This window comes from Nothobranchius furzeri, chromosome 14, assembly GCF_043380555.1.
Source record: "Nothobranchius furzeri strain GRZ-AD chromosome 14, NfurGRZ-RIMD1, whole genome shotgun sequence".
NCBI lineage: Eukaryota > Metazoa > Chordata > Actinopteri > Cyprinodontiformes > Nothobranchiidae > Nothobranchius > Nothobranchius furzeri.
Window position 1 is genome coordinate 19,662,858 of NC_091754.1, and position 72,089 is coordinate 19,734,946.

Consider the following 72,089-nt stretch of genomic DNA (forward strand, 5'->3'; position numbering starts at 1 on the left):
CACTTCTGGCCTAAATTATTTCATTTTTAAAGTAAATAAAGTTCCCAGGAAGTAAATTCAAACCCTTAAGGGACCTAGTCTTAAAAAGTACTTTAGAAAAGTATTAGGAAACACAAAAACATAGTTTTATTGAACCTATCTCTCAATTTACATGGTCAGTCAAGCTTTTAAATCAGGTAAAACTCAAATATTTATTTAAAGCAATTACAAATAATTAAAAATAATTAAAAAAAAATATATTATTTCCCTTGTAAATTGTTATTAAACACAATGTTTCACCAGATGCAAAGTTAGTTATTTATTTTATTATTTATATTTGAAATGCTGCATTCGTCATTTGGAATCAAATAACACAAATAGGCTCACTTTTAAAATTAACTCCATATATGAATTATACTGAGTTACATGACACAAAAGGTAATAATTTCTAACGCTCTTCCTGTTCTCATTTAAGTTAATTGCACAGAAACTTCAAACACACATACAACCTACAGCTTAATGAAAGAGGATTTTTACATGTGGCGCTCCATTTTCTAATTTAAAAATTGGCTTCATAAGGTTCTGTTATTATTGAGGGGCGTGTAATGACAACATAGAAAGTAATTACTTTCTATTATATTTATTTTTAACACCAGAAACTACCAGAGCAGTAAAGAAATTAAGATTTAATCATGTGAGATGTCTTTGCCACTGCTTGTGCTCCTAAATTACAAGCAAAAAGACACAAAGCCCGCCCAGAGTTCAAGGAAAAAAAGAGAGGAAACAACTTTATTCAGTTTTTTCATTAACTTTTATGTACCTTAAAATTAAAATACAATTAAGTCGACTGTACTGTAATAATGGCAATACATACACATATATAAACAGGTATGTGGTGCATTATGCTGTTTATCAGTAGCAAATGTACAGTATATACAGCTATGTGCAAGTTCATTTTCTTTACATGTGTAGGAAAAGTAAAAATTCATACCCCTCACACTTGCATGTAGAATTGCCGTACATACACAGTAACATGGCACTACAACAACTCACAGAGGATTAAAGCAATTTCTTTTTTGTCTTATTTTCATCCATTTAATTTTTTTTTGCAAAACTCGCAGAAAATACTGTCCACAACAACTCAATGAGAAGTTAACTGTATGTCAGTATGTGCAGGTTATCTTTGTCTTAAAGGTGCTTTTTTTTGGAACTTGTACTTGACAGTGGAAAAGACAGTCTTTCTGAGGTAGACTGCTCAGATTCAAGGACAAGCTTTATTTCTGTCTTATTTTTTCTGTTGTTTTAACTTTTAACTCCCCACAAAAGCAAGACATTCAAAATGAAACAACATACGAGTACAATATGCAGCAATGAGGTAGAAATGGCTATAAAGGACGCCACACTTTAAAACTGGATTAGAATAAACATTTTAAGCCGTTCTCAACAATACATGTAGTTACAGAAATACTGAAAACTGCAATTCAAGTGATGGAAGCCAGTTTCACTTTGAGACTCGATGTGCTTTTCAAAGGTTCTGCTCAAGTGTTGTTTTTGACTCTAGGTCCTTTCATTAACATCGCCATTGGTTATTAATGTCTGGTAATAATGAAAACAGCTAAAACATGAGAAAAAATACCTTTGTCTCGGTAAATCTTCAAATATTTCGACAGTCATGAGTCTTAAAACCATTAAAGCACAACTTGTGTCTGAGAGCAAACAAAACTCTCTGATGTGAACTTTATTGTCTGTAAGGTTACTATAAGTGCTGATATGAGCACGTTACCCTCTTCAACTAATATTTCTGCTTATCCTCTTAAAATATGTGCTTTTCGATGCCACTTAGGGAATTTTAATGCCTTCTGAAAAAAGAGGTGAAACAATTCTATCAATAAGTAGAACTTTTGTGTCATCTTCTGTCAAGATCTGTGACATTTATTTGAGTTTTATTAATTAAAGACCAAGTTCACTCATTTTTTAACGCAGTGGTCTCTAGTCTAGTTCTTGTGAGTCGATCTCTGTGGGGAAAAAGGTCTGGCGCTCCTGTTTCAGGAAGTAGAAGTTAGCCAGAGGAGAGGAGAGAAATGCACGACAGGATTTGAAGTCTTGGCTAACAGAAAAGCATCTCTTCCACTGTTTGCTTTGCAACGTTGATGTTTTAGCTCCACAAATAACACAAGCCCAAAGGAGTTCTGTTGTGGAGTTGCTAATGCTAACGGTTAGCTTCTACTAACTTCAATGCACTCTGCTCTCTCCTGGACGCTAAATAAACACCAGCCATCCCCATCACAAGTCAAGATGGATAAATCCATGAATGCTAATTTTCAGTGTGACAGAACCCATTCTCACACCCTAAGCATAAAAAAATGATGCAGTGTGACCAAGCATTTGTTTCCTACACATAGGGTGCCCCTGCGTGTCTGGAGACGACGCGCTGTGCCAGAGCGTCGGTATCTGACACTAAAACGGACATTTCACGGACGTTTCACCTCTAACCTCTAGCGATTTGATATTCCCCTCAGCCCCATCCTAACCTTTACCCAGTATGTAAGTCAACATTTTTCGTTAAGTGTGTTTGACATGAACGATGAAACGCGAAACAAAGCTTTGCATGTGCAAGCTGGTTGAGGTTAAGATGGGCACCCTACGCGTCATTTTTCGACGCTTAGGGTGTGAGAATGTGAATGTGTTGGACATAACTGTCAGGCTTTTCTAATCCAAGCATTTCCCCATCTATTTTCTATCACATTCTAATGCAAGAAATAGGTGTAGGGACTACTTTCACATTTATTTTGCATGTGAAATTCAGAGTGACCAATCCCATTTCAAAAAGTACATGTAAACAATGTTTTTTTAGTGAACTTGCTCGTTAAAACAAAGGGATTAGCAATAAAAAAACTGAAGAAATAATAACCACATATTTGTTCAATGGTTTGAAACAATGACTACTGACACTGATTGTCAGTAGAAGACCCCAAATTCACAATTTCAGCAACATTGAAAGAAATATGGTATACCTCGGTTAAAATAGAAAAATGTTTAGCTTTAAAATTATAATTGTGTTAAATCAGGCAATCTAAATGCAAGTTTTTTATTTTGAATTAAAATTGTTAATGTCCAAATTTGAAACTTACAATATTCTTATAACCTATTATTTTGAACAATTTCTGAAACATGAAAGATTGTTATTATTTGCCTATTTGGGTGATCAAATTTTGTTCAACATAGATCAAAATACATGTGACACCGGTAAAGATAGTTACCTCCACCAAAACAATAAAAGAAACATACAGGCACTCATATTAGACACTATGACAAATGGTCCTATTGTTAATTGGCAAATATTGTTCTTTAAAAGAAAATGTAGCATTTGCAGATCCTTCCTCAAGCGATTTCAAATACTGCGTTTTGTAATCTAAAACATGCAAATGTTGATCTTAGAAAAAATAACTGGTTTCAGTAATAGGAGAATGCTTAAATAAAAAATAAATGAAAGTGTATTCATCAGTCAAGAAAACTGTAAAAAAAAGGACCTTCTTGAATAAAATTCTTTTGTGCCTCTACAGTTTTCATGCAACTACAGTACTCTACTTCAGTGGCATGTTTCAATACAAGAGGGCTTTGCTTTCTTCACAGCTCTCATGAAATAATACATTCAATGCTTTTAGTTGCCAATTAAGCTCTCAGGCTTGGCTCTTATGTTGAGGGAAATGTTGCATGAAAATTTTCAAATTAATGGCAGCAAAGAGGCTTTAATAACACAGGAATGACTAAAAAAATAAAAATACAAGAACGACCTTCAAGGCATGTTGCTAAAAAGGATTGCCACTGGTTTCATGAATTCTTTAAAGAGGTCAAACCAATTCTTGTGTCAACTTTGCATTGAAATACTTTAAAGACAGAAAATGTGCACACAGCATCATTGAGAGACCTAAAACATGTCTATGCATTTAACATAGATCTGTGAAAGAGTTAGCTGATAAAACCAAATTGTCCTAAGGCAAAGGCGTTACTATTCAGTGGTATTCCCCTTTAAGTGCATTATGTGCTGAAAAATCCCAGGTCATCTAAACATAAAGCTATAGATTTTGCACACAAAAAAAAGTATTCAGTTTGGTGTTTTCATATAGCATTTCGGTGAGTGCGGACATTTTCGTCTTTGTGAATTTGTCTTTCACAGATAACAAACAAAGCGAGGTAGAAAGGAATTTAGGCTGAACATAATCCTTATGTTTCATTAATGATAAAACAGCAGCAGGATGGAGCAAATAGCTTGGGGCAGCTGTCTTCCTCAACCTCAAGATGCTTGTCTACACCTTTTGAATTTCTCTCAACACTGTACCACCACAAGCTGAACAGTTCTGTCTGAAAGCATGGAATTAAACAACTGGATCATTGTGTTTGATGTAAATGAATGTTTTCCATTTTATAGCTGGCGGGAAATGAAAATGAATGAAATTTTAAACAGAAAGAAAAATCCTCAAGGCTGCAGTTCAACCTACACAACGGTGCTATTATTTTCAAAGGCAAATCTCGGATCATAATACAAGCTTTCATTTCAAATGAACTCAAAAGGTAGAGAATCCGAAACAAATTGATTTTAAGACTTGCACATAAACCACAATTACCCTCATACATTCATCATAGGAACCTTCTCATTGTGAGATTTTTGAGGCATTATAAAAGCCTCTTGTGTATTGATGATGCGGTTTCAAATGTGAGCCAAATGTTTCTTGCTTTGATTCAAGCTTCTGAGGTATTGGACATGTCATCGTCACATTCCTGAGTTTTCAAATATAAAACAGAAGAAAAAAAACTGAAAAAAGGCAGAATATTATACGATGAACTTCCTTCTTTGCTAGTTAGTGTATGACATTATCAGAATCACTTTGTTTTCTTTTTGTCTTTGAATCAAAAGAAAACATCATACATGTGACCCCAGCTGTCCACCGGATGTGTAAACCTCGCGTAACGCAATTGCCTCGTGTAATGTAATTATCTCGTGTAACGTAATTACCTTGTGTAAAGTAACTGTCTCGTGTAAAGTAATTGCCTCGTGTAAGGTAACTGTCTCCTGAGAAAGTAATTGCCTTGTGTAATGTAATTGTCTCATCTAACGTAATTGTCTCGTGTAACGTAATTGCCTCGTGTAAATTAACTTTCTTGCGTAACATCATTCTCATGTAACATAATTGTCTTGTGTAATGTAATTGTCTCGTGTTACGTAATTGTCTCGTTTAAGTTAATTGTCTCATGTGATATAATTGCCTCGTGTAACGTAATAGACATGCATTCCCCACAAGCTCAATGGTGCGTCCCTGCCCACTAGGAACATTTCAGATGCGAATCAACGGTGAAAACAATCCACGTAGCTGGTCATGCGTGATTCTGGCTGAAAGACAACAACATGAATCCAAAAGGTCTGTTGTTTTTTTCTGTCCAGTCATGAAGGTGTCCCAGATAATGACATTTATTTTCTAGTTAAATTTGAAATCTGCACCAGACTTTTATTTTGAATGTTGCCAAATGCATTACACTGCTCCTGTCTTTGACATCCTTTCTTGTCAGATATGAATCGCTGACGACTAACATCTGGAAGTACAAACTAGACCTCAAGCGTAAATTTAGCAGAGCAACGCTACGTTTCTGGGATGTGTCCAAGACACTCTAATTTTGCGGACAGTGGAACTCACCCGTTGACTAAAACAGTGCCTAGCGTATTATGCTCATTGGACGTTATACAATGCTTACACATCCGATGGAACGCCAGGGTAAGTCTATTAAAAAACACGTTATTTACTTAAAGAAAAAAAAAGTCAATTTAGTTGTTACCAAAAAACGTACACATGCATTAAACGTGTGATGTAATGAAGCTGCATGAAAATTCTAATGATTAATTTAATTCAGCTCAACTTACCCACACCAGTTCATAGTAAGCACAAAACAGACACAACTGGAAAACACTGCCCGGATAAAAGTAAGAAATAAAAAAAAATTGTTTTTTGTCACATTGTAAAGAGTTGTTTTTTAATTTTTTTTTTTTAGCACAAATCACCATTGAAAACTGTGACGCCAAAGAAAGAAACTTAAACAGCACCATCCCAGGCACTTGATAGCAACAAAATCTCAAAATCAGCAGAATATATATATGTATTTATATATATTTATACACAAAAACTGATCGGGGCATCCTTTGTAGGTTATTTTAATGAACAAAGAGGTGCAGTTAAATAAAATGTGTTGATTTTTAACATTGTGCAACGTCCAGACTGCTATCTTGTGTCTGAAGCCTTTAAGGATATTCCCCATTCTTTACATAGTAAGTTCATTTCACCACCGTCTTTCTCTTCAGTAAAGACGAAACACTGATTTGTGTATGCAACAAATTAGAAACTGTTTTAGCTGGGTTTCTTTCACTGACTACAACCAAACATTTTATTCCACTCGGTGTACACATCAAGCTCTTTTTGTGATATGCTGGGCTGGAATTTGCAAAATACATTGTCAAAGTCTTGGTATGAGACTGGTCTCATCTGACTGGGGTGGATGCCGGAAAGGTCTGCACCAGAAATGCCGTGGAGAGGACCAACCAGAGCCTCCTGACACAGCTGGGCTACATCTAGCCCTGAAAACCCCTCTGTCCTCTGAACCAATAGGGACATCTCTTTATCACCAAGACAGTAGTTGTGCTGTGAGAGCACTTGGCTGATTATCTGATGGCGTGCAGTTCCATCGGGTAAGGGAATGAGCAATCGCTTAGTAAAGTACCTCCGTAGAGTCTCTGGGATCTCTTCAGGCTTGCTGGTAGAGCAGACCACAAGAACATTGTCTTCTGCAGAGGTCAGAATACTGTCAAGCTGTATGAGCAGCTCAGCCTTGAGGTGATTTACTGGGCTCTCCTCTGTGAGCTGGGCGGACAGCAGCAGATCCACATCGCTGACAAAAACGACTGCTGGCTGGCGACAGCGAGCTACAAGAAAAGAAGCTTGGATAATTTTGTCACCTTCTCCAAGCCACTTCGTAACCAATGCTGAACTGTTCAATCGCAAAAAGGCAGCCCCCAGCTGACTGGCCATGCAACGAGCCAGCAATGATCTACCAGTTCCCTGAGGTCCAAATAAAAGGAGGCTCCGAGGTAATGTGGTAAGTCCACTAAACATATCAGGTCGTAAAATAGGCCACAGTATCTCCTCTTTGATAGCTGCTTTGGCCATTTCCAGACCTGCAATGTCACTCCAGTTCACTGGCGATCCCAGCTGAAGGATCTCCGTATTCACCATCTCCACCAGGTTGGAATCGCTGTTTTTTAATTGTTCCTCTGCAGCATGGATGGACGAGGCAGCCGAAGCTATGTCAGGCCCTGACAGGGAGTGGGAGAGGTGCTGCCTGTGCTCTTCAGTTTGCTCACTCATGATGGGAGATCCAAACTTGTAGGACTCACCAGTTCTCAGCTCCCCTGTTGAGTTTTTGGTCGATCCATACGTTGGAGGAGTTAGTGCTCTGCCAGAGTGTACATTAAATTTTCTTTGCTGATCCGAGGACATAGGCTGTTTGGTTGGCTTGAAGGCTACAGATGACGTTTCTGCATTTCTTTCAAAGCCACTGCCTCTGCTTGAGTCTGAGACACTGCTGTCTGCTACTCTGTACATCGGACTGTGTGAGGACCGCTGTTGGTTGTAGTTGAAATTAGCATAGTTTGAGTCCACATCTCCATGTCCGCTCATGTAGAAAGCTTTCCGTTTTAATGAGTTGGATGAGCTGCCATTCAAAGGTGTGAGTGTAATTGGTGTATGATTATGGGACTGGTAGGTGTAGCCAGGCAGAGTGGAGGGAGGTATTGGAGTAGGAGCTGCAATGCCAGATGGCAGATAAGCTGAAGGGGGTGGAGCTCCCCCTGGGCTATAGCCAGGGCCCACCGCAGTTTGAGAAGCATACCCTGTAGGAGGATAACTATAGTTGGGAAGGTTTGGAGACCCAGCATTGTAGCTCGGCACTAAAGCAGGGGGAGGTGGCGGCGGTTGTAAAAGCCCAGCACTCTGCAGCGGTGAGGGGTGTGGGGAGGGGAGGGCTGGGGTACTCTGGCTGCTGTAGCTAGAATGCAAGTACGAACCGTTGTAACTGGCAGTATATTCCTGAGAGGGGAGGCCCGAGTGGAGAGTGGTGGCTGAGTGACTCCCACAGTTACTGCTGGAGTAGCTGGGTTCAGACAAGCTGCTGGCCACCCCTGGGGAGCTTCCTAGGCTAGCAGACACGTCTGTAGGGGGGAGGGCAGCTGTCATCCCAGCTTTGCTCACAGATATAACATCTGGAGCACAGTTCATTGGGTAAATCCCCTCCTGCCAGGAATCATTCTCTGACTTCCGTCCATTCATGAGTCCAGTGGTGCTATCAGAGTAGGAGCACAGCAGGGCTCTTTCATTTGGGCCTTCTAGGATCCCAGAGTACTTCTCAGCGTATTTCTTGAGCAGATTGGAGGCAGTCAGTGCAGAGATGTCATCATTTGCCCACGCATACTGGTATGTTCGCTGTAAGTGCCCCCGGTAGGCCTCCACTTTGTGTGCTGGCGAGCGAGTAGTGGATGAGATGTCAAAGTGTTGTTCTGCCCATTGTGTATGCTCCGGGGTCCACTGCATCTTTAGACCTAGATATTAGGCATAAAAGAAGACACATTTAAAATTAGCTTTCAACAGTGATAAAATAAACAGTAAACATTTATGTCATTGTGAATTAAAAGAAAATAAACAGTTTCAGAATCCTGCTTTCTGTTTGTCAGAATATGCATGATGGTCAGCATGATGATGTTGGACCCAACACCTGGTTACCACGCTATAATCCACCCAATGCAGAGCAGAATGACACAGACATTGCAGGTCAGTCTATAATCCAACTCTCATCTGCAGCATTCTGGGACAGTTTCAAATCTGCTCGAAGGAGTGCAGCAAAGCAATCTTCCTTGGCAGCGCTCTGTTGCTTTCATCACACAAAGCCCTCGGCCCAGCATGAATTACATCCACATCGAGTTTGCCTACTGCTTCCCAGCCGACAGAGCGAAGAGGGAAAAAAAAAAACATGCTTCACTTGTCTTTTTTTCTCCGCAGCCTTGCTCAGCCTCTCTGTGAGGCCTTAAGGGCTTGAATGACAGACATAATCAAGTTAAATCCTTAAGTCAATCTGCAAATAAAAGTTCATTTTTTTCTTTTTCTTGTGCTGGGATCTTTTCCTCTGGGATGATTGGAGATTGTACTGCGTTGGATCAGAGTGGATACTGTTGAGGATTAAAGCTCAAAACAATCTGAGATAGAGGACAGAGTCTCTCACCAACATTAATCTGAGCAAAACATACTCAAATGCACAAGCAGATGCATTTATCCAAACGTTTGCTATGCTCTCTTTGTTTAGCTGACACCAGACTGCGATGCTTTATATTTCAGTAGGTTAAGTCGATATCTGAGGATTCAAACAGCAAACAGCTTCTGTCCAGAGGCAGATTACAAATGCAGTGTTTGTATGTGGATTCCCTTCTGACTCCCTCCTAACCATTTGCCAACCCGCCACACTAGACACCAGCAGCTAATTAGCAGGATGATGCTGCACTAATTGTGTTAATTTACAAGGTTTTAGTCAAAGAGATCTGGGCTACGGCTCACATGGTTGTCAACCATCCCAGCTAATGATAAAGGGAAAAAAAGACTGAAGCAATAAGCTTGAGGTGGAAAAAAATAAGGAAATAAGAAAATTATTTAAAACCATGATGCATAACGGCAAAATAATTTCATGACTTTTTATTAAAATATTCCAAAAAAAAAAGTCAGATTTTTAATGCTAATCTTTATTCTGAGGTAATTACACTAAATAGCCTTTTTAGACGTTACAAAATAGTACGAAAAAAGCTCCCACACTGAAAACAATATTGGTGGAAACAGCGATAATGACTGTATTGTCAGCCAAGATTCTTAAATGGTTTTGGCACTGCAGTAAGAGTAGCAGGATAATGGATTTTGTAAAAATCATTCAGTCGAGTTCCTTAACACTCAAGCCCCTTTTTGTCAATAACAAAATTGCACACAGCTCACACAGAGTGAGATTCTTCTATTGCTGCAAATTCTCTGAACAATTTGCCACTTTGGACAATCAAAGAGGAGCTACTTGCAAAGTGTACTTGAGCTCACTGAGCATCAGGTGTTTTATAAAGCAGGAGATAACCCAAGACGTTCAAAATACAGCACTTCTTTTTGTAAATGTGCACATTTGTATAGAAAATGCAAGCAAGAAAACCTGCTTAATCAAAGCAGATAAATTATATTTAAGTTGAAGTGTGACTTCTCGCTAATGCATGGTCTAAAAAGTAGCACAAACTGAATAAAACATTATTAGACAGACAGACGGACGGACGGACGGACGGACGGACAGACAGACAGACAGACAGACAGACAGACAGACAGACAGACAGACAGATAGATAGATAGATAGATAGATAGATAGATAGATAGATGACTGAATCTGTAAGAATACAGATAGCCAGTGGTAAAAGCTGGTGCAAATGTTTTTTTTCTCTTCTGAGATTATTATAATATGTAAATCATTATAATAAACTGATGCTAAAATATAAATAAATAATATTCACAGATGGTCCTGCACACACACACACGGATTTGGTGCAATTGTATTTCAGTAAATCTTGTGCTTTATTCCATCGGCATATAAACTTTCAAACTGCATCTACAGGTTTCTTTGTCCTTCTTTCAAATTACAGAGTGGTCAACAAGTGGAATGTTTTCAGATAGCCTCAGAAACAAGCTCAAATTCCACTAACAAACAAGGCATTTGTTGGACCTTTCTTTGTTGGTTCATTTATGGGTCCATCTAGAGCATGGGTGCCCAATCCAGTATCCAGCAGGTTTTGTGATTTCTCTGCTCCAACACACTTGATTCAGAGGTTGAATCACCTGTGCAGCAGTCCATCAGGCTCTACAGAAGCCTGTTAATCACCTGCTGATTGAATTCAGGTGTACAGAAGAAGGGTTAAAACTAAAACCTGCTGGGTATTGGCCCTCCAGGACCAGGATTGGGCACCCCTGATCTACAGTATCAAAAGTATATTATTTTGTTAAAAATTACCACATTTTCGGGATCCAAAAGTCAATTAAAGATCCCATGCCATATGTGAGCTCTAATTTCAGATTATTAGATATTTAAGTCATCACTAATTTCAAAGCGGCGATTCTGCATGATCCGGGAACAGGTCCGACTTAGGCCCTGTCCACACGTAGCTGGGGATCTGCCAAAACGTAGATATTTTTCTACATTTTGGCCTGTCATCCACACGAAAACAGAGTTTTTTCACACGAAAACGGATCTTTTTAAAAACTCCGGCCAAAGTGAAGATCTGCGTTTTCTCCGTTTTGGGTGTCTGCGTGTGGACAGACAAAACCGGAGTTTTAAGGTCCGCAACGTCACTTTCTGCGACAAAAAAATGCTGACATCACATGTGCGACCTGTGTTTACACTAGCCGACAGCATGGAAGTCCTCAGAGCTGCACTCTGTCACTACCCGATCCATCAATTGTCCAAGCGCTTTCTGCTTGTTTGTTTTTGCAAGCGGAACTACTGCTCCTTGTGGAAGACCACAGACGAAGGACGAGGTTAAGAACAAGGGAAGTACTGCCACCTACAGGTCTGGGATGTCCTTAACAACGTATTTATCCGGGTACGTGTGGACAGAGTTTGTTTTTAAAATGAGGTGGTGTGGATGCAAGTTTTTGGAGGGGCGGATATTCGTTGTCAAAAAACCCCGGCTACGTGTGGACTAGGCCTTAGTAAGTTGGACCTGTTCCCGGTAAGGGTTGGACTCCGCCAGGGCTGCCCTTTGTCACTGGTTCTGTTCATTACCTTTATGGACAGAATTTCTAGGCGCAGCCGTGGTGTGGAGTGTGTCGAGTTTGGTGGCAGGAGAATCTCGTCTCTGCTTTTTGCGGATGATGTGGTCCTCCTAGCTTCATCCAGCTCTGACCTTCAGCTCTTGCTGGGTAGGTTTACGGCCGAGTGTGAAGCAGCTGGGATGAAGATCAGCACCTCCAAATCTGAGACCATGGTTCTTGACCGGAAAAGGGTGGCTTGCCAACTCCGGGTCGGGGGAGAGGTCCTACCTCAAGTGGAGGAGTTTAAGTATCTCAGGGTCTTGTTCACGAGTGAGGGTAGGAGGGATCGGGAGATCGACAGGCGGATTGGTTCGGCGTCTGCAGTGATGCGGACGCTGAGCCGATCTGTCGTGGGGAAGAGGGAGCTGAGCCAGAAAGCCAGGCTCTCGATTTACCGGTCGATCTACGTCCCAATCCTCACCTATGGTCATGAGCTTTGGGTAATGACCGAAAGAACGAGATCGCGGATACAAGCGGCCGAAATGAGTTTCCTCTGTAGGGTGGCCAGGCTCAGCCTTAGAGATAGGGTGAGGAGCTCGGACATTCGGGAGGGACTCGGGAGTAGAACCGCTGCTCCTCCGGATCGAAAGGAGCCAGTTGAGGTGGTTTGGGCATCTGGTCAGGATGCCTCCTGGACGCCTCCCTGTAGAGGTGTTTCGGGCATGTCCTGCCGGCAGGAGGCCCCCGGGTCGACCCAGGACACGTTGGAGAGGTTACATCTCCAATCTGGTCCGGGAACGCCTTGGGGTCCTGCCGGAGGAGCTGGTGGAGGTGGCCGGGGAGAGGACGGTCTGGAGCTCCCTAGTTGGGATGCTGCCCCCACGACCCGGACCCGGATAAGCGGAGGAAGACGACGACAACGACGATCCTGATTTAGATTTTTACACTTATCATTCACCAGAAAAGCAGCTATACCTGGAGCCGTGTGACGTGTGGTGATGGGGGGGGGGGGGGGCATTTTGCGTCGCAGTGTTTAATTTTTGGTTGAGCGATCATCGTGGATGAAACAGACATGCTGACCTTTTTGGCAACTATTAATTTGGAAGCCAGGTCCGTTTTTAAACAGACAAGAGTGGGCCTCAACTCTGTCCATCCAATTTCCTAGTGCGCAAATTGGACCACTGCTTGCACAATCCTCTATTCATTACAATGCTGCTGAAAGGAAGCACAGAGGTGGCAGAGTGGTTTTCTTTTCCCTTTTTCTGTGTATGTGCACGTGGGATGTGTGTACGGGTGAGAGGGTGAGGAAGGGAGAGATGGAATAGAAGCAAAATGCCTTCCAGGAGGTTCCCAAGCTTAAAGACTGGACTTTCCTTCTTCTTCTTCTTCCTTTTTTTTTCTTGCTTTGGGGAGGGGAGAGTGAGACGGGGGGGAGTAAAAGCTGTCGTAATTGAAACACGGCCTAATCAGACTCATTACCATTTTCACCAATTTGCACCACCAAAGATGCTTATTAGGTAACTGTGTTTAATAAGCTGCTCTTTAGAAAACTCACTGTAATGAGCTCTTTAAAGTCCGACTTGAGCATGATTACACACTGAAAGTGTTTGGCAAAGCAGAAGCAGACTGGTGCATTTAACTAAGTACAATGTCATAATTAAGCTGCACAAACGCAGCACTTCACACCACCAATACCCCAGCTGCAGCTGCAGACATACTGAAAAATGTTTCTGATTACTTATCTTTACAATCCGAGGATTTTCATCACTGGCTGTAAACATAATTATGGCAGCAATTGCTTTTATTCTGCACAGACACAACTTTTTACATGACACGCATGTAAATACTGCTGACAGACAGTAATTATGTTTATAAATAAAAACAAGCTCATCCTTGTGTTTGGATTCACTAGAGATATTCCAAGTGGGGCGAAAACATTCAGCTTCATGGTGAATTGGTAATCGGTACGGCTGCAGACAGTCATTCATCTCACATATCAAGTTAAGACAATTTAAACTCAATTTGGAGCTCCGTGTGGCAGTAATTCCCATCTTCGGATGGCAGGGCGCCATTTAACCCCTCATTTATGAAAGCTAAGCCATCCTCATTCACAGCCTTTTCCAGGGCTACTGTCCATACATTTCATAGCGTGGCCACCCATGGCAGCAAATTACTATGTGTCTCCACATCTTTAAAGCCCACTGATCCTTGTGAATGATATTCCAATCAGGGGTGGAAAGTGATTGTCAAAGCATGTTAACCTGCCAATTCAGCAAACAGCTCTCTTTTCTTAGCAGTCACCGTGATACCGTAGACTCACACAGGAGCACACCAGTCAAAGCTGGTTTACAAAACATTGAAAAACATATTTAGTCAAGTTGAAACTGACGTCTGAAAGATCTGGAAATGTTTCATCCACCTCTTTGACGAGAAACAAATCAACTGAATTGAAAAACGGCTCAAATTAAGTTATTATTGAGGAAAATTGTTTATTTTTTATGATTCATATCCAGATGTATTCATCTTACTTAATATGTTAGGGGTTTGATATCCCCCACCCAAATAAAAGAATTAATGAATTAATAAAAATAAATAAATAAAATAAAATAAAAACAAACTGAGGTTGAAGTAGGGGTGGGCAATATAAACGATATAAGGTAGAAACGATATAAAATTGGGTAATGACAGAGTTTTTGCTATATCGCAATACCGCAATATCATGATGTCACTAAGATGTGCACCCTGCTGACATTGGGACAACAGAATGGCAGTGACTGCAAGCATGGAGTGGGCGGAGGAGGAGGCCTATATGCCTCAAGTGGCATATAGTTGCCACATGAGGATATTTAAAAGCATGTCATTTTGACATATATAGATGAAAATATATATCGCAATATATCGTTACTGCACATGCTTCAGATTATATCGCAATATACGTAGATTTGAGGCCATATCGCCCAGCCCTAGGTTGAAGGTAAAAATCTAACAGAAAAATTTTAAGTTCCATAACGTAATAGAAAAACTAAACTCTAATGTAAAACCTTATTAACTAGGTTTCAGGAAAAATTTGGGTATTTCACCGTTTGCTGATTTTTGAAATCCAATTTTAAATCTAGACATAGACAGAGAATTTATGTTATTAAAACCATTTTTTCAATATTACATTTGTTTGAATGGTGGTAGGCATGAATATTATTCTTAAAGAGCAAGTCAACCCCTACCAGATTTTTACTCAACTCCCACTTCCTGTTCAAAAAATGCAACAAATGCTGTTGCTTAGCAGACCGAGAAGGCAGAGCCGCTAACAAATACACACACACACACACACACACACACACACACACACACACACACACACACACACACACACACACACACACACACACACACACACACACCGTGATTGTATCACAGCTTCACAGCAATGAAAGCTCCCTCTTTCGCAATCAGTGGGGGGGGGGGGTGGGGTGGGGGGGGGGGGGGGGCTGGTGCCTATCCCCAGCGGTCAATGGGCAATCAGGCAAGGTACACCCAGGACAGAGAGCCAGTCCATCGCAGTAGTTTTATTATAGTTTCTGAAAAAAATCTCTTCAAATTTGAATGAACAGACATCTAATTCTGACATTTACAGACTTGTTAATCCTTTAATGGCCGACATGTTACAAAGAGACTTTTCTACGCCCTTCTGCCATGATTGGATTTCCATATGGTCAGTTGGAAAGCCGTCAGTAGTTACCATCATGCTGGACCTTGTCCCTGCGAGCTACACCCACTGAGGACAGCAAACAGACGTTTGATACTTAATCAGAAAGTCAACAGGTTCTTTCACCTGTTATGGAGGAGTTTTACCGAATACACTCACCTCCCTCAGATCCTAACTCGCCCACGAAGAACTTTGAATACCTCTGCAGCCCACATTTAATTAAAGTGGAGGTACATGTATTTAGATACTAAACACATCCTATCTGTCTCTTTCATGAATCTAAATGAGCTATACTGAGTTTAAACAGTTTAACAAAGCTGAATAAAATATTACAAATAAGGATGAAAGGAAACATGCTCTAAATAAATAAAGTAATAAAACTATTTATTTTTGCCACAAAGTGTTTTGCTTGGACTGGAGTTAACAGTAAGTTTAGTGAGAAAACAGAGCTGCAACATCACTGACTTAAAAAAACAACAAAATCAAATTAACTTAATTAACTTTTTCTCTATTTTTGACATGAACAATGACTGAACATGGGTTTGTATTTCTAAAATAATAACTAACAAAAAATGAAAAGTATTATATTCAAAATTAAAATGTTTTAAATAATTGGATCTGTAGAATAAAATACAACTGTTAATACAAAAAAGTAAAGTAACAATTTAATTTTATTATAATCTTTCTTCTTAATTAAAACTAATTTAATCACAGTGTTAGTTCAGTCTGTCCTATAAGTAACAAATCACTTTAGAAGTTATTTTTTACAGTTACAAGTACAATTCTACTCACAAACTAAACATTTAGCACCACAAAATAATTAAAGGCATTAATTTGAATAAATGCTGCATAAGTAACATTTTTGAACTCTAATTGCATTTTCATTTATTTTCCCCACTACAAACGTCTGCTGTTCACAAGCCCCCCGGTATCTGAGCTAAGGCCATGATAACTGTATTGGCTTTGTGGAACATCTATTTCTCACATTTTCTGCTAATCCAGTAAATTGTGGGGTTGAGCTGTCATTTTTTTGTCTGTGATGCTCATTAAACCACGACTCTTCAGGCCGAAAGGCCCCTGAGGCAACATCTTCCATTACTGCCCTTAGTAAAGCTAAATCCACACACACATGCATACCAACATCCCAGCACACACAGTAGCACTTGAATACTGGTTGCGGCTGCAGGAGACAGCTTTCACGGTGTTCTGTAGTGCATAATACTGATGAATACTCAAATGGCTTGTTAGTTAATAAAAATAAAAAAATCAGTTGTTGAAATCAAGCACTTGCTAAAACTTGTTTAACCTCTGAGCAGAAATACAGTAGAGGCTGTAAATTTACGAGCGTTTATGAACTTGGATACTTTGCCTCTCGGGGGATTATACACACTTCAAGAGAAAGGAGAAGCAGATTGTGACCCTTCTGCACGAGGGCTCATTGACCAAAAGCTACTCGCTAACATCTCCATCCCCCAAAGTTCAGCTACCCAGAAGAAGACAGAAACAAACTGAATACCTTGACTTTTACTGGTTTTTACCACACAATAAAAAAATCGGCAGATTTACACACCAGCAGCCCCTCTGGAAATGAACAAATTATCTTGTTCACCGGTCCAGTTCACAGCTGTGATTATTTCCAATCGTTAGGTTTCACAACCACAATAACCTGCCTAAAACTGGAAATAGTAAAATAATAAATATATGCCATTATTTCCCAGTTTTGTGAAAAAATCTGAAGGATTATTTTCTGCCTTAATAATAATAACAACAACAACAACAATAATAATAATAATTATAATAATAATTATTATTATTATTTTATAATTTCCTTTCAGGACACCCAAAGTCACGTCGCAATAAAACAGACAAAATTGAACAATAGATAAAGAATCCTAGTAAAAAAGGAGCGGGTATCACTCAAACAAACACAACAGAAAGGTAAAAACAACAAAGAGAACAAGAACAGTAACCAAAGTACATTTAATTGCCTCTGTGTATGAAATGCCCTATACAAATAAAGCTGCATAGCCTTGCCTATAGGGAGCCGAGTCTCCCCCCTTTCGGCTCACGGGTGCCCGGAAGAACGTAAAAATTAATGCAAGTCAATGAGGCTAAAAGAGCCATTTTCTTACCCATTGCTTTACGCCCTGGATCGCACATATGTATACTTCAATTTAAATGAAAAGTAATGATGTGTGATTCGACCATGCCAGTCACGTGAGATTTATGAGCTTGTAAAAATTTGTAATTAGCATGGCTACAAATCAGACATGGGTACGTCGCATGTATGACGTCACCACATAATCCCCTCTCCTCAGCGTAGCTGCTATGTACCACATGGCCTTATTTATGGTGGTTATTTTCTCCTGAAAGAAGGATTAGAAGTTTGCTGAACTTTCAGCCATTTTCGCCCTGTCTTTCCCCGTGTCTGGTTCGGTGATGTCCCTTTGGTGATGCGCATTTGTAGTCTTGGACTTATTTTCACACAAAACCTAAAATAGCGTTTCACCCCGTTCGAAAATAAGCACTTTCTCGGGATTAAAAGGTGTCTTTAAAATTCACAGACATCATATGTGAAATCCATGGCACATACGCTGAATAAAAAAATAAAATTTTTAGCCCCATTGACTTGCATTCATTTTGTCGTTCTTCCAGGGACCCGTGGTCCAGAAGTAGATGGGCGTGACTTAGGCTCCTTATAAACTGCCCTAAACAGGTGTGTTTTTAACCTGGGGGGGCGTGTCAATGTTACAGATGTCAGGTGGCAACGATGTCCAGAGTTTAGGGGCAGAACAACCAAATGCTCTGCCTCCCATAGTGACAAGGTGGGAAGAGGGCACAGTCAGACCGGAGGGGACAAGACAAGGCAGCAACGTTGACAATGTCACACAAATAGGGAGGAGCAAGATTGTGGATGGCACTGAATGTCAATAGAAGAAGTAGGAAAATTATTCAGAACTTAACAGGTGGTCAGTATAGTTCTTGAAGTTAAAGTTAAAGTCCCATTAGTTGTCACACAATAGTGTGTGTGTGTGTGAAACGTGTCCTCCCGCATTTGACCCATCCCCTTGGGGAGCGGTGAGATGCAGACACCGCCACACTTGGGAACCATTTGGTGGTTTAACCCCCCATCCAACCCCTTAGTGCTGAGTATTAAGCGGGGAGGCACCGGGTTACATTTTTTTAAGTCTTTGGTACGACCCAACTGGGACTTGAACCCCCCACATCTCTCGTAGAACATTTCTGAACTTAACCAGTTTTTGAACTCTGAATTTAACCAACTCTTGAGGCTGCAAATTATTTTGAAAGACTGCTCGAACTACAACAAACGATAACCCAGCATTTTTTGTGACCGTAATATCACAGAACGTGAAACTGAGACACTCAGTTAAATGGAATTTAGTTTTATTCAATGATTTGGTCTGTATGCCAATAGTACAATTGAACAATAACATAAAGTATTAAACATACAAATCTAGTTTAAATAAATCTGAGATGCTAAGGGCCACTGAACTTCTTAGGTACAACAAAATGAAACTATAGTTTGGTAAACGTCAAGCTGAGTTACAGCCATGTTTGTGTTTGATTAGCTGTGATGGCCATCTTGATTGAAATTGACTGGAAAAGTTAACCAGTTTTGGGCTTAAATCCGTTTATTACTTTCTGACAGTTTCATTGAAATCTGCAGTGGTTTAAGATATTTGATAGATTTTTTGGGTAGTTTCAGATTTTCTAATCTGAATAGAATAAAAGGTGCTGAAAGAGAAGTAAAATAAACTTTTCAATTTGTAAAATTTCAGGGTAAAGTGGTGGTGAATGGATTAGAAAAAAAGAGAAATAAACTAAACAAGAAAAATAAAGAAATCAAAAGAGAAGCCAAATAAATCATTTTCTCTTTATTCTAGTTGGTTACACAGTTCAAGAACACCCAGATGGAGTCATGGTGACACTAAACCAAAACAATTTCTCAACACCATGTCCTCCTTTAAATTGTATTAATCTGGTCTCCAAAACTGGTCAGTCGGCTTTGATACAACTGTTATTCTCTTCCGCAGTTTTGAAAGAAAATGTAGACAACAGAACCTTCTGGACATTTTTAATCAAAGTACTCTTAGAAATAAAAAAAAAATTCTCCCACAACATCGACTTTATCCATGAAATGTATCTCACGTAAATCGTTCAAGCAACCATGACTTGCATTAAATACATTTCTATTTAGTTCTTTTTCTTTTTTCAGAAAATTTTCAAATAAAAAAATTATAATTTAGTCTTCTAAAAGCCAAGGACTTCCTCACTTGAATTGGCCTAAACTCATTCAATAAATTCATACCAAAACGAATAGCTCATTTTTTTCATCTACAAAGACCATTAAGGATATTTGCAGTTATATTTGCTGTTTCTCACATATTAAACTGATTAAAAGTTTAAACTGAACTCTTAATTGAAAATACCCGAGCTAGCAGCAGTCGGATGCCTGCCTGTAACCGCCGTCAGAAACATTCTGTGGAATCGACTGCGAGTCTCAAAGAAGGTCACTTCTCCAACACAGGCCAGACAAAAGGTGAAATGAGACAACTGAAGCAATCTTAGGTCAATATGAAATAGAAATCTCTCAGCTATACTGTAATAAAGTTACCGAAGTGAAGTAGTAAGCCATAAAGGGGAACTTTTACAAAGAACGAGCTGTAGAGGAGATTGGTTCGCCCACTGGCAAACAACATCTTGAAAGAGCTGGCATGATGAGCACAGCAGCACAGATAGAATACAGCATTAATGCTTCACAAAAGTCATTTAGAGATTTAGGTTTAATTTAGTTTGTTTCAATTTCAGACACCAATCTCTTTAAAATTTCTTTAAAAGTTTTAGAAGATTACCAAAACATGATGAGCTTTGTGTGGTCGGGTGAGCAAATCTGAAGTTGATTTAATGATTTTTGAAAAATATTATTTCTTGATTGATTTACTGAATCTTTTGAGAAACAGATGCAGAACTTGTGACACTAGAACAACATTTAAAGAACTTTTTAAGAAGCACTGATACATTTTAGTTGTTGCCAGCATATAGGGTGGGGACCATATGGAATATGTATGGGCAAACCATAAGGGGCAAAAAGGATTTGTCCATGGTTTCCATGGTGGCCCCATATGGTTTGCCCAGGTAATTTGACTCCTGAGCCCATTAATTTTAGTAGCTTTGTCATTATATTCATTTATGTTTGTCCTTTGAGTATTTTGTTTAGTATTTGTATTTTTTATAACATTTCATTGAACAATTGGGTCATTTGACCTATTTTTAGGGTAAAAAATACAACCTGATATTCTGGGTGAAACCTGTAAACCAACCCCGTAGGGTAAAAATAACCCATGACCCGGTTAACCCAGCTGATGGGTAGCAAAGCAACCCAAACTGGGTTATATTAAACCCAGCAGTTTTTAGAGTGTAAATCAGGAACAAACGTGATGATCCCAAACCATGCCATATAAATTACCCCACTAGCCAAATGTGGATTGTTTCTCCCTGTCTATGAGTGACTCATAACTGAATCCTGTAAACAACAACATGCATATAACGTGAAACAGTGTACAAAGGTAGAATTTCATTTTGCTATTTAACATTTGAAAGAAAGAAATCTGTAAGAAACGTTAGAAGCAGCACAAGAGGTGAGAAGCTAAAAGGAACTATAGATTTTCTATTGAGGCGTTTCTGCTGCTCAGTAACAGGTGAAGGTTTTTCCTTTAAAGGACCAGCTGCCACTGAAACAGGTGATGTTTTTATTCCAACTAACTTGCACTGTAAGACTTAGAATTAGAAAGCAGTGGGCAAATGTAAAAAGAAGTCTAATTATCAAGCAGTAAATCATTAAGTGTAATCGACTCATCTATAAATAGAAAATAGTTCATTTCAGTTTATAACTTTAACACTGCTGATGTTTATTTTCAATGAGGGCTTGTAAAGTTATTTCCAGAGTCAGAGAAAGAAGGCCTTGTCTGTCTGTGCTCCTTTAGTGATTTGTTTATTCATTTGTTTTTCTTTCTTTTTTTTTTCAATTGAACCAGAAATTAGTATAAAAAAGCTTCATAGAGAAATTTGAATCAACATGGAAGACTAAAATAAATGTAAACACATCTCTAGTTCAAGCTGTTTTCTATTAAATAACATTCAGTTAAACAATTTTACAAACAAACACTTTTTAACTAAAGACAAAACCAATGTTAGAATTTTTGCTCTGTAAACAAAACTAGACTTAAAGAAATAAAATGTTGAATCGATTTTTGCGCGAGAACTTCGTCAGATCGTTCAACCTCCAGCAAAAATGACAAGCACATCAGACTTCCTTTCAGGCAACAAGCAAAGAGGTAAATGTTTAAAACAACAATGCATATGAATGTTGAAAGTCTTGTAACTGCTGTGTTTTGTCCTCATAGGCTCACGCAGAAAGAAACATTGCATCTAACATGGTGCCGCCCAGACTTAGACGTATTTTATACCCAATTTTTATGGTTATATGTTACGAAGCCACCAATATTTTTCAACAACTGCGCATCATTTAAATCATTTTCAATAATGAGCCAAGATGAGTGAGTCTATGATTGCTAATTTGCAGGGATGTCGATCTGTGTGTTTTTTCTGATCCAACTGTTTCTCCATTGTTTTTCTTTTGGCTGCTAATGCAGGTAATAGGGGCAGAAGACTATTTTCATGTTCCGCCTGCATGTTAAACTCTGAGTGACCAATCTTGTTTCAAAAATTACAAGTAAAGCGTGTTTCTCAGTGAACTTGCCCCTTAAGCAACTAAGTTTAGTGCCGGGGTTTGCAACCTTGGTCGTACAGAGCTGCAGCCCTGCTTGTTTTCCAACTATCTTTGTTGTTCCTGCTGTAGATTACCTGGATCAGGTGTGTTCAGCCAATTATCAGGCATGGCTGGAAAACATGCAGGACTGCAGCTCTCCAAGACCAGGGTTGCCTATACCCCCGGTTTGGTGGAACTAGTTGAGGTAATTTGATGAATTCTACATGGAAATTTTTGGAGCGTATGCGGTTTAGCTAAAAATATGTATTACTGGAAAAGGGACAAACAAAAAAATGTATACTGTCAACTAACCAACAGATTTCTAGCATGTGGTGTTGCTGGGATTAGGTTTGCTTTTTTAACAACATATATTTTATAAACTAAGCTTTAAAAATCATTAAAAAATACTTAAATACAGTAGCAGAACTAATCTTTGTTGGTAGCAGACGGAGATGAGAGACTTGACTGTATAGTAAGACAGAAAATTACAAAGCAGCAGACATATGAGAGAAATGTGCCTTCAGAGCTTTGACACAAATGAGAGATGCGCTCAGAAAATTATTCCGGAGCATTCTTTAATAGATTATGAAATGAAGGAAATAAAAAGGTCAACTTGTGTCACAAAGCAATTGTGAAAAATAAATGAGATAATTAATAAAAATCAAGCGGAGGACATTTGAAATTATTGTTTTTTACTTAGTTCAACAAGCCCCTTGCAGGGTTTTGATTTGTTTTCTCGTGTTTCTCAGGTAACTTTAAAAGAGATGCATAAATAGACTATCAGTAACAGAAATTCCATACGATGAGCATTTCCTCTCATGTCATGATGTGAACTTCTTTCTGCACCTTAAAGTGCCAGTTGTTCCATAATGTGCTGCATTTGCATGTTCAGATTTCAACCAATTAAAAGCTAATTAATTAGACACAATTCTATTAAGAAACAAATCCCAGTCATCAATATACACAACCAAGGGTCAGCCATTGCTCGAATGTGAATTGGCGCTTTGCACCATGCAGACTAAAGAATAGCACAAAAGCACTATTGGAACTCACAATAAACAGTTTGGTGTGCATAGATTTGCTGGAGCATGAACTCATCAGGGCTGATTGATTTTACCTCCCTGGAAAGAAAGCTGAGCTGCTGCTTGGACATACAGATCTGTATCAGATGGTCACTTCTTTAAATAAAAAAAATCCCATTTCTCTGTAACTATTGTTGATCTTGCAGTTATTGTAATCACACAGTTCTAAAAGCTTCAATTTGTGCAAGCACTAAGTAAATAAAACTCACACAAAGAAGTCAGAACCAATCTAGTATTATATCCTTTGTATGCAGCAAACAGGAATGTATAAAATACAAAAAAGTTTTAATTTTCTTTAGTAGATTCAGATTTGATTAATACCTATTTGGTTATTTTAACACATAGTTCTGGTCATTCAAAGTAGAGTTTTGTTGAAGGAATTAAAAATAAGTAACACATTTCTGTTTTTAATTGGCTGCTATTTGAATGACCTCAGCTTAGAAAAAAAAATTCTGACTAGTTTGAAAAGCAAATAGTTGTTTATGACTACTAATATTTATTATTATTATTATTATTATTATTATTATTATTATTATTATTATTTTAAGTACTGATGTTTGTAATGTGCACTTTTGTCTTTTTACATGTTAAAGAGCAAGCCACCCCCCTACCAGAGTCTTACTCCATCCACACTTCCTGTTTGAAAAACGCACCATGAGGACGCATTGTATGGCGGACCAAGAGAGCCATGCTACGACAGTGACTGACAGCACCCACCCCGCCACACACATCCCCAGCAAAGGTGATGTACGCGCGCACACACACACACACACATTCAGATGGAGAAACCGCAGCAGGCTTCCTAGTTTGGAGGATTTCTCTCCACCTCCTTCGCCAGAGAGAAAGGAATTTTTTAGAGGAGGCAAGGAGCTCTGAACTGTATCTTTGTGCATCAGCTCATGAGTGGCCAAGCCAGTTGGAGGCGTGGCCAGTTGGAGGCGTGGCCGAGACTCGGCTGCTACTACACACCACAGCGGTAGTGCAGCAAACATCATGGCGTAGAGGCTACGTCACAATGTTCTGTTTTAGCCAATAGCGATGCTGATTGAAATTCAAATGTAGCGCAGGCTTTAAACCTGAAGAAGATGCAACACTGACGATATCAGACTGAATATTTATATTTTGAATAAGATGCTATGATTGCCACAATGACTACACATGTCTACAGCACTATGAGACACTCACACATTTTATCAGCTAAATATGAATTCCAGCAACACACTTAATACAATCAGAATCCAAAGCTTGGATGAAACGTCTTTTGAATCTAATCTGTGTTTAACTTTCAAGCAGCAGATTTCCATCTCATGCACCAAATGTTTGTGAGGCAAAAGAATGGCCTTCTGGCAAAAATGTGCAATAACAAAACATTTACTCTTTTGCCTATTTGTTAGGTTTATGTTACAAGTTCAGTGCTTACAGTTAAATAAAACTGCTTCTGGGCAGTGCAAGTTCCCTAGATGAATAACAGTGTACTGGTCCACTTTATACAAGGCAATTCATGCAGCCTTGTTCATTTGGGTATGCATGAAATAACAATATCCTACTGGGAGCACTCTGAGTTTCAAACACTTGGGGTCAACTACACGAGCAGATTCCCACATGTGTAGCCTGTGGCCACTGAGGTCTGGAATCTACCTCCCTCCTGGCTGGGTGACGTTGCATGTTCTATTTCCAGACCGAGGGTTGAAGTGAGGCTGCAGGGAGTGTAACACTGACCCACATGACCTGTGGCCTAGAAAAGCTGCCTGAAGCTCTGCACACACACACACACACACACACACACACACACACACACACACACACACACACACACACACACACACATATACACACACACACACACACACACACACACACACACACAAAACCCTCCGCACTCCTTTGCTGCAGACATCCAAAGGAGAACAGAACCTTTGCACGTAGCATGTGTCTTTTCATGCCAAATGATTTGCATCCTTTTATTCACATCTTTGACTTGTCGCTGTCGTTGGGGCCCGATGTAAACTCTCCGAAGTCTCGAGTGGGAAGTTGGAGAGAAAGCGAAAAGGAAGAACTGTTTTACTTTCAGGCTCGGTGTCTACAGGCCACATGTCTCCAGTCATCTGTCACTAGTTTACATACATACTATGACACTTCCTCTCTCAGTGGGAACCCGTTGTCACCACTTGGCCGCCAGCGGAGGCTGACTGGGTGCTGGATAGGTCTCCCCCAGGTACCTCTGGGGAGCCACATTAGGCCTAACTGACAGACTGACAGGAGCGCGCGCGCGCACACACACACACACACACACACACACACACACACACACACACACACACACACACACACACACACACACACACACGTCTAACCCTTCTCTAAGCACTCTTCACTCCTCCAGCAGCACACTCGCTCACTCTCTCCCAAGGCACAGCACACTTTGCATAAGCAGTGACTTTGCTTTACATCTTTTTTTTTTCTAGACACAAAATTATTTTTCACCCCTCTAGCCTCTCCATGCTACATGGAAGTTTTGAAATGAATAATGGAAACAACAGAGCTGAAGACTCATGGGATCCATTTAAAGATGTGGGAGGGGCGATGCAGTCAGAGTTTGGGCAAAAGCAACATCACGCTCTCAGCAAATGAATCTACTATTGTTCTGGCTTTGTATAGAAATGATGCTTCAAACCGCGCACGGCACAGGCCGAGTGGTGCTGAGAATGATGTGGTGTTAAATATTGTCCTTTGAATATGGAAAAGTGCAACAATAAACTTATTTACTGTTTGGGTTGCACTGGGAGGTAAATAATCTAAAGCCTGACTGAGGAACAAGCAGCTTAAACAGATTTAATATCATATTAGGCTGGAATCAAACAACAGCTTCGCTTTCAAGCATGCAACAGGAAAAAAGGCTGAACTTCCTCTGTAAAAGTGGGAGTTAAACTATGTTTAGCTGCTATTTCCACCACGGCTTCCTAAATCCTTACAACAGGAGTGAGTGTGAGAGTGGGGCGGTTCGTTGTTACAGCTATTTTAGACAATGCAAAGTCAACACGACTCCCTGAGGTGATTTCCTGATAATGAACACAAAAGAAGTGTCAACCTTCCTGAAGCCCTGTGATGACTCTGAATTACCGGCGCACATCTTTTTTTGTTTTTATTCCTTGTTGCTTTGCTGATTTAAATTAATCAGGAAATCTAAAAGAGGGGCTGTCAAACAGGTCAATTACACACCAAAAAACTAAACTCTAAGTAATATATGTGCATCTATTAGTCTAGCAAAAAAAAAAACCCACACAGATTTTTTCTTTCTTTGTTTTTTCTGTCTTTCTCTGCACGTCCACTCGTCCTGTTAACTTCTGCACAGACTGGTGTGGTCGTGTCACCATGCCACTGGGCCTGACACCTTAAACCTTCATGGCAGAACACACACACATGCACGCACACACATACACACACACCTCTTTACCCCTTCTTCCCTTCCCTCCAGGCATTCTCGTCTCCCTCGCCTCTACGCCACCAGGCAAAACCTCAACCCATCCCCTCTCGTCTCCGGCGCTCAAGGCTCCCTCTGCCAGCGGCTGGCAGCGGGCCAACCCGTCATCCACCCGACACCACAGAGGATAAATGAATCACAGACAACTTTTCAGAAAAGGCACTGATAGCTCACATTTCATCTGATCATCGTTTTGGTTAATTGACTGAAATTGATATTTAAGGCAAATAACAAAGGAAGTGTGATAAATGGCGAGGAAGGTGGGGAAAATATGTCAAAAGACGAACTCTCATATTCAAAGATAATACACGTCTGCTCATTAACGTCCTAATGCATTTATGCTGATGCTTGAATTATGAAAATTTTGTCATACTGGTGCAGCACGATGGTTTTTTGTGTGCAAAAAAAGTACAGTTTCTGTCTAAATTTGAAAAAAGTCAGAAATATCCAGTTTATTTTAAATTAAAGTCATGCTCAGAGAATGTTGATGATTTGCACAAAGTAAAAAAACACCATCTACAATAATCTTAATAAAATTCTATGAAACAAGGCTGAAAATCTTTGCGGTTTTCAGAGCAGGAGCAGAAGTGGCACTAGATTGTGTGAGAGCTCGGGAGACATTTCAATATTTCAAAAATACAGACTTTTCTTTTATTCCGGTGAAAAACTCGCTGTTCTCTCACAATAAAAGCCTCACCAACAGTTTGCACAGTAAAAGCACCTTGGAAGAAGGACAGGAACAAACACCTCTCTTCACCAAGGTTACTCAATGATAAGCAACAGTACTCAGGCACACAATGACGGCTCAAAGAGCCGGCTATTTTCAAAAGTCATGAAATTGGAGGTTTTGTTAATCATCCACTCTGAATGTTGGGGGCCTCGCAGCCTCGGAGTGACAGCACATTATCTGGTTACAGAGAGGGAAGCTGATTCAGGCCCTGTCCACACGTAGCCGGGGATCTGCCAAAACGTAGATATTTTTCTAAGTTTTGGCCTGTCATCCACACGAAAACGGAGTTTTTTCACACGGAAACGGATCTTTTTAAAAACTCCGGCCAAAGTGAAGATCTGCATTTTCTCCGTTTTGGGTGTCTGCGTGTGGACGGACAAAACCGGAGTTTTAAGGTCCGCAACGTCACTTTCCACGACAAAAAAATGCTGACATCACGTGTGCGACCTGTGTTTACACTAGCCGACAGCATGGATGCCCTCAGAGCTGCGCTCGCTTTATCAATTGTCCAAGCGCTTTTTGCTTGTTTGTTGTTGCAAGCGGAATTACTGCTCCTTGTGGAAGACCACAGACGAAGGACGAGGTTAAGAACGGGGGAAGTACTGCCGCCTACAGGTCTGGCATGTCCTTAACAACGTATTTATCCGGGTACATGTGGACAGAGTTTTATTTTAAAACGAGGTGGTGTGGATGCAAGTTTTTGGAGGGGCGGATATTCGTTTTAAAAAAAAAACCCGGCTACGTGTGGACTAGGCCTCAGTCACGTTGTTGTTTCTTTAGATGAGTAACAGGCTCGTGTTGTCAACAAGAGCTGTCAATAGCTCCTCCATTCGCTCTTAGTGCTCTACCCGCCAGGACATTCACATTCTATATTTTATAGTAAAACTCTTAAGTGGTGCAAATTTACAAGCTTAAATTCAGGATTGTATCTTCGCTAAAATAAATCTCCAATCGTTTTGGTTACTTGGATAAAAATTCCCGAACTTTCCATGTCTAATTGAAATGTAAACAGTGTAATGAGGACATTTGTGATTTACACAAACGTCTCTGTGGCCGCCACAGGGGGTATGGTAATTACAGAGGCAAATCTAGGAATGCACATGAATCTCCTACAAGTCCAGATTATAAACGCCTTAGTGCTAAACCTACTTTCATACACCTGGGGATTGTCTATTCTAGCCAATCCCCAACAGGCGCCAAGCTGCCTCGTCTCCTTATGAGTGCAGAGACACTTCATGTGAAGGAGATGAAACAAAGCCTCTGGTTTCACCGTGTTGGAAATTAGAAGGACGAGGAGTTTGAGACAACAAATGCTGCACTTTGGAGTAAATATATGACATCGGCAAGTGGCCTGATTAAGCGACACACTTTGGTAAAGTGTTGCAGTTAAAATCAGTTATTCAGCAATGTTTTACGACATGCATCATAAGGGATGAAGGTATAGGTTAAAAGTATGATGCTCTAAAATTTATAAGTGACAGGGAATTCAAAACACATACTGACTGATACAGACTGATCAGATGCAAAGTAGCAAAAATCATTTTTTTGGCTGTTTTGTAAGAATTAGAAGGGAACAAATATTACGTGATGGGCCGGTAGCTATGAGGTAAGTAAGCAGCCAGTGGCAGACACATGCATCCTAGAAAATGTCTATGCCATATGCTGTCACTCAGAAGAAGGAAAAAAAAAGGTCTGAGCAGACAGTCACTGTGTCTAAATGAGATGGTAGGAGGAGGAGGAGGAGGAAAAGGGAAGAAAAAGGGAGGATGTCAAGGATTCATGGTCCTTCATCTTCGCAGTAGAGCAAACACGTCCCTCAGTATAGCAACAGACAGCTGCCTCCACCTTCTAATGCAGTCCAACTTAAATCACTGCAAGGATTGTCAGTGCAGAGAGAGAGACGCACAAAGATAACATAGCAAGCTGCCATGAGGGAAACGACAGAGCTGTGTGGAAGCAAGGAGGGGAGAGACAACTGAGACAAAGAAGGGGGGGGGGGTGTTAAAAGACTGGACTTTTCCCCTTTTTTTTGTCTGTTTAGCTTGAATCCCAGTCCTGTGGGGACTCCGCTAGCTTTTTTAAATGAAAAGCAGCAAAGAAACTGCTTAACGTGTTTACTTGTAGAACAAACCCCCGCTCTGATCTGGTTTCAAAAGACACCTCAGAGTTTTACCCGAAGAATCAGAGCAACGGATTCTAAATGATGGCTTTAATCGTCGCCATTAGTGTACATGTGAAGTGTCAGATCTATACACGTCCTTTTAAAGTAATGTTTTAAATTGTACTGTCAGTTTTACTGATCACTTGTGGTGCCACACACTCTGGATTATAGACAGAACACTTAAAGGAGCTAAATTGCTTAGCAAGGGCACATCAAGCTATTAAGTCGCAGCTTTATGCACATCCTTGAATATTTCTACTTACTGTGTGTGTGTGTGTGTGTGTGTGTGTGTGTGTGTGTGTGTGTGTGTGTGTGTGTGTGTGTGTGTGTGTGTGTGTGCATGTGTGTGCATGCGTGTGTGTGCATGCGTGTGTGTGCATGCGTGCTTATCTGTGAATAAGTGACCTAACAAATGAATATTGCTCATAGCTCAATTTGCAAACACTAAATTATTGGAAATACATGATACACACAGAAAATATGAGTGTAAAAGCTGCAATGTGAGAAGGTAATAGGTTTTCTTTTAAAAAACCATTTTTGAATTTTACTCCCACTTTTTTGCAACATACTCGGCACGCAGCGAAGATGATAAAAACAAGAGGGCTAGTGTCAGAATTTGTCAGATTTACGTCAAGCAGAAGCTCGTTATTGTAGACGCTATGCAATCAGAAACGCTGCCAGCTTTTTTTTTCTTCCATGCACATCCGAGGTGTCTGAGGTTAAGTAAGGATCCGCGAGAATCGCCTAACACACTGTGGGAGCTCAAACATGGAATACTTTCCGAGCTTGAACTCTGAAATGTATTCTCACATTGTTTTTTTATTAATAAATCAGGGTCAAAGATTCAGGAAAATGATGTGATAAATACAGGATTTATTTTGCAATTCCTTTAATTTGATAAAAACTCACTCCCACTCAGAGTAAACAAATGACTTCCTTTAAGATTAGAGGTTTACATGCATGACTTTTTTTAAGTTCTGAGTCTTTTTAGGCCACAAGGAATCAAAAAGGGTTGAAATGCTGATTTTACTAATAAGACAAAAGAATTTCCAAATTAAAATATTTTATAAGAGCACATGTTCTTTTGTTTGAAAAGCTAAAATCCTATTTGTTATGCATGTTCAGGCTACACACATGAAATATTCCAATCTGAGGGACAAATTTAATACCCACTTAACAAAAACCACATTACAACCAAACACTTATACATAATGAGTGTTGTGGTAATGTCGTTTTTTTCCTCTAAATGACTGACTGATGCTGGAATACGTTTTTTTTAAGAGGAGTGAAAACATACTTCAGCTCACTGATGATGCTGTTAATTTCCTCTCAGAACGAAAACATGCAAATGAACGGTTTGATCAAGAAAACTATTGTATGGAGGTGGAGGAGGTTCTCTCAGGACAGAGTTTAGCAGGAGAGCCACCACACAACCTGTTACGCCTCTCCCGACTTTGTGTCCGTTTACTCACTTATCACAAATAATTGCTGCTGGAAGAAGAAGACAAACTATTTCTGGTATTCCCTTTGAACTGATGTGTGAACAGATCTTATTTAGTTTTAACAGTGTGGCAGGAAGCAAAAGTCATCCTGTAACATGATGTCTGACAGGCTAACTCAAGAAACCACTCAGCATTTGGTATTTAATTTAGCATATCACCACTATTTCTATTTATTTTCACAAGATTAATTAGATTTGTGTGATAAATCCTGGTAATTGCAAGAATCTAACGCCTAATTAATTTGGTTCAGCTATTCAAGTAGATTCTGAGCTGTCCTAATGTGATAAAAAGCCAAAGTGAATGTGTCGTGTTAAGAAAGAATTAGTTAACTATGGAGAAATTATAACTTAAACTCAACATCCTCTAAGAAAACAGAGTTGGAGTGGGATTATCATGTAATCTCCTATTGCAAACACATTTTGCATAAAAACATACAATTGCCTAAATAAACAGTTTTGCATGCAAAAAAAACTGCAAAGACAGAAAGACACACAGCATATAAAAAAGATGGCAAATTATTTAAATCTGAAGATTTTTTTTTAATTTATGTATAATACTATTTGCATAACAATGTGTTTAAGACATTGTGATTAACATATTGAACTTAGACGATGATCCATGCAGGACACACACACACACACACACACTCACAGAGAGAGAAAGAGAGAGAGAGAAATGCTGCAATTACAGCATTTTTCCTTTAGATATGACAAATGGCAAATATAACAATACATATATATAAATGTATACACAACAAGAGAGAAGGAAATGACAAATGTAACGTAGGCCTACCATAAATACTGGTGCTAGTGATCATGTCTTCAAGCCTAAAAACAAAAGGAGAGAGGAAAAAAAACAGCAGAATCGGAATTTTCACGAGGAGGAATTCCAAAGGTTGCTTCTCATTACAGCCACTTTTCCCTGCAGATATCGGATTTCACAACTTAAAAAAAAAATAAAAAGGCGCACACACACACGCTTCCTTGTTCTGTCCTCGGGTTTTCACTCGGGTCAGGGCATAATTAATCAAACAAATGAGCCCAATTATTTCAAAATGATTAAAAAAATAGGTTTAAATGATAAAAAACCAGAAGCGCCCCGGACAGAGGCGCGGAGACGGCTGCAGGCTGTCACTTCTGTGCGCGAGTGGAGAACAGGAAGCATGTGGGAGAGAATGGAGATGACATAAAACACACATTCTTCATGCCGCCCATTAGAGGAAGAGGCTAAAGCAGCGTGAAGCCCCCTCCCTTAACGTTTAAAATAGATTACTTGCCAGCAGTTGTCCCACTAAGAGCGCAATGACAACCCATCTATCTATTAACCTCCCGCCCGCTGTTACTGCGGCAAGTTTTATTCAGGCTGACATGCAAAAACTTCCCAATGCAAGAAAGTTATTTGGTAATGAGCCCGAATCCAGCCGTGCGAAACCTCATTCGCTACATTACAACGAGTGGAAGTCTGCCTGACCCGGAGGAGTCTTAATTTGACAGCGTTTGGTTTGGATAAAACGCGCAAAAAGGAGCCAGGACGCAGACAGAATGCGCTGCAGCCGCCGTGACGCGCGACACGTTTGTGTCTTTAATAATAAACAGAGCGGCTCAGTTTCTCTTGCTCATCGTTCGCATCACTGATAAGCAAGGGGGGGTGGGACTTACCTGTGTAGGTGACAGGGCAGTGTCGGGGTTTATAGTACCATCGATCCGGTGAGTGCGTAGATGAATGGCTCGCTGCGGTCAAGTGTGGCTGCTCACCATTTGAAAGCATTCCAAGTTAGTGAGAGGGAGACTGACCACAGCCTCTGCCATGTTGGAATTCCAAACCCTGGACAGCTGCTCCACTGACTGAAGGCTGCACACTGCGCATGTTCTCTGCGCCGAGAGCCAAATTCAAAGAAAATCACCTCTAATGAGCAGCAACAGCCCACCGTGTCAACGTTGTGCTTTAGGAACACTGACTTATTGGCTACATATACTAATTAACTTCCAGGTAACTATACCAAGACAGTTTTTTAATGCATCAGAAATTAGCATAATTAATTAATGCATAAACTTAGCAGTGATGGAATGTAATGAAGTACAAGTACTTTGTTATCTACTTAAGTACATTTACCGTGTCAGTGCTTTACTTTTTCATTTATAATGCATTTGCAGTAGGGGTGCACCGTGCCGATACAGATACTGATTACAGTAAAAGTTAACAGATACCAGTAACCGATACCAATGCAGTTGCTTGAAAGTGGCTTCACTGTAACTTGTCATTTCTGTTCACCTAATATTTTAGTTTAATGATAATTTATATTAACATATTTTACTTTTTATCTAACTCACAGTCATTTCCTGTTGAAAGCAGAGAAGAAAATAAAACCTGTATTCCAATTTATAGCATTTTTCTGTGTGGTAGAACTATCTGTACTGGTCATCGGTATCGGCAAGTACTCCGATCCAAGTATCGGTATCGTATTGGTTTAAAAAAAGTGGTATAGTTGCATCCCTAATTATCAGTGGTCTCTATAGGAATGAATGCCTGTAAGTTGTTCTCTTGGAAAAGAAAATCTCAGATGCTCCTGTTTGAGGATGTAGAAGTCAGCCACAGTATAGCTTCAGGACAGGATTTGTAGTCTTGTTTCCTGATATTTGGACATCTCTCCTCTGATTGGATAACAGCAACACAACTCTACCACTGATTCCACTTTCTCTGCACACTGATGTTTTATCTCTACAAAAAACACACGTCTGGAAGACTTCTGCTGTGGTGGAGTTGCTAATGCTAACAGTTAGCTTCTGGTAGTTGACATTCTCTGCGGTTTGCTGGATGCTAAACCAACAACAGCTGTCCCTGTCACAATCTAAGATGGGAGTGTCCATGACAGCATTAGGTAGATCTGTCAGGCTTTTCCTAACCAAGCATTTTTTCTGTTTTCTATCAGAAGCTAATGCAGGAAACAGAGGAAGAAGACTACTTTATGTTCAGCCTGTGTGTTAAACTCAGAGTGGCCGATCATTTTAAAAAAATAATTAGTGAAAAAGGTTTCTCAGTGAACCTGCTCTTTTAGTAACTTTCTTGAAAAGTTCATTTATGTCAGTGGTCCAACTTAGACTGGGAGACCATCTAAAGGCTCAGGAGCCCTTTGCAGGTGTTTTGGATTCATTAGCTGATTAAAGTGTGATAATTTGAGCCTATTGAACCTTTTCCACAATATTCTAGTTGTCTGGTATTTTGAATGTGGAGATTTTTTAACCTGTAAGTCATATTCATCACAATTATAACACATACAGACTTTAATGATTTGCCTTTGATGTAATGAGTCTATTTCATATTTTAAGTTGAATCAGGCTCTTTGTTTACCACTGCTGCTTATTACAGCCAGAAGCAATCAGATCTACAAATCTACTTTTGGGACTTTTATGTTTCTGTAAAAGGTCTGCAAATTTTTTAGAGCCCAACTTCCAAACCAAGGGGGCTAATCTGGGTCATAACAGGCCTGGAATGTCTCGTTAACAGTCCGAGCTGGTTTACCGGATGTCACCTGCTGGTATACATCCATCTGTTGGCTCCTCCTTTATTTGCTCTTTTTCAAGAAAAAATAGCTCTGTCACTTTAGAATCTTCTACGCTGACAGATAAGCCTGTCAGCAAGGTCAGCCCACCATGTGCATTCAATGGATTTTTCCAAGAACACCATGTAAGCTAAAGTTGCAGGAAAGTTCTTGCAGACTAAAAACAAATTTCTACCATATCAGGCTCAACACTAATTTGCAGTTTCACAGTTTTGTTTTTTCCTTTTGACTTTTCTTACTTGAAACTATAACAATTGGTGTAAATAAACATGGTGGTGTGGAAATAAGAGTCTGTTCTAGTCAACTCTAAGCCCATTTTCATCATGTTTGCTTTAATGACCAGTTTGGCACTGAACAACAAGCTGCCTCACACTGTGCCAACTTTTATTAATCAAACCAAATCAAGTCTTTTAAAAACGTGTCCTCAAAGGCAAAACTTTGCTTCATTTATTCCTAAAAATATACAAAAGAAACCCATCCCAAGTGTGGTGTTAGTCTTTGCAGAGACAAAACGCTGTTTGTGTTAAATATGCTTTTAGGGTTTTGGCAGAAGACGTGTAGGCTCCATGACAGGATAAGCACTTAAAAAAAAATATTTTTTAACTCCAAGCATTCAAATTCATTCCAACAAAACATTAAGTTCACATCAAACCAGACGAAGCAACACCTTTCTGTTTTTTTGTTTAAAAACACATATTAATGAGACAATATGTAGTTTTTACTGTTAATCTCAGGAAATGTCCATCGAAATGTTGAAAAAGAACATCTGCGCAACAAATAATTATAAAAATCGGGTCTAAATTATATAGAAGTGGGTCTAAGTCTCTGGGCGATGCCATATTATGGTAAATGGTAAATGGCCTGTATTTGATATAGCACCTTCTAGAGTCCTGGAACCCCCCAAGGCGCTTTACAACACAATCAGTCATTCACCCATTCACACACACATTCACACACTGGTGGGGATGAGCTACAATGTAGCCACAGCTGCCCTGGGCCGCACTGACAGAGGCGAGGCTGCCGAGCGCTGGCGCCACCGGTCCCTCCGACCACCACCAGCAGGCAACGTGGGTTAAGTGTCTTGCCCAAGGACACAACGACAGCGACAGACTGAGCGGGGCTCGAACCTGCAACCTTCCGATTACGGGGCGAGCACTTAACTCCTGTGCCACCGTCGCCCATGCTTCTGTAACCCAGAAGCTAGAACCTTAATGAGGTATTAACTAATTGGCTTACTAATATGATCCATCCTCAATTTAGATAAAATATAAAATATAAATTAAGGAAATTAACAATACTAATTAATAGATATCTAATTAACTAATAGATAATTTCATAATGAATTATTGGAAGGGTGAATAACTAAAATAACGAGTTTAATATTAAACATCGGTTAAAACAAGAATCTTGAACATCCCTAACAGAAACAGAAGAGGAAAGCTGTATACTATTGGTCCAGGTGGGAATCTGAAATTTCATTGGCTGAGAGAAATAAGTCCCGCCTCCGCGAAATAAAACCGTGCGACGCAGCTGAGCGAGAGGAGAGACAAACGGCTGTGCAGCACGCAGATACAGAAAGCAAAGACTGAGCGGTTAGAGAGAGAGAGAGAGAGAAAAAAAAAAACAATGGTCGAGGCCGTGAAGAACCCTGATTTGGGTGCCGCATAGATAGAGGGAGAGGCGGACTTGACTCCTTCTAATAAGAGCTAGGAACTTGGAACCAACGCGATTTGTGTGGAGACGACAGAGTGAACCAATCCTCTGTAGGAGGGAACCGTTGGAGCGCGTTGGCTGGTTTTTTTTTTTTCCTTGGGTTTGATCCCGACTCCTATGATCACTCACTTGGAACGAGAACTGGATTTCTTCCTGACGAGGGAGATGGCGAGCCTTAACCACTGAACGAACCAGGACATCTCAAGTAACTGAAGAGCAGACTGCTCTCTTCTGTGAACAATCTCAACGGTGCGGTAGGAAAAAATCGCACCACCGGACTCTGACTTTCACCCCAAGCGTGGGGATTTGACTTGACGCCGGCTGACTTGTGACTCATATGATCAAATCTCATACCGAGCATTTTACTATTGTCGATTGTTTTCATCTGTTTTTGTGTGTTATTTTTATGTGTTATATTTCCCATTATTATTAAAATTTAGTATATAAACCGTTTCATGCTATACCCGTGACTCCAGTCATTCTTAAACAACCTCCAATTCTCCCCGAACCTAATTATTGGCCCATTTGTTTATTTTCTCTTTTAATTATCTTATTGTATCCTGTAATCCGGTTACATAAAACTTGGCGAGCCAGGAGAATTGTAGAGTTGTTACCTTAGCTAACCATTGACTGACATCATAAGAGTGCCTGGAGGTCACAGTGGTTTGCCATTTTGGCATTATTGGTACTTTTGAGTGTTTTAAAATGGAAGTTGTGAAAACAGAAAAGGTCAAAGTTTCAAATGCTGTTTTAATCAGTGGGTTAACTGATACAGACCTTGATAACGAAGTCTTTGGGTTTATGGAAGGATTCGGACCAGTTAACAGGCGCATTAAGTTACCAAACTGTGATCAGATTATTGTGGAGTTTCAACATGAAGCCACTGTTAAGGAATTAAAGAAACAATGTTTACCCTATGACAAACCTTGTACTAGGAACCCAGATGTTTTCTTTCATATTCAAGACCTAGCCAGCGCGTACAGTCTAGAAACTAGCACATCTGCCACTGATGCCTATCTGTCAGAGCTCAGGGACATAGCTGCGCGTAGCAATCAATCATTTAAAGACCTTCTAATGGAGGAACTGGCAAAAATTGGGGAATCTTTAGGAAGGGATACCCATGCATCTGAACCAGTCACTGAACCAGAGCCAATGCTCCATAGTGACCAAGTTACATATTCCCTGCCTTTAACACCAGAAGTTAACTATATGAACAACTCAAAGGACAATTGTCCACCTACAGAGACTGGAAAACAAAACCCTTGCATTCCACCAAATCTTTTAAACACACCTGAGGTTCAGCGAGTTATTGTGGAACACATTGTTAAAAGCAGTGAGGTTATCCCTCCGCCTACTTCACAATACAGACTAAAACCGTTCTCAGGGCGAGTTCCACACCCTTCTTTTGAAACTGACTATGATACTTGGCGTAGTAGTGTAGTGTTATGCATAAATGATCCTTCACTCACCAAGTCCCAAATTGTACGAAGAATCGTGGAGAGTCTGTCAGCCCCAGCAGCGAGCATCGTTAAAGCTCTTAGTCCAAAATCCGACCCGGAAACGTACCTTGAACATCTCGATTCAGCTTACGCAGCTGTCGAAGACGGCGACGAGCTCTTTGCTCGCTTCTTAAACACAAACCAGGACAGTGGTGAAAAACCTTCCGATTACTTTCAGAGGTTATACACCTTGTTAAACCTAGTTATTCAGAGGAATGGAATTTCCTCCAGTGACGCCGACCAGCAGCTGCTCAAGCAGTTTTGCAGAGGCTGTTGGGACAGCTCGCTGATTTCAAACCTGCAACTCGAACAAAAGAAAGACAACCCGCCTCATTTTACAGCACTTCTCCTCAAACTGCGCACTGAAGAAGACAAACAGGCTACTAAAGCAGCACGCATGAAACAACACTTAGGGGCACAACGAACTAGAGTGTATTCAAATGTGCAAACAACATGCTCTCAGAGTAAAAACACTTGTGAACTGGAAATAGATGATAACTGTGATGACTTACGCAAACAAATCGCTGAGCTCAGGAGCCAAATTGCACAGCTTAAGGTTAACAACACAGATAAAAAGGCAAAGAAAACTCAAAAAGAGTCAAAACCCCGTGTGGGGACTAAAATTCCAGATGAGCCCAAACAGATTCAGCAGATAACAGCAGTGGTGCCCAGACCAAAGCCTGGATACTGTTTTAAGTGCGGAGAAGATGGGCACATAGCTTCTAGCTGTAGCAACGAGCCAAATCCAGCACTAGTTGCAACTAAAAGACTTGCTCTTAGACAGAAGCAGCGCGAGTGGGAGATGTCAAAGCCAATTGCTCAGTCTCCTCCTTTAAACCGGTAGAAGCTCCTATCGTGGGACAGATAGGTGCTAAAGTAGAACCAAGTCCCTCTAAGGAAAGGACAGAGAGACTTTTTTGCAAGCCAGTTCATGCTCATTCAGTGCCAAAACTTCCCAAAAGATTAGTGGGTGGGCGATGCACAGCTACAGTCTCAGTTAACAGTGTTGAATGTAATTGTTTACTGGATTCAGGGTCCCAGGTAACCACCATTGCCAATTCTTTTTACCAAGAACACTTACCTGACCTCTCAATTAAACCCATCAGTAATCTGTTAGAAGTCGAGGGCGCAAACGGTCAAGCAGTTCCTTATTTAGGATACATAGAGATAAGTGTCACATTTCCAAAAGAGCTCGATCAGTCTGGACTTGAGTTACCTACCCTTGCGTTAGTGGTTCCGGATATAAGCTCAAACTCTGATACACCACTACTCATTGGCACAAACACACTCGATCCTTTGTATGAGCAATTGTCTGCCAATAACTTACCTGATTCCAAGGCACTCTCTTATGGGTACCAACACGTGCTAAAAGCCTTAGCAGTCAGAAAAAAACAAAGCAAAGATGGACGAGTTGGTGTGGTGAAGCTTCGAGGGAGAACCCAAGAAGTTCTCCCTGCAAATAAAAAACTGTTACTAGAAGGGTTTATGCAACCCAGCCAAAACAAGCATGAGCCTTATGCACTCATTGAACAACCCACCAATGGTTCTCTACCAGGGGGTATAATTGTAGACTGTTGCCTCATTTCCTTACCTTCACATGGTCCATACAAAGTACCTGTTGTACTAAGAAACGAAACTAACCATGACATCACATTACCCACTAACTGTGTGATCGCTGAGTTAGTTAAAGCCGATCGTGTTATGCCATATCCAGAACCTGACAAAAGTGATCAGAAAGTACTTGCGGCGTGTAGTTCGCAGCAACAGACTTCACCTTCAAACCCTCCTCTCAGTTTTGACTTCGGTACTTCGCCCTTGTCCGAAGAATGGAAAGGGAGGATCACCAACAAACTTAACACTTACTCCGATGTGTTTTCGCACCACGATCTTGATTTTGGTCATACACAACAGATAAGACATCACATCAACTTAAAAGACGAGACCCCATTCAAACAGAAATCTCGGCCGATCCATCCACATGATTATGAAGCCGTGAGAAAACATTTGGAAGCCCTCTTGGAAACCGGTATAATAAGAGAGTCGGAGTCTCCATTTGCCTCACCAATAGTGGTAGTTCGGAAAAAGAATGGTGAGGTACGTCTATGTATAGACTATAGAAAGCTTAATCTGCAAACCATTCGCGACGCATATGCCCTGCCTAACTTGGAGGAGTCCTTTTCTGCTCTCGCTGGATCACAGTGGTTTTCTGTGATGGACCTCAAGTCAGGTTACTATCAAATAGAGATGTGTGAAAAGGATAAACCTAAAACTGCTTTTGTTTGCCCGTTTGGGTTTTATGAATTTAACCGTATGCCACAAGGAATAACAAATGCTCCAAGCACTTTCCAACGGGTTATGGAAAAGTGTATGAAGGACATTAATCTGAAGGAAGTGTTAGTTTTCCTAGACGACTTGATCGTCTTTTCCAACTCCTTGGAAGAACACGAAACCAGACTTTCTCACGTTCTTGAACGGCTTAGAGAATACGGACTCAAGCTATCACCAGATAAGTGTCGTTTTTTCCAGACATCTGTGCGTTATCTTGGACATATAGTATCTCGAGATGGCATAAAAACCGATCCAGATAAGGTGGAAGCACTCAAAACATGGCCGAAGCCTCAGACTTTGAAGGAACTCCAATCTTTCTTAGGATTTACCGGTTATTACCGACGCTTCGTTAAAGATTACTCAAATATTGTCAAGCCACTAACATCTCTCACGGCTGGTTATCCACCCAAACGGAAAAACTTTAAAACACCACCATGTAGATCAAAGTACTTGAACCCCAAAGAACCCTTTGGGAATCGTTGGAGCCAAGACTGTGAGAAGTCCTTTCAAACTATTATTGAAAAACTTACCACTTCGCCAGTTCTTGGCTACGCTGACGCAAAACTCCCATATCTAGTACACACAGATGCTAGTACGACCGGACTCGGTGCAGCGCTATACCAAGTGCAAAACGGTGTCACACAGGTAATCGCTTATGCAAGTCGCGGTTTAAGCTCTAGTGAAACTAGGTACCCTGCGCACAAGTTGGAGTTTCTAGCCTTAAAGTGGGCCATAACAGATAAGTTTCATGACTATTTGTATGGGAACACATTCACTGTCATTACTGATAATAATCCGTTAACTTACCTCTTAACAACGGCAAAACTCGATGCAACGAGCTATCGTTGGCTAGCTGCGTTGTCCACCTATAATTTTGACATCAGATACCGTGCAGGTACACAGAACGTTGACGCGGATGGCCTGTCTAGGAGGCTGCATGATAAACCTGAAGACAACTCAAAATTCACTGAGGAATGCCAACGACTAGATGAGTTCCGATCTCATCTTTTATCCTCTGTCAAAGAAGTCGAGCTTCAACTTCAAGCCGAAGCAGTGAAGGCAACATGCCAAAAGCACATGGTCTTGGATGAGACTGATTCTCCTTGTGGTTTAGTTCAGTCACTTGCCATGTCTGCAGCGGCCATTCCAGACCTATTCCAGTTGGAAGACAATAGTGACAGTTTCTTTGCTGTGCCCAAGTATAACCATGCTGACCTTGTCTCCTTGCAGAGGAAAGATCCAACCATTGGCCGAGTCATTCAGCTGCTTATGACTGACAATAAACCGCCAACTGATACTATTGCAGAACCCCCGGTGGTTCTTAACCTTTTGAGAGAGTGGAAACGGTTTGAGTTTCAAAATGATTTACTGTACCGGAGACGCCAATTAGGACCAGAGACATCATTGCAGTTAGTCTTGCCTGATTCATTACGTTCAACAGTCATGCAAAGCCTACATGATGATATGGGGCATCTTGGGGTTGAACGTACGACAGATCTCATTCGGTCCCGTTTTTACTGGCCAAGAATGGCTAGTGATATCGAAATCAAAGTTAAAACTTGCGAAAGATGTATCCGTCGGAAGGCCCTCCCTGACAAAGCTGCTCCAATGGTGAGTATTACCACCACCAGACCTATGGAGTTAGTTTGCATGGATTTTCTCTCCATAGAACCAGACAGTAAGAACACTAAAGATGTCTTAGTGATTACAGACCATTTTACAAAGTATGCAGTGTCCATCCCAACCAAAGATCAGAAAGCCACCACCGTCGCGAAGAACCTGTGGGAACATTTTTTAGTCCACTACGGGTTTCCTGAGCGTCTTCATAGTGATCAGGGACGGGATTTCGAATCACGTACAATCAAGGAACTTTGTTCTTTACTTGGTATCCGTAAAGTCAGAACGAGCCCTTATCACCCTCGTGGCAACCCCGTTGAACGGTACAATCGTACATTACTCAGCATGTTGGGAACTTTACAAGCCACTGAGAAACATCACTGGCGCGATTTTGTAAAACCACTTACTCACTCGTACAATTGTACAAAAAATGACGTGACGGGATACTCTCCCTACGAGCTAATGTTCGGTAGGCGGCCTCGGTTGCCTATAGATATTGCCTTTGGGTTACCGCATTTGAACAAGCCCTCTATAACTCATTCTCAGTATGTTAAAGAACTGAAGAGTCATCTGGAACAGAGTTATGACATTGTCATAAAAAACTCTCAAAAAACAGCGAGGAAGAACAAAGAACGGTTCGACAGAAACATTCGTGAGTCCACACTAGGTGTGGGAGATCGTGTTTTAGTCCGAAATCTTCGCTTAAGAGAAAAGCATAAATTAGCAGACAAATGGGAGCAAACAGTGTATATAGTTCTCAAACAGATGGAAAACTTGCCAGTATACACTGTAAAACCAGAGAACGGAGAAGGACCCAACAGAACACTCCACAGAGATCTTTTACTGCCTTGTGGTTTTCTCTCTTCATTAGAAAATGAAACAGAACGCGTTACGAAACCTAGCAGACCTCATACAAGACAGAGTTCAGCCTTAGAACCTGACCCAGATGAGCCACTTGACGAAGAGGTAGATGAGTTTTATCACTCTGATCTTCCACAAGTGCTAAACCGACCATCCTATCAAATAGCGGTCACCTTGCCAAATAGGGAACTCATAGCAGATTCAGGACCGGTAAATAATATTCAACAACAAAACACACTATCCTTACACACAGGGGATCGCAAGGAACCAACCTTAGCTGGTAATGAAAATGCTGAATTGTCCTTACTTGACAAAGGCATCAACACCGAAACATTCTTACCTGAAAGAGTGAAAGAAGCAGCAACATACTTACCTGAAAAAACGAAAAAAAACGAAGTATACTTACCTGACGTAGAAACGGGGGATGAAACTAACACAAACCTACCTCAATTGGATGGTGTCCTAAAGTCGCAGCAACGTGATGTAAGTTTTGAACCCATCATACACGATCAGACACATACATCTGAAAAGACCAAAGTCTTAGAGAATAGCTCATCAGCTCTGTCGGAAACAGAGAGCTCACTTCGTCCTGTCTCAGTTGAGAATCAAACCGAAACGGATGAGCATGATACTGTGCAACCAGAGATGTATGTCAGGAGATCTGAACGAAGTAGTCAGCCTCCTCAAAGACTAACTTACTCTCAATTGGGCAATCCACTAGTGACCGTAGTTAGGTCCCTTTTCCAAGGACTTAATAAAGCTTTTATTGACTCTCTTACTCAAGAAGTTGTGTACCCCGTAGAAACAATGCACAGGGACGTGCATGATATTTAATGGGGGAGGATGTAACCCAGAAGCTAGAACCTTAATGAGGTATTAACTAATTGGCTTACTAATATGATCCATCCTCAATTTAGATAAAATATAAAATATAAATTAAGGAAATTAACAATACTAATTAATAGATATCTAATTAACTAATAGATAATTTCATAATGAATTATTGGAAGGGTGAATAACTAAAATAACGAGTTTAATATTAAACATCGGTTAAAACAAGAATCTTGAACATCCCTAACAGAAACAGAAGAGGAAAGCTGTATACTATTGGTCCAGGTGGGAATCTGAAATTTCATTGGCTGAGAGAAATAAGTCCCGCCTCCGCGAAATAAAACCGTGCGACGCAGCTGAGCGAGAGGAGAGACAAACGGCTGTGCAGCACGCAGATACAGAAAGCAAAGACTGAGCGGTTAGAGAGAGAGAGAGAGAGAAAAAAAAACAATGGTCGAGGCCGTGAAGAACCCTGATTTGGGTGCCGCATAGATAGAGGGAGAGGCGGACTTGACTCCTTCTAATAAGAGCTAGGAACTTGGAACCAACGCGATTTGTGTGGAGACGACAGAGTGAACCAATCCTCTGTAGGAGGGAACCGTTGGAGCGCGTTGGCTGGTTTTTTTTTTTTCCTTGGGTTTGATCCCGACTCCTATGATCACTCACTTGGAACGAGAACTGGATTTCTTCCTGACGAGGGAGATGGCGAGCCTTAACCACTGAACGAACCAGGACATCTCAAGTAACTGAAGAGCAGACTGCTCTCTTCTGTGAACAATCTCAACGGTGCGGTAGGAAAAAATCGCACCACCGGACTCTGACTTTCACCCCAAGCGTGGGGATTTGACTTGACGCCGGCTGACTTGTGACTCATATGATCAAATCTCATACCGAGCATTTTACTATTGTCGATTGTTTTCATCTGTTTTTGTGTGTTATTTTTATGTGTTATATTTCCCATTATTATTAAAATTTAGTATATAAACCGTTTCATGCTATACCCGTGACTCCAGTCATTCTTAAACAACCTCCAATTCTCCCCGAACCTAATTATTGGCCCATTTGTTTATTTTCTCTTTTAATTATCTTATTGTATCCTGTAATCCGGTTACACTTCCTTTTACGGGAGCCTGTGAAGACAACATGCATTTACTGATTTGTAACAAGTGGTTACAAAACTTTTTCCATTCATAAACGTTGTTTTAAACATTTACCTCTTCGCTCATTGCCAGTGATGAAACTTGTCTGTTGTACTTGTCATTTTGTTGGAGGGATTTTTGACCCTAATGGCCATCCGTTGTTTAGGTCTTACTCGAACACAAAAATACTGCTTGCTTGCAGTGATTTAGGTATGTACTGCCCCTAATGCCAGGGGAAATACACAGTCGCTTTAAAAAATCAAAACAATATCATTTTTATAAAATTTCTAAAAAAAAAAAAAATTAAGATGAAAATTTAGAGGTTTTTCTCATAGATCTGAGCTTCTCCATTGAAAATATAAACACAGAACTTTTCAAGTCTGATTATTTTCTGAGTTTCTCTGAGAGAGAGAGAAAAACACCCTACTCTTGATGGTTATTGCTGTGCAACGGGCTCTGCTGCTATTCAGAATTTGAGAAAAGCATTTCAAAGAATCAGTACACGCCCCTGAGTGCAGGTTAGGTCTTTATCTTTTGTGAAAAATAATTTTCCGGGAAAATACAAAATAATTTTTTTTTATCCATTTGATAGACAAGACACTGAAGCCAAGGTGATAAATAGAGCTAGACATCAGAGCTCAAATGAAGTGTTTCAGACTAAACAATGCAGCAGCAGGAGGAAAATTGTGTTTTTAATCACAAAACCACATGCATGTATTCTTTGAAAACCTGTAAATTGGTGTAATATTGAATCTATAAGAAGCTGGAGGTTGCCTCAACCTAACAAGACTATGATATCCATAAGTTAAGCACACGTTCACACTTCACATAATTTTACATAAAAAAGCAAACTATCACCAAATTGTATGCAGATTTAAATAACGTGATAATAAAGAAATTAACAAGATCTCAACTACATGTTCTATGTTCTTCTCGGTGTGCATTTTTTAGTTTTCAAGCCAATAAAATACACGTTTGCAGATTGTTCTCCAGCTACTTACAGTTATCTGTTTCAACCTTTAAAGATTGAGTTGATCCTGTTTTTACTCCCTCTGGGAACTGCAGAGAGACCCTGGTTAGACACATGATATGAGGTTTGGCACCGAACGTTGCATTAAGCCCTCTCATCTCCATACCCAAGGCCCTGGGAGTGATGCATTGATTCAGCCTTCAGCGCTCCCTTGGCTACACCATGCTAATTCCAACAGCCTGAACCCTTTGCAGACACAACACAGCAACCAATGTGCTACTGAAAAATGACAGTTAAGATCTTTTAAGGTAGTGTTTTGTGGAAAAAAAGAAAAAAAAAACCCAGAAGCAAGAGCAATGCAGATTTCAACCATTTTTAGTGTTATGCTGATTTCACTATGAGGAATGCTCATTAGGTGTGTCTCCACCTCTGGAACTTTTATAGTACTTGATCAGGGTTAGGTACTCGGAATGGCCCGGTGGAGTAGCTGAGCCAAACCTTTAGTTAACTCATGCTTACTGGTTCTAACTCAGTAGGAAATTACATCAGCAGACATTGTCCAAGACAACCATCGTTAGTAAAATTAGAAGAGATGCTTGTGAAGCAAAATTGAAGCATAAGCAAAAAAAATTTTAATTAAAAAATATCCCCTTTTTGCACTGATTTAAAACCCCCCTTATTAAACTCCCAACACTGGGAAAACCCGTAGAAATTGCCTCACAATGAGGTAATTCAGGGAGCTACTGTATGTTCTCTCACAGAACGCCAAAAGAGACTGGCGCTTCTTCAGGCCTTTGAACAGCACGTTTCACAACACACAGCAGCTCTCCATCCTCAACGGATTCAAATTTTATACTTCGACAGAATAAAACTTTTAATGTCGCTGTGGACACCTTTTGGTGCTGATCAGTGACATCACTCACTGCTGGAGTAGTCATGATATGCTGGCGTCTGCAAAGTCCTTAGAGGGCTGAACTTGTAAGAAGACACAACAGCTGAGAGGACCAGGCCATTGTGTCTCCTGGTCAAATTTCCCCAATTACCCTGAAGTTCCAAAAACGGAAACACGCCTATTGGTAGACCACTTGGTCACAGATGTTACAAAGCGCACACATGCATTAAAGCTGTATAAAGATTAAACTTCATCTGTCCATTTTCAGCCGCTTATCCAGAGTCAAGTCGCGGGGGCGGTCCAGATTTCCCTCTCCCTGGCAACTTGGGCTAGCTTCTCCAGAAAAATCCTAAGGCTTTCCCTGGCCAGCTGAGAGTCATAGTCCCTCCAGTGTATCCTTGGGTGTCCTTCCAATTGGACATGCCCAGAAAACCTCACCAGGAAGGCGTTCAGGAGGCAACGTAACCAGATGCCCAAGCCACCTCAACTGGCTCCTCTCGACGTAGGGGAGCAGCGGGTCTACTTCGAGCCCCTCCCGAATGACCCTGCTTCTCACCCTATCTCTAAGGGAGAGCCCAGCCACCCTGCGTAGAAAACTGATTTTGGCCGCTTGTGTCCATGATCTCGTTCTTTTGGTCACAAGCTCATGACCATAGGTGAAGGTAGGAATGTAGATCGACCGGTAAATTGAGAGCTTTGCCTTCAGGCTCAGCTCTCTCTTCGCCACGACAGATCGATACAACGCCCGCATCGCAGACGCAGCACCAATCTGATAAAAATGTTTGAAGTAAAATTAAAAAGGCCTAAATTTATGTATCTACCCATTATGATAAAAAGTCGGTGAAGAGGGGCTATCAACCAATGAGAATGTGACCCAGTTCCCAACATGCACTGCAGAGTGACATGAAGACTTAGCACACCAACCTATCTTGACTGCCAACTCGACTTGCATTAAATTGTTGTCAGCCTTTAAACTTCACATTAACTGTGGAAGAGGAGGGAGGGGAACAAAAAGGGATTTGTCGTTTGTGGAGCTAAGAGACGAATGTAGTGCTCAACCTTATGCTACATCAGACTTTTGTTTTTGCCTGTTCTAGCGTTAGCAATGAACGCGAGAGCCGGATTTCTGCCAAATTTCTGCCAGTTTTAGATGTTTCCCTGCAGATTTGATTAAAACAAGTGATTCATTTTCTGTTACCACTACAAGGCTGTGTGTGGCTCGAGGTGTGACTTTCAGTTCCTTCCAGGAGACGAGTCGGAGCAGGGGTGGTCCTCTTCTTGATGACATCAAGCTACTGACCATAGCTTTAAGGAGTTACAAGGAATTATTTTGCTATTTGCAAACACAAACAAAAGCAGCAGCTAGCTTAAGCACTTTCATTGCAGGCAGATGCATTTCCAATCAGTCATATAATTATTTCTGGGGAATTTGTAAATCGTTTTAGAATAGTGTCTGCACCACTTCACAATTTCTGATATTTAAGTTTGCAAATATCCAATAAGGTCAGAACAGCTGTTAGCTGGTTCTGAAATCAAACTCTTAATTTGTTAAACCGAAGTCAATCAAAGCCCGATCTACAAGAGATATTAATTGCACGTAAACTAAAAAATATATAAAAAAACATATATCTAACAACTGCATCAAGTATTTAGTCACTATAGCAAACAACAAAGATAAAATGATTGTTGTGCTGAAGAAAGTGAAAATGGGACTTCTCCAAAAATTAACTGGAACAACAACCAATTAATATTTAAAATGAATATCCAAGCTCGTAGAGGACCAGTCTGTGAAATTCTCTGTGTGCTGTGAAGGTCATGGTGAAAACAAGAGCAGTGTGTTTCCAGGTGTAGCTGCGTCCATTGTCTCCTTCCTCATATGGGCATGTTCGGTGTGTGCCTTTGTCCTTGTGTCAGCAGGCAGGACATTCTAAATTATTTTGCTCAGCTGCCTCCCTGAACTCTTGGTGCAGCACGTCAATACACACACATGCGCGCACACACACACACACACACACACGCACGCGCACACATGCACGCACACACACACACACACACACATGCATGCACACACAGACTCACACACACATACATGCACACACACACACATGCACACACACACACACACACACACACGCAAAAACACACACATACATGCACGCACACACACATGCATGCACACACACACACACGCACACACACAGACTCACACACACATACATGCACACACACACACACACATGCACACACACACACACACACACGCACACAGACTCACACACACATACACGCACGCACACACACACACACACACACACACACACACACACACACACACACACACGCACACAAACAACCATTCAGACCACAGCCCATGTCTATCGTCCTACAAACACCCGTCAATCCCTAATCAGAGATCCAAATTTAATTTTTGTAAATAAAGCTGTGATTGAATGGATGGAGCTAATGTGTTTATTAGGAAATATAAGTTCAGAACAAAAACAAACGGTTAGGTCTTTCCCTTTTCTTGTGACACGCTCAGTGTGTGTCATTTCCCCAGGAATGAGGCTCCACATGGCATGTGACTCCTTTTTTCTTTTTAGTAACCTTCAGCCTACAGACTCTTATGTCATGTGTGATCACTTCAGCAATGTTGCTGGGCATTTATTTTCCCGGCTATGAAACACTGCCTCTGAAGAAACCAGCAGCAGGCACCGGAGCGTGAATCTTCATGTAACCGTTTTTATTCCCCTGATCAGTGGTTTGTAGAGATATTGACTGATGTTCACAGTAATCACAGCAGCAACCCTCGCATCTTGTTTATCACAAATAAAAAACACGTTGAGTTCCTATCTGGGCCCTGAAACCTAGAATGCTTTCTCCTCTTGAGTCACTGTTTATATTCTCTATCATTACATGTGTTCATCAAATTTAATTTGGGACTTTTCATGGAGTGATGCTGCAAACTTTACTCTGGAGCAGCAGAGTCAAGGATTTCTCTCATCAGGACAGGTCTGTTTGAGCTCATATCACACTTGCTGTAGTAAAGTCAGCTCTTGGAAACATTCTGCTATAAAAGCACCAAAAGTGTCATAAAAAATGCGCAAGAAGTGATAAATTACAGACTCGATTTTAGAGATTATTCCAAAATGTGTGTCTGAGTCCCTGTTTAGATGCTGGCTAAAACCCTAATGGGGGGAGAATCTTGAAGTGAATAGAGCCCACAAGGGGATAAGCTACTAAATCTTGCAATAAAAGCAATGTGATTTACAGTAAATTCCACAAGGCTGACAGCACCACAGCTGAGGGCATAAACAGTCCTCTCAGCGCTGCGCCTCAGCTCTCTCTGCTGTGAACTACAATCACGCAGGCATGCTGCTCAGCAGCGCTGACTTTGATAAATCACCAGGAAGTCCCACTGTTGGCTTAAAACTAGAACTTGTTCAGTTGCAATTCTGCATTTGTCCCTCTTTAACGTGTATGGAAGTGGCTTTAGCGGTAATCTGTCAGTGATTGATTAGGTGTGGCCAAATCCCCTTTCCGTTCTCCTCCGCTGGCTGGCTCGCTGCTCGGCTGCAGCTGTGTATTTACAGAAAGATGACTCTGTTGTGGGAGAGGGCGCCTTATTTACCTGCAACATAAACACAGTTACTTCCACATGGGCAACTGCAGACTGAGGATGACCACCAGTAAAACCAGAAACAAGGAGTGACATGTTTTGTTGCTGCTGAATTCATGCACCAGTGGATAAAGAAATAGGCTGATAGACCCATGACAGAGCTGCTTTTGGAATAAATCTTGTTTAAAGCTGTCATCTATGTTTGGAGCAGCAGAAAAGGATCCACTGATGTCTGAATGCAACACAACTACCTTTTAGACTCGTGTGTGTGTGTGTGTGTGTGTGTGTGTGTGTGTGTGTGTGTGTGTCTATATATATATATATATATATATATATATATATATATATATATATATATATAAAGATTAAACGTAACAGATACGAATGTAACCATTAGAACATATTTATTTGCTTTGCAACTCAAGAGGTTGAAAAAGCAATTTAGAAAGGGTGTTGGGTATTGATCACACTTACCAGCAATCCATTTTAATTAAATATTAAGAGAGTGTGGCGTATTGATAACAGCTGAACAGCAACTGCTTTTCTTTAGCTGTCATTTAGAAAAAAGTACAAACTGGAAAAAAAAGAAGACAAGTTTTAATAACGCTCATGTAATTATTTTTGAAAGCGAGGCTGTGTTATATCTGACGCGTGTTCCATTCATTCAATACTTTAGTTATTTTTAAAAGACGGTCTGAGTATGAACATCCGTGCATGAATTTTAATGGAGATACTTAAATGGTAATTATTCCACTCAGGCTCAAACGCAGGTAACAAATGGAATTCAATCAGTGTCCGTGCATAATGATGGTCATTAGGAGAAAGAAAATAATAATGACATCCTTTCTGCATTAAACCTGCAGACACTTTACACAATGATCCTGCAGCCATTATTGATCTCCATGGAGATAAGCAATTGTCACTTTTCAACATTGTGCCTGAATGTTAAATACAGCTCATTTTGTTTTTTCTGCAAACTATTTCAGCCAACACCAAATTTTCATTTAATTCACTTCACCGCTTGAAATCCTTGTCTTGTGTGACATGATTGTAATTTGGGTTCATTGTCACAGCTGCCTCTCCTACTATTTTTCCCCACTGAGTTTTTTTCATAAAAATGAACATCGCTGCTGAATGTGGCCGCAGGGATACTCAGAGTGTGCCTGATGTGTGAATATGCGCATAGCGCTGATACTAAAGATTGGAGTTATTTTATGCTGATTGGTCCATTATGCTTCATTAAGTTGCAGCAAAATGCACAAAAGTTAAAGTTACAGTATGTTGGAAGGTTATCAGTTTTACTTTCAAAATGGCCAAAGAGGGCATAGTCATAGTTTACAATCTGTGTGGGCCCAGGGGGGTGCCAAATCTGCGCCGGCAAACGTTGATGCCTTGGCATCAGTGACTGTAAAAAACGATGGACAAGCCCCTTTGTTACATTGCCTATAGGTTTCTGAGGCTTCGGCTTGAAGCCTAATGGGTAGTTCAGATCACCACCATCTTGGCCGTGTCGCATGTCTTGACACTCCTGGACGACACAAAAATGACAAAGAAGTGGAGCTGAAAGCTGAATTTTGAGAACATCCGTCCGCTATCGCTCGCAGCTACAAGATAACTGAGTTAACAAAAGATAATGGTGGTTTGAGGGCGTTTTTGCCCAGAAAAATGCAATTGAGGGACTCTGACGGGAGGCACGCATCAACTCAGCAGGTGCCGCGTGAGGCAACTCTTCATTCCTCCGCAGCGGTTGGAGAATCCGCAATGGTGGGGCTCTGACCGTGGCGGCGCGACCCAGGGAGACCGTACCATTTCTTATCACCCAGCCCTACCAACACGTCATATTTCAGCCCGTTTTTACCCAACAGCATTATGCGTGTTCCCAAATTCAGCCAGCGAATTAAACTACAGAATTATAATTTTACTCACTGATCAAATGAAGCAGCAATGTTTTGGATGGTCTGTTCTTGCAATAAATACCACAGCTTGCCATATTTGCCCAATGGTTAACATCTGAACAGAATATGCAGAGGACACGACTAAAGTTTAGAAAGTCATATTGGCCAAACACCCTTTAATAAGAGACCGAGGCTGAGGCCTTCCCCCAGAGCTAGCCGCTAATTCCAAGCCTTACTGTTGTAATGAGTGTAATAAGTGCTTCTTGAGTGCTAACACCAGATATGACAACGTGTTTATCTAATTATCAACTTGCTGTGTATGACTCGTCATCGCTTGTCTTCGAGAATCTTCTGGTACTAATTTGTAGCTGGCAACCGCCATGAAACTCACAGAACAGGAGTGACGGTCACGTTTTGTTTAGAAACATAGTCTACAGTACCCACATTTGACCACAGGATGTCATTCTTACTTCATTCACGTATTGCTCATTTAAAGCTCCAACTAATCTATAAAGAAATCTAATCGTTCGCTCTTTAAAAAAATATTTGCATGCTTAATATGATAAATGTCACTAGTTGGAGACTGTAACAGTTGCATCCACATATTGTACAGTAGGCAGCATGTATTGAGTTGTATCCAAGACGACCACTTGGTTGAATAATTAAATAAGATCCTCATTCAAGTGATCCATGATTTGCATGCCTTCTGTTGCCAACTAGCTCCATCTGTTTGGTTTTGAGAGCTCTGACACAGTGGCTCGTGTGAGTGAAACAGCAATAATGTAATTGTGGATACACCAGATGATGCGCAGGGACTGTTTGAAAGTCTGGTCCAAGGCATGCTGTACAGCATGTCATGTGGTCAGAAAGCAAGCACGACAAAAACTGTTTCATAAAGACTCTTTATTGTCTCCCGATCCTGATTATCTTTAAAGGGCTGCCACGATGACTGGCCCATTCTTTTAAATGCTCAGCTCCAATGCTGGAAATTTAGTCAAAGCCTGTCCTGAAGCATGGATTATAAGAGCCACTGTGTCTTAATTGAAAAGCAGGCTGTAGAGCTTGGAGAGTGGAGGAGGATAGTAGCAGGAACCAGCTTGGCTGAGTGCCAGTGGACAATGCAGAGCCGGACTCAGCAGCAGGTAGAGTCCAAATGGAAACCCACATCAGGAGAGAGGGCCAAGTTGTTTTGATGGATCTGTCATAGCAGCCAGTGTATGCCCTCAGCTGGAGTTCAAATATCCACCACTAATGACACATTTCTATACGGTCATCCTGGAAGAGTGCTTTCCTGGATGAGCTGAGGGGAAATGTGGTCTATTTTCTACAAGATGAACACAAATGCACTTTTTTGACAAAAGCAAGGCATCTTTGCTTTTTTAAAATCAGTTTTTTTTCTCCATAACTGCCGTGTCCTGATTTATGAAGATAAAATGGTAGATCTGAATGCCACACTATGTCTGAGCAGTTTTACCCTACATCAAGTCCTAGATACTTCACCTGTTGGGTAGTTAACTTTATTGAATTGAGTGCCATAACAGACTGCACCCAGACTGAGCAGTAGAATCGACAGGCAGAGAGGGGTGAGACACATAAAACTAACAAGAACTGAAAAAAAAAAATGGAAAAAAAACATCTGTGTGTGTGTGTGTGTGTGTGTGTGTGTGTGTGTGTGTGTGTGTGTGTGTGTGTGTGTGTGTGTGTGTGTGTGTTGCTCCAGTGCTTATATTAGCTTTTCCAAGAACTAAAGCAAGTAGATACTTAGTTTCTGTTGAGTTTTTCATTTCTCCTTTATCACTAATAATCCTTCTAATTGCATGTTTGCATTTGAAAAATAAATAATTTTTGGGCGGTCATTAAATATAGTCAGTCTCCTACTTCGTCTCCTTATCTTTGCACACTTTAGTAGAGGTGTGGACTCGAGTCACATGACTTGGACTCGAGTCAGACTTGAGTCATTATTTTAATGACTTATGACTTGACTTGATAAAATCTATAAAGACTTACAACTTGACTCGGACTAGAACGCCAGCGACTTGCGACTTGAATCGAAATGCATCTGTTGACTTGATGATGACTTCAGTATATTTGATATTGTGGCACAAAAGTGGCACGACATGGACAAAAATCAAATTATTCATCATTCTGGGTTTGATTTACTGCTAAATGCAGCATCACTTTGAATCAACTTTATTAACAAACTCAAGGTCCAGAGACAATAAAAATAAACATAAGATAGAAACTACACAAGAAAAGACAAAGATACGAGGAAGTCAACATAAACACCTACAGTATACCAATAATGCCATAATTCAGACTGATAGTGTGTGGTCCTACAGTCAACATTCACCAAGCACTTAATAATAACATTTTCACATTGATTAACTCGACAAATAAACTTAAACATCAAGTTCCTCAACATAGCGTGGAATGTACTGATCCCAGAAGAAACAAACAAGCAACTCGCACGTTCCCAACGAGGCCTCTTTAGTAATATTCTCAGACAATCATTATATACTACATTATATACTACTAAGACTTGTTTGCTTATAGGAAGACCACAAATGGGCTGTATATAACTGAGTACAGTATACTTTAAAGAGTGTCTTTTTAACTGCATTAGTGCACATACTAAACCTATGCACTAACATATTGGCCTGTGCATACATTCTACAACATTGCAGATCAATATCATCATCATCAGCCAATCCATTATTAATAAAGTGCCCCAAATATTTATATCTGTCCATCACAGGCAAAACATTACCACATAATTCAAATTGGGGAAACTGAAACCCTTTATCTTCTTTTGTTCTACAGGCCTTGATGACACTCTTACTAGAATTGTAGTTGATGTAAAAATCCACCCCGTACTTTGAGCAAATATCTAGCAGTTCCTGTAATCCCACACTACTAGGACTCAGGACGACAAGATCATCAGCATACATAAGATGGCTGACTAGGGTTGATCCAATCATACAACCAGTTCTGCAGTTATTTAACTGCTGTGACAGTTCATCCATGTACAATTTGAAAAGCACAGGAGAGAGTACCCCGCCTTGCCTACTACACCATCTCACCTGCATATCCTGATTAGCATACCAGTTCACTAGGATTCTCTGAATATACTTAGGAACCCCTCGTTGTCACATTTTAACAAACAGTTTCAGATGATTTACACCGTCAAAGGCTTTAGACACATCAATAAAGGATAATAACACAGACGAGTTGCCTCTTTGAAACTTCCTAATGATTTCTTTTAAAGCAAATACCGTAAATCCTCCAATACAGGCCGATAGTCAATTAAAGGCCGGGTCTCCAATTTTGGCCGGTGTCGGCGGAGGTGAATAATGGCCGGTCTCTTATTGTGGCCGGGTGGAATGTGGTAACAAGCAAGTACGCGTTTCGCTGCTGTGGAGCGGGGCACATCACCTTGTCCTCCGACGCACTGATCACTGATGCGGCCGCCAAGCAGGGAGCACTCCGCTGTTTTTGCGGTCGGTAGATCTGCCTCCTGAGCATGGCCACAGTAACAATCAGGTGTTGCCAAATTATTTAACACGCAATCGTTCATGTCGGTTCATTTCCTTTGATGTTTTCTGTCTTTTATTTGCACCTGATGCGTTTTGCTGTGGAGCGGGGCGCATCAACTTGTCATCCGGTGACGCACTGATCACTGATGCGGCCGGCAAGCAGCGAGCACTCCGCTGTTTTTGCGGTCGGTAAATCTTTTAGAACTGCAGTTCAAAGGTAACTCATGAGGTGAATATATATGAACCCAGGTAGCAGTTTCTCTTTAGGATTGAGAGGAGATGCAGGAAGATAATAAACAGAGACAGGACAGAAAAATAGTCAAATAAAAACAAGTTAGTTTTTGTACCTGCTGTTGCAACAAACAGACACCATTGAATGTAATCAGAAGTGAGGAACAGAAAATGAAATAATTATTTTAATGTTTAGAGCAGCAGGAACTCCGAGAGGCTGCAGGTGCATCAGTGAGTTTGCGGCCGCTGCGCAGGGGGAGGGGGGAGAGGGCTGAAGCAGAAACTACCGTTGTTAAAAGAAATGTGTTTAACTTTGAAAATGTGGGCGCAATTTTAATTGTCAAAAACTCCAGCGAACCATTAGTTCATTTTGCTCAAATAGAAATAGAGGCCTGCCTCTAATACTGGCCCTCCTTCCAATAAAGCCCTGGAGCTTGATGAGCTTGAGTCAAATACAGGCCCGGGCCTGTATTAGAGGATTTACGGTATGCACAAATCTGTGCTAAACTTAGACTTGAACCCAAACTGATTATCTGTAGAGTAGATAAAATCATTTAGCCTACTTAGTAGCACTTTTTCCCTAACCTTGGATACAATGCTTGCCAATGCAATGGGCCTCTAGTTGTCCATGCTGCCTGCTCTACCTGCTTTGTCTTTTATGACAGGGACCAGAATAATAGACATAAGTGCATCAGGCAGAATGCCATGTATCAGACAACTAGTAAAACAGATGGCCAGTAGAGGTAATAACCTAAAGTTAGCATATTTTAGATGTTCCATGCATATTCCATCCAGACCAGAAGATTTACTGTCTGGAAGCTCAATCACTGCTTGACGCACCTCACAAGCTGTAACACTAATGGACTCTGTGCTGTTTATCACTGTTACATTCATGTGTTCACTACATATGCAGTTAAATAGAGCATCATAATGCTGTTTCCAATTCTCAACAATGTTGTCTGGTCCAGACATACCTTCAACACAGTGAGGCAAAACAGTTTTGGTTTTATTAAGAACTTGTATCTCTTTCCAAAAATCCAAGACATTTTTTGATAGTAGTTTCCCAGCCAAAGAATCAGACCTCATTGCTTGATCGTTCCTCTTAATGAACCTAATAGCATACTTATATCTAGCATGTGTAAGCTTTTTTTTTTTTCATATAGCAGGCCTTGTCTGGGTATACACACTTGGGCCCATTCCCCTTGTTGCTACTTGGGCCTGCTCATGGAATCCAGCGACATACATGTTCCCCCCGGGCAACTTAATATTAGAGCTGCCGACCACTTTACGAAGTGGCTTACCGCTCTCAATAAGAGAGCTCTGATTATTCGATCATAAAATGTGCAGATGTCCACTTTATGCTTCATATTTGCACAAGTTGGATCAGTACACCTAATGGCCTCATTGGGTAAAACAACGTTTCTCAATAATTCTTCCGTCTTTATAGAGTATGACCTCAACTCACTTTTTGTGACATTGGACCAGTTCAAATTGCTTTAACACACTCCATCATTACCTAAAAACACCTCGGGCAGACGCTCAACTTTGACTGAGAATGAAATTGGGATATGATCACTGATGGCCAGGTTATACAGAATATTCATTGAACTTAGAGACCCATGAGCATCTGATTAGCTAAAACAATGATCTAGCCATGAAGTAGAATGCCAGACTTCACTAATATATGTATAACTGTCGTGCGGCAGCATGAGCGTACTTAACATAATGTATTTGTGCTCTAAACAAAACTGACTCAGATGTTTGCCAAATTTGGAATTCACATTAGAGATATCGGCATTCATATAGCCCACAACATATATACTAGTAAAATTGCAACTTTCCATAAAAGAGTTTAAAAAAGCAAGCTTATTAAGATCATCTCCTTCGTTCTGTCAGCATTCATAAGGTAAATATACACATAAGACCAGAAAATCCTGATTTCCAAAGGACAAATGTATTCTGATACACCAATCTACTCCCATTCTAATGATTTTGACGCAATTATCCATAGTTTTATTCCACAGTATTGCAACACCCCCAGGTATCCTCCCTCTAACAATACTGCTGGAAAAATCTGTAGTAGATTCACCCGCCCCAAAAAGAAATTATTAAAAGAGTTCAGCTTTGAGAGGTCCTGCTGCACTAAAAATGTCTCTTGCAAACAGAAAATATCACAGTCAGTTAAAAGGCGATCAATGACCAGTCGATGAGCTTTATCTCCATCACTGTTTCTGAGCCGACGCCCGCAACAGTTATAAGACAAAACTCGTAAGTCCATATGTTATATTTTTTCCACCGCAGCAGCTCCATTGTTGCCCTTTGTATCATTCAGCTCAATTCTGTCATGCCCAGCTCTCCTGGGCTCCAAATATCGCCAAACAAAAGCCCCTTCAGGCCAGAGATCCGGATTGTACATCTCCTTCACATCATTGCATTGAGCAGAAACTTTAAAGGAACTGAAATGTTTATAAACAGTTTTGATCCTTTTACAGCTAATGTCTCGGCCGAGCTTTTCTTTCAGATACATAGATAGTCAATTCGTCGACATCGGGTGAGAATCTGGAAGCGAAAACACTCACCAGCTTGGCTGTAATCATTCTAATGTTTTTCACTACTCCCGTTCCAACAATAGACTTAGTCCCAGGTCTCTTCACTTTTCCGGGAGCTGCAGGGCGCTGTCGGGAGACTTCTGCCTCGGCTGCCGCTGGGCGAGATCTACTCTTGCCAGCAACCAGACTCCACATTGGAGACTGTGGCCTATCCACATTCAACTTTGTTGTAGATTCCACCAGTTCAGGATCACTATTCAACTGCATGTCCTCAGTTGACACAAGAGGGTCTAAGCCTTGCACGTTTTCCACCATGGTCACGTGAGACTCCTCCATAGTAGCAGCAACAACCTTGTTAATTACATTAGCTGGTTCCCTTGCGGGGCTTTGTTCAGCCGCCTTGGTAGCTTCTGTAGCCAGATCAGCTGCAGCTTTTGTTCCAAAACACTCACCCGGTCGCATATTTCCACTGCAATTGTCTTTAGATCTTGGCAGACATCACTCTGACTTTTTACTACATCCTTAAGGGTTGCTACTTCAGTGCTCAGCTGCTACATTCTCCTTAATAGACAAAATACACCCAAGCTGCTAATTATGCCATCGGTGGCAGGTCCTCCAGGTTATAAGACACGAACCTTGGGACATTATTTCCACACTCATTCAGCACTTTGAGACAAATCTTTAAGTTGTTTATATCTTTCTGAGCACCTTTATGTTGAATATTTCTCTGTGTGGTAGAACAGAGATCAAACAAGGTCTTTTTGGAGGCCTCAATCCACTCCGAATCAAAGGTGCTAGTTGCCAGTAGCACAATCTCCTCTTGGCTCATAATCTTCATTTTGGTGAAAAGGAAGCTCAATAGTTCATCCTCCACGACCACTTTACCCTCAAGAGTCTGGTAGATCTCAGGTTTCAGCCGAGAGTGCTTGCAGGTAGCCGTCAGGGCAGAGGTAGAGGCAGAGGCAGTGTCAGCCATCTTGATCCAGGAACTTTGTTTATAATCAGTGTCAGTTGCACTTCCTTTGTCTTTCACCTCTGTCTCCGTGTCTGGTCGGAATTACAAAGCATTCAAAAAGCAATAACAATAAAGTTTCAAGTATCAGGCGTGACATTAAAAGCAGAAGCTTTGATGCTCCACCTGAGAGTAAATCTGTAAGGCTTGTTACCAGCATTCAGACATTAATTCTGTTTGCTTCACAGCCAGACAGGACTTGGGAAAAAACATATGTTCCTGAGCGTGGCCGTATCTGCAGCTCACTGCTCTCCCAGGGATGGGTCAAATGTGGAGAAAAAAATTTCACCAGTGTGTGACAACTAATTGGACTTCAAAATTGTTGTTTTTTTAAAAGCCCCAACCTTAGTATGTTTAAATCCTGAGACTTTCCCATGATGCCAGTAATCTACACTCAAAGGTTCACTCGTCATGTTTAGGTTTTAATCAGCATGATTGGTTAACAATTAAATAACAATCAAAACACGGTCAAAGATGAAGACATTAAAAGCCAGAAATACATCGTTTTCTCCAGTTGTGTGCTTTTTATATTAAAGCACATCTGCTTATTTAAATGGCTGATTCCAGGGTCATTTAATTACTGCCTCTCCCTTTTTATCAGCTTCAGTGGCTCCACAGGAACTGAGTGCCTCTTTGCCCATCACACTTAGGTGCTTTTGTGTCCAAGTAAAAGCCCTTTATGATCACATGGTGAATATTTTTTTTACTTCCTTTATTCTAGCTGATGAAAGTGGATTGAATTCATTTCATGTTTAAAAGGAAATTGTGACTTTTTTTTCCTTCTGTTATGCAATTTAATTCATGTTAGAGCATAATTATTGTAAAGTATGAAAATATTCAATTACACCTCCATAAACTAACATTCAATGGATGTTTTTTCTCTCTGTAAATAATTTAATGTAATTATATTTTATTAACTTATTTTTAATTTTGTTAGAAAAAACATTTAGTTGTTGCATTTTGGTCACAATACTTTTTTTTACAGTGTGAAGAGAAACGTGTTTTAGCTGAACATAGCTCAGGATGATTATCTGCCAAGTCTTATGATTTTAAGGCAGTTTGGAGGCCTCTTATGGTCCAATACACAATAGTTTATGTGATTCATTTGTAAAATGTAAGCATACACGTGTTCATTAAGAATTTTCCAGCAATTTGCATGACATCTTACGGTCAAATTTTAACCAGACACCAGCCATATACTTCATTTTATGAATTTTTTAAAATGTTGTCGAACTTTTATAGGATAAACAATGTTAGACACTAACTCAGATTTAAACTTGCATGTTTTATGAAAATGTCTGAACGTGACTTTATGTTAACTGGAGGATTGTTAAAAGAAGACATCAGGTAAGTCTGTAGGGTTTCCTTTTCAAAGACATGTAGGTAAATATAAACTGGTGCTGTCAAGAGGTCAGTTTGAAGAACAAAGAAAGAGAGAAAAACAAACAAAAAACTAAACAGTTTTGGACATTCTTAATAATGGCAAAATGTTAAAAGTTTGATATTTGCTTTTTTTTTTTTTACCAATATAGTCTCCTTCTTAACTTTTGATACCGATATAAACCAGTACCAATATATGTGCCATTAACGGTTATCATTATTATTTGACATACCGGTGCACCCTTCCCAGGAGCTACAAGTGACCCACATGACAGTTGAGCTTCAGACCGCAGTCTTATTTCCTGATATTACCTCAGATTGAACAACAGCAACATGACTCTACCACTGACTTGCAACGTGGATGTTTCCTCTCCATAAATAACACAAGCCTGGAGGAGTTTCAGCTGTGTGGTGAAGTTGCTAATGCTAACAGTTAGCTTTGACTAGTCGTGATGATTCTCTGCTGTTCCCTGGACGCTAAAACAACAGCAACCTTCCCCGTTGTGTGGTAAGATGGGTGACATCTTACCTCACATGCAGGGGTGGACTGGCCTATCTGGCATTCTGGCACTGTCCAGGTGGGCCGCTTAGCCAAGTGGGCCACTTGCCCAGCTTGGACCATCCCAAACCAAGCCCCCGTCTCACATGCGGTTATAGAGATAAGTCAGTGAGCAGCACACACAACACCCCGTTCCTCCCCCCACATTTGGCAGGATAGGCGAGTCGCAAGCAGCAACCTCCCCTGCCGAGAGCCAACGGGTCATAAAAATGCCAGGGCCAAATTTTGGTCCCAGTCCACCCCTGGTCACATGTGACAGTGTGACGTAGATCTATCAGGCTTTTCAAATCCTAGAGTTTCACCGTATATTTTCTATCACAAGCTAATGCAGCAGATAGGTGTAGGAGACTATTTTCATGTTCATCATACATGAAAAACTCAGAGTGACCAACTATAATTAGGAAGTATCATTTAAAAATGGGTTTTCAATGTCCCACATCTTTAAACACTAACAATATTTAGAGTATTTTTGTAGTTTTGGAAGTAACACCACTGTAAAAAGACAGCCAATAAACTTTTTTTTCTCTCTTTTTACCCCTGGTATTGATTGTAGAAAATAGTGGCTAAAGCAATGTACTCAACTCTAGATGAAAATTTTAATCAAACAGAAAAACTGTTAAAATATATGCCCTACCTCTTTCTGAAAAATCTAATACAGCAAAGACAAATGTGAGAAACGCAGAGGCTTGTGAAACACGCTGCCCGGAGTTTGATTCATTTTACAAGGCAATGCTTTTCCAAACAGCTCCAAGACTTCCTGATCAGCTGTAAGCCCCCCAGCTTTCACACATAAGTCACCCAGAGCGATGGAGTCCCCCTCTGTTTACTCACTCCAACCCAAATGATCTTTCACAAGTAGACCACTTCAGTTGTGAAATGGAATTTGCCAGGGTGTTCGGTCTCGAGTCTATTTCTCTGTACGCTTTACCAATTTCCAAACAGGGTTCAGTCGCTCACAGATAATGTCTGTGTGGATTGAGCCCGGCTCCTCTGCTGTTTTAATGGCCCACGGGAAAAGGCATTTGATGGAAGTAAAGAACGGTTCTTAGGCACATACCCTGCTCTGACTTTTATCCTGTTTTTACTGCCCATGTTTAGCAGCAATTGGGTGGAATTTATTATTGTGAGTGTATAATTTAACATGATACCGGTTTTAAAAATTCATTTGCTGCCAGTATTAATAAAGAACTGAGAGGTATAAAAGAGGAATAAGAGGATGCCACTGAGATTATTGCCAGCGGTTTAATATTTAATAGGATTTAATATAAAATGTACTTTTTCTCCCCACAAAAGCAGTGGTTTGTTTTGGCAGATAAATGCGTACATATTAGAGTCTGAAGAGCGTAACTGATGGCTTTATTTTTGCAGTGGTTGACAGTATTACTGCTGTGGTATGTAGTTATGATAAATGGTTGTTTAGGAGGGCTGCGTTTACTTTGTAGAGTCATTACGAGAATATTATGTATGAGAAAACAGTCATTAATATTCATTATAATTGCAAACGACTGAGCTGAATGCTGATGGAGTGTGCTCAGTTGCCAACATGAGCCTGCCATTCCTAATGCATTTATCACCGCATTTGTACAGCAATCAATGTAGGTGTTTAGGTGGATTTGTAACTCCATCTGACTTTTAGTCAGAAACCCCATAAAGAGTAACCTTTATTGTCATTGCAACAAGTACAACAAAATTAGATGTAATCCCTGAAATTGAAAACAAATAATTAGATTAAAAACTATGTATATATATATATATATAGTGATCCCTCGCTACTTTGCGGTTCGTTTATCGCGGATTCATGACTTCGCGGATTTTTTTTTTTTGTAGCCTTATTCAAGGGAAATTCGCCGATTCGCAGCATTTTTCTATGCGAAATATCACGAAATTCCTGTATTTTTTTCATCAATTTCATCATAAAATGCACTTTTTGTAATAAAACTATAAAAAAAACCAAGTAAAAATACAGTACTATGTAAAGGGAGGGTTTTAAAAGTCTGAATACTGAATACTTACCTGTTAAATAAATACTGTAAATATGGTGTATGGCGGATTTTCACCTATCGCGGCCAGGTCTGGAACGCATCTACCACGATAAACGAGGGATCACCTGTATATATATATATATATAAAGATTAAAAAAAAGGATCTAAAAATACATATAAAAAAGAATAAAAAAGGAGAGCAGTACTGCACATGAACGTCTGCACTTGAATCATTTCACACTGACTATGTGTGAAAGGCAGCGAACAACATATACATAATAATATTGCACCAGTTTATTATATATTGCACAAAAAATTGAATTAAGAATTTGGGGTGGGGGTGTTAATTGCCATTCAGTGCCCTGATAGCCACAGGATAAAAGCTGCTGTGTAGTCTTTTTGTCCTCGTTTTAATGCTCATGTATCTTTTGCCTGATGGCAGTAGTTGGAACAAATCATGAGCAGGGTGTGAGGGATCTATTAGGGTGCTTTCCGCTCTCCTGAGGCAGCGAAAGTTGTGAAGTTCATCCAGAGAAGACGAACGACAGCCGATGATCTGCTGGGCGGTCTCCACAATCCTTTGGAGTGATTTCCTCTGTGCTGATGTGCAGCTAGAGAACCATGCACAGAAGCAGCAGCACAAGATGCTCTCTATGGAACAGCGATAGAATATGGACATCAGCAGTTTTTGTGATATGTTGCTTTTCCTGAGGACCCTCAGGAAATAAAGTCTCTGCTGAGCCTTCTTTGCCACCGTTGTTGTGTTCACACCCCAGGACAGGTGATCTGTGATGTGTTCACCCAGGAAGCGCAAATCAGACACCCTCTCCACGCAGTCCCCATTGATGAAGAGTGGACTGATATCAGTTTTCTTTTCCCTAAAATCCACACCCATTTCTTTTGTCTTTGCTGTGTTCAGGAGCAGGTTCTTCTCTGTGCACCACGCTGTCAGCCGTTGCACTTCGTACCCATAGGCAGACTCATCTCCCTCCGATATGAGCCCCACCACAGTGGTGTCACCTGTGAATTTCACAATGATGTTGCTGTTATGAATGGGTGCACTTCGTAAAGAGCAGGTGGCTCAGAACACAGCCCTGGGGAGAGCCAGTGCTAACGGTGATAGCTGAGGAAATGTGGGGACCCACCCTGACCCTTTGTTTACGATCTTTCAGGAAGTCCTTTATCCAAAGACGGGTGGAGTATGGGTGTCCCAGATCTGACAGTTTGCACACTAGTCTGTTAGGGAGGATGGCGTTGAAGGCACTGCTGAAATCAACGAAGAAGAGGCATGCATAGTTCCCATGATGCTCCAAGTGGGACAGAGTAGCATGAAGAGCAACAGCTACAGCATCGTCAGTAGACCTGTTAGCTCGGTATGCAAATTGATGAGTATCAAAAATGGGAGCGATGAAGGACATGATATGACTCTGGACCAGTCTTTGGAAGCACTTCATCAGGACTGGAGTGAGTGCTACAGGTTGATAGTCATTCAAACAGGTTACAGGTGATATTTTTGGTAAGGGGACTATGGTGGAGGATTTCAGACAGTGTGGGACAGAGGCCATGGAAGCATCAAACCCTCCAGGGAAGCATCAATTAATGCACCAAATTCAATAAAGTGTACTGCTTTAGTCAAAAGATACATTTTGCATTGTGAGAATTTCTAAGGAAATATCCATCTGGTCTGAGCGGAGATTACAGTTTTGCATAGTGGTTTATAAACTTTATTAAAAACTGTTACACCACTATCAAACATGCTGTTACCGGAGCTTGAAGTGCCACTGACTGCACTGAACATGACAAGTTGCTGATTCTGTTTGCACACATAACTGTTTAAAGGCATCCAGAAGTATAGAATCAGTCTCCTTGTTGTTGAGTGTTGGGATGTCTAATGTAGCGTACCAAAATCCTGTGCCGTCTCTGACCTATTTAAATTAGCAATGTTGTAAAGGCCTCGGAGGAATGGCTTGTTCTGAGAAAAGCTGGATTAAGTGAAAGCCTCATGCCAGGGCTGCCAGTTTACGTTTTGGACGTAAGACAAATGCATTTCACTGTCTTCACATTCTTTGCCATTAACAAATGTGTTTTCCTTTCAGACTTTGCCGTTGCCTGGGGAGTGTTGCGCCACCATTGCAGTCACATCTCTGGTTGACGATAGTGTATATACAATGGTGTATTTGTATTTACGTTGTCTACATGTGTTTTAGAGACTTTTTAACATGGACCGATTTGCTCATTATTCCCCTCCGCTTCTTCTTGCAGTCGCTACATCCAAACCTACATTTCCCGTAATTTCCTTCCAATAATAAAAAAAAAATAGCTGCGGTATTTTAAATTCCTTAAGTCACAGGTGTAATAATTAATATTTATGTTGTCTGATATCTGTAAGATGTTCTCCAATCTGCTCCTCGTCTGTTGGTAGATGTATTTGGAACTTGTTACATTTTTCGATAGGGTGAAATGGCAGTGCTATTGACAAAAAACAATGAAGGGATGTCCTTACCTAGCCTGGTAAGCCATCCTATACTGTATATGAGAATATATAGTCCGGCCACAGTCCATTGATGGCTCTCAGTCGTGGGGTGGGATCTGCGGTTGCCTTTCAAACTGTCTCCGCATGGATAACAAACAACATGACATACTCACCACTAATGACAGTCAACATGGCAGAAGATACATCCTTTCTCCAAATGAACTTCTACCTGCTCTTCAGTCAAAAAAATTCCAAGTCTAAATAGACCAAAGTTAATGCCGAAGCCAGTTCAAACCAGTCGTCCCCATCTTTATATAAGTAATAACAGCTGTGTTTTTGTCCATTTGTGTATCTGCAACTCATTTCATTAATAACAGAGAAGCATCTTAACACCCCCCTACACAAATAATATAATTTTTTTTTATTTTGATCTATTTTATTTAAGGTTATCTGGTTTGGATGTCTGTGAACATTACATATTTTTCTGATTAGTGTAAAAAGCACAATTATATCATGCATGGTATTATTAAAAACAGGCCATGATCAACTCTGGCCTGGGCCTAAAGCCCTGCAGATCGATTTAGTTATAAACATCAACGACAAACAAATAACAGCAGCTGGACTCTAATTTATTCCTTAAATTGAGTCACGCAGGTTAGCAAGTTCTGCACGCTCACACATTATGTTTATTATGTTTATTTATTTAGCAGACGCTTTTGTCCAAAGCAACTTACAATTTATAACCTGTAGGGCATGTTGTGATCTGTGGGGGAAACCGGAGTACCCGGAGGAAACCCACGCATGCATGGGGAGAACACGCAACTCCACGCAGAAAGGCCGCAGCCGAGTTTCGAACCTGCAACCTTCGTGCTGCGAGGCAACAGTGCTAACAACTGCACCACCATGCAGCCCACATTCAGCAGCGAGTTCTCCAAGCAGATTGGTTGTTTTGGTAACTGAGATCAGTTAATTTCTGATACTGACCAGCATGGATGCATCCGAGGATTTTACGGTAGTTGGTGTTCAAAATGGATTAAAGACAGGACAGGAAATATAATCAATCAAATATAATATTATAATGCCATACATACTACATTCTAACTCAAATTTTTTCTTCTCAAAATGCGCCAGACTGATGCTTTAAAATATAAAATATCCAACATTTTCTTCTGGGGGGGAGCTGTGGCCATCTTAGTTTCGCTCAGTCGCAGTAAAATCTCACCTACAGGGTGATAGAGCGCTGTGATTGGCCAGCCACAATTCCGTTGCGAGGTTTCAAATAGAGCTTTGCTAGACCGAAAATTTTGCTTCGGCAATACATTCTAGTCTAGTCCTGACCAGGCTGGTGGTCCGGTGCTTTTGACAGACAGTTAAAAAACAGGGCATGTCTCCCTCACTCACTCACTCTAAGAGCGTGCCACAGGTGGCATTGCATGTTTCCATCATTGAGCCGACGTAGAAATATAGACCAGACTGTAGACACACCACCTTAAATTAGCATGTCCCAACCCGATTCTACATCAGCAATATATAAACTATGCCAACCGCAGAACAATGTTAGCATGACCTACTGCTAAAGTTAGCCCCAGCCACAGCAAACTGTAACCAGAGATATTGCTAACATTCTTTTGGATGAGAGGCAAGTTCCAGTAATGCATTAGTAGTAATAGTTTGAAGATGGCAGCAGCAATAAGCGTTTGACTTTGCTCCACTTTGACTATCTTAAGCTCGTAACAGTGGTCAGGCCTAGCGTTTATTTCTATAAACTGAGGTTGTTCAAACAGCTAACTTTAGCGGGTCTGGTATTAACTCCCCAGAGATTCATTTTTTTAAGGGTGACTGGATTCTGCATTTTTCTTTTAATCCAAGCTGCTTCTTTCCAGCAACCCATCTACAAAATAGAATGTGATGAATTTTGGTTAACTGAGAATTTACCATTGTAAGAAAATAACCATTCCTTATCTTTCCACAGAACTCTGCTTCAGCACATCTGAACTATCTGCTTAACACACTTCATTTTTTGTGCTCTGCTTACTGCCTCATGGTTTCCTGCAGATGCGATTTTCTTATTCCGGTTGAGTAGAGCTTGAATTTTGTTTGTATCTGGTAATTGGAGCAATGTTGAAGTGAGAAGCACTGATACATTTCCTAGTCTACACGTGAATGAGGCTAGCAATGCAGGAAAAGGTCAGGCCCTGGACTTGCCTTTCTCCCTCAGGGCCCTGAGCTGCAGGGGCCGAAGAACACCACAAACAATTAAACATGTTGCTTCCAGGGCAGAGCAGCCAAACTGCTGTTGGTTAGAGCAGGGCTTTTTTTTCTCTCTCCACCTCTGTGGGTTGTTGTTGGTCACTCTTCAGAGCAATAATCTGCAGGTCTGAGCAATCAATACAGCCACGACAGCTTCAGCTTCCATTAGCGCAGGCGTCTCCTGAGTGCCTGTGCATGAGGAGAGGAGGCATTAGCAAACACATCAACACACACACACACACACACACACACACACACACACACACACACACACACACACACACACACACACACACACACACACACATTCAAGCTCATGCTCAGAATCACCACACACATGTACACACATTGACCAGTGGATACAAGCACAACAAAATAAATGTTATACTCACGTAAATGTGATACTGCTATCTGATCACTTACACAGTACTTTGCCACAAAAAAAGGTTGTTACATTTTATTTATGAATGATAATTAACAATACGATGGTAAAATACATTGAAAGACTTTAATGAAGTTTTATAAGTTAGCAAATGACGCAGGGGTAATGTGTTTAACACGTTTCTAATGGGATTTCATTTGTACTGTAATAATACTTTTAACTTTTTTTGTCTTTAAAAAGACATTGTTTATTTTTGTTAACTCTTTAACTTATAGGTCAACATCCTGGTAGAAACAGTTTTTTGTCCTTGTCTTTTATTGAACTGAACTTTTTCATATTTTAAATCATTTTCTTGTTGAAAAATTTCTCTTGTTTCTCATTTTCTTCTATGTGCTAAAATGAGCCTTTACAGAGTTAATGAAAGACAACTCAGTCCCCTGTGGCCAGAATATTCCACTTGCAACTTCATACTGGTGGGTCACTATGTTGGATTTAGAAAAACTTGAGCTGACATACTTGGCACTGCAGTCTGGATCCAGCATACACAGCTGATTTGTTTAACCCTTTGATGCATAATGGTCACTACAGTGGACAAGTACTCAAAATTGTTATTTATTTATTTTTGCTATTAAGCACAGCTGTTGAAGACTTTATTGCATTTGAGCCCCTCCATTTGGACTTCAGTAAGTCAAGCCAACATATTTCATGTTCAGAATGCACACTGTCCACTGAGGTGGGCATGTAATAAATTATTAGTAAATTATTCAATGTTGCAAAACATATTTAAATACGAAATGTGTTTCATTCACACCTGAAGATGAATGAAAAGATTGTTAAACAAATCATGGTTGAAGATTTCATAATTCATGCACCAAAGGGTTAATTTAGTGATGAGTCACCTCTCTAAGGAAGGCTGGGGAGGCTTTCAGCTGTTAGAAGTCGAATGCTCAGCGAGGAATTAAGTTTCGCTTTCGGTTCTACAAACGGACACTAGGGGGTGCTAAAGTAAGGCAGAACTGCCTAGTTCTCCTTTAACTAAAAAAAATTACTAAACTAAACAACTTCTACAAAATGTGGAGATGTTTGAGTAAAAGTTTAACTTTAAATAAGTCTGATATGAATATGAGATTAGTACCTTACCTTCGTAGGGCAAGAGACATAATTTGACCATGTGAGCATGTACTTCATGTCTTCATTGCCAGGAACATCTTTAAAATGACAAAATAAAAATAAATTAGAGGTTTTGAATGTCAAAATGGTCAGAAAAATAACTTGAAAAGTAAAAATATATATAATTAAAATGTACCTAAAGAAACCCAATGAAATGTTTTCAAGTATTTTAGGGGTTATCTTTTAAAGGGTCATTAATAACATCATTACTGTTTAATATTTTATATAAATAACTGGCATTACCTCTAATCAATAGATAATACAAAAGAGAAAATTTAAATGTTTTTCTTCTTCATTTTTAAGCTAAAGGGTTAACCCTATCCTCAACAGCAGCGAACGCCAAGTTTAATGACCACCAAATAACCTATAAATTATAACGTCAATGTATTAAACAGAATAATCGTCCAGATTTTTGTCCATTTGAAAGATTTGTCCGTATCACCATCTCTTCTGATTGTGTAAATTAGAAGATAACTAATGTCTGCAGGTGGAATCACTCCTATTTATTCTGTGACCTTTTTTATTTATATCCTCAGTAATTAGTTGATGAGTTTGCCTGCACCCATCTGTATCATCGGATTGTAATCAACCCAAACGTAAGGAGCCTGGTGGTCGAGGACACTCACCGCACCACGTTTTATTAATTACCAAACAATAATCAAAAGTTGTTTGATGAAAGGGAGGCTCCCAACAAACATTAACCTCCTTAGAGTGCACAACAAGGATGCATAAAATCATCTCAATAACCCTGGAAATAAGATTGTTGCGCTGTAATTATTTTCCAATGAAATTGTCTTCAAGAATGCTTCAGCTGATAATTACTTTCAGTATTACACTCGAAAACAAAATGTGCTTTTTTATTTACTGATTTCTATTAAAAAACACTTTGTATGACTTCAAAATGCCCTCATGTGCTACAACAAAACATCTTCACTTATTAGCTGCAGATGAAAAGGTTAAAAAGATTATTTGAGTTTAAAAGTTAATGACATCACAAACAAAACCAGTTTTTTAAACTAAAAATTTTTCATTTTAGAAAATAGGTTTTCACTAACAAGTTAACCAACCTTTCAGATGCTTCCAGTGTTGTGTGTATCACCACCAGCCCTTCATAGTTCTACTGGACTATAGGAGGATCTTTAGTTGGCATGTTCTCTTCACCTTTGTGCGCATGAGCGAGTTGCTGGGTGGCGAAACAAACCTTCATGAGAGTTTACGGACAAAATCCCCGATATATAAACACTTTACCTAAAGGCAGGAGGGGGTTTAGAGAGAAGCTTAAAATCTGTGTTGAAGACAAAATTCAAGTTATTAAAAGCCTGTATGAGGTCTGGGATGACAGAAAACGTCGGTCCGATTCGCCTGCGTTTTTTTCCACAAATCTGCTGGGGAGACATTTAGTCCTATTCCAGAGAAAGCCCTGAAGCCTTCATTCATAACAATTAAAGGCTTTCAAACGTCTGGAGGCTTACGATAATTTTGTTTTAAGGAAAGTTGAGACATCAAGAGGAGCCAGTTGAGGTGGCTTGGTCATCTGGTCAGGATGCCTCCTGGAGGCCTCCCTGGTGAGGTTTTGCGGGCACGTCCAACCGGGAGGAGGCCTAAAGGAAGACCCAGGACACGTTGGAGGGACTATGGGTGTTTCTCAATGTCAAGGAACCTTGCCTTGATGTCTTAGCCCCACCCCGGTTGCCCAGGAGATACGTCATCAGGAGCCGCCAAGACGTGTTCAAGTCAGTTTCAATGTTCATGTTCTACCGAGGCGTGTGTTCTCCGTTTGTTAGCCGTTTAGTTAGCTGAGCAAGGACACACAGGAGGTGTCTTGTAGCCTAGCCTTGGTCAAAGATTACACACAATACACCACTGTATTTTCAAAGAGACAGATCAGAAGCCGGCAGCTACTTCGGGGAAAAATTTCAAGTTTAAAAGTAAGTCAACTAATTTAAAATGTTTTTTTTTAGATACAAAGAAGTTCTCTATGGTTGGTTAGTTGCTTAGTTGCAGCTTTGGTGGCTAGCGGGTAGTAACTCACTTACATTTTTAATTTAATAAACATATACACAATTTAAAAAGTAAAAAGGCTTGTTAAATATTTATACTGAAACTAATACATATAAAATATAACGTTGTCTCTCGTGTTGCGTTACGTGACCGCCGTGGAAGCCGCTACCACGTGATGCAAGTCTGTTCCATTGAACTGTTTTCTTTGACCAAGGAAGGACAGTGTCCTAGTAAGCAAGGTACCTGGCCTCGCAAGGCCAGGTACCTTGACATCTAGAAACACCCTATGTCTCTCACCTGGCCAGGGAATGCTTTGGGATTCCCCCGGAAAAGCTGGCCCAAGTGGCTGGGGAGAGGGAAGTCT

At 40.5% G+C, this 72,089-nt stretch overlaps 1 protein-coding gene across 3 annotated transcripts; it reads right to left on the bottom strand.

Annotated features, from left to right (window-relative positions):
- Nucleotides 1-767: 767 nt before the first annotated feature.
- On the bottom strand, nucleotides 768-33,156 carry fign (fidgetin). 3 transcript variants are annotated; one of them, XM_015966570.3, is made up of 3 exons: nucleotides 32,942-33,085; nucleotides 32,076-32,110; nucleotides 768-8,617 (listed from the first exon to the last, which is right to left on the bottom strand). In XM_015966570.3, the coding sequence occupies exons 2-3, from the start codon at nucleotides 32,098-32,100 to the stop codon at nucleotides 6,390-6,392; spliced, it is 2,253 nt and encodes a 750-aa protein (XP_015822056.1). In that variant the 5' UTR covers nucleotides 32,101-32,110; nucleotides 32,942-33,085; the 3' UTR covers nucleotides 768-6,389. The 3 variants fall into 3 exon arrangements, with proteins under 3 accessions (XP_015822056.1, XP_054602949.1, XP_070400065.1); XM_054746974.2 differs by lacking the exon at nucleotides 32,076-32,110 and having other exon boundaries at nucleotides 32,942-33,156; XM_070543964.1 differs by lacking the exon at nucleotides 32,942-33,085 and having other exon boundaries at nucleotides 32,076-32,909.
- Nucleotides 33,157-72,089: the final 38,933 nt, after the last annotated feature.

What these genes read in the sequence shown, in the direction of transcription:
- fign (XM_054746974.2), bottom strand. Translation starts at nt 33,050, where the DNA reads ATGCTTTCAAATGGTGAGCAGCCACACTTGACCGCAGCGAGCCATTCA. An exon ending in CTGCCCTGTCACCTACACAG is followed by an intron (nt 8,618 to 32,941) that starts GTAAGTCCCACC and finishes CCTAATATCTAG; the next exon opens with GTCTAAAGATGCAGTGGACC.